Below are 67,271 nucleotides of genomic sequence, written 5' to 3'. Positions count from 1 at the left end.
TCTAGATAATGTTTCACCAATTAAACTCTAAACTAATTTAAAAAGATAAATTTACTAAAACTCAATTTAGTTATCAGATTTTGGTTTGTTTATATGGGACTTCTATTTCTATTACAAATTCAACCTAAATTCTTTCAATTTGTGTGCAACTGCATTTCATATTCCACTTCATCTTTCAATCCCATTTTCTCTCATTTTCCTTCTCTCCAAACACACACAAACACAAAAAAAAAAAAAAAAAAAAAAAAAAAAAAGAAAGGAGAAAAAAAGAAAGAAGAAAACTCATCAAAGTTTTTCTTTTCAACATTAGCAACAATAAAATGGCTTCAAACTGGTCCAATCTTCAATGTGAACTCTTGGAGTTGATCCTCAAAAGACTTGCAATTGTTGACACCATTCGTTTCAAAGCTGTTTGTTCTTCTTGGTACACCGCGGCGAAATCCTATACCTCTTTTCCTAGTTCTTACACGGCTCAAACTCCATGGTTGATGCTTCGTAGTCATGATGGAGAAGATGATCCTGATGCTCGGTGCTTCTTCAGCATTTCCGACGATAAGTTTTACAAGATCAACGTCTTCGAAGGGTTTCTGGATGCATTATGCATAGGATCTTCATATGGTTGGTTGTTGGTTTTGGATCAAAATGCGAACCTACATGTTCTTAATCCATTTTCATTGAAATTCAAAATGCAACTTCCATTGATAAACACTTTGATAAAATCTCCCTACCTTAAAGAATTTAGAAAGCATTATATTTTCAAAGCCATCCTCTTATCCGATCCATTTAGAAATAAAACTTTTTCGGTTGTAATGATGTATGGACCATTGTCAAGAAGAAGACTTGCATTTTGTAGGTATGGAGACAAGGCATGGAGTCGATTAGGTTCACAAAATCGGACCTATTATAACTTCTACAAAGATATAATATGCTGCAACGGTTTTCTCTACGCATTGTCATGTAGTGGACAAGTTGAAATCTGGGATTTTAAGACAAATTTTCCCGAGAAAATTTTGGATGTTGAATTTTCTAGAACGGTAAGGAGATCGGTTAAAGAGCATGCTGATTATCTATTTGCTAAATATCATTTGGTGGAATCAATGGGAGAGGTTTTATTTGTGTTGGAATTGATGGGAGAGATTGATGATTTTTGGAGCATTGGTACAATTGGATTTGCTATCTATAAGATGGATAGTTGTGGAAATGGATGGTTAAAAGTCGAAAATTTGTCCGATCGAGCCATATTTGTAGATAGAAACGAATGTGTGTTAATATCCACAAAGGATTTTCCACAAGTTAGAGAGAATTCAATATATTTTAGGAATTACTTGAATGGTGGTCGAAAAAATATTGGAGTTTACAACTTGATAGAGAAAAAAATAGTTGGCAAGGCTGATCATCACTATATACATATTATTCTTTCATCAATTTGTATTGTTCCTAATCCATGGTGATATATGTATATAATATGTATTTGTATGTGTGTTAGCTGAGAGGTACGTGGGAGATTCAATCTCATCACGACTTTAGCTTTGACGAAATAGTAGCTCTGCTAGATTTGGTGATTGTATTGAAATAAAATGTATGTATTTTCTCTTCCTGTATTCCTCTTTTTTATCTTCTTAATTAGTTAGTTAGTTTGTTTTATTTAATTTAATTTAATTTTTTATTATTATTATTTTTGGTACATAACATATGTCTTTCCTGCAGTTGTAATTTGTTTAGAGGACACAGGCATTATAGGATTAATTTTGTCTCGTCTCTACTCATGATTAATGGGCAAAAGTTAATTCATCATTATCTCGACTAATACGATTTACACATCCAGTATATATATATATATATTTTTTTTTGGGGGGTAAATTTCTTGATTCCTTACCTACCTGTCTTAGTTAGAAAAAGTAACAAATTCTGTATTAATCAATAATTGTTAGTGTGTTTGAATTAATTCAAAGTGATCTGAAAAGCTCCGTAACTATTTTCTATATTTTATTTTATATTTGTACTTAATTTTGTGAACGAACATTCATGGTTATAAAAATAAAATACAAGGTTGATACTCTTCTAAATAATAATACACAAATTGTGGAATATAATATATTCTATAACTGCACATATTTTTCTTTTGTTTTAATTATTTGTTTTTGTATATATATATATATATATATTTTTTTTTTTTGGTCAACGTTAAACTATCATGTAAGGGATATTTTATCCAAGTAAGTTTTAAGCTTCAAATCTGAAACTATATTGTCAATGGGTTTTAAACTTCAAATCTGAAACTATATTGTCAATGATTTTTACCATCGGACCAAACTTTATTTATAGTATCTGTATTCAAACAATTATTTGAGTCGGTGTCGGCTCTAAAACTCTAAGCTCTCACTTGAATCGCAGTGAAGCAGTAGGGTGTCAGGGATTAGTATAACTTTGAAGCCATGATTGGTATGTTAATGTAGAATTGGGCAAGTCTACATGATCGGACTAAGAATAACCCCAGGATAGTGTTTTTGGCGACACTTAATCCATACAATGAGAAATCTTTGAATTTGTATTAATAGTATGCAGTGTTTTATTAATTATTTTAGTTTTTATAATATAATTCATATTAACTAACTAATATTTTTCACAAAATATTAGAATAATATAATGTTGCAGCCATGATACGTCCCACCATACCATATTTGATGGAATGTATGTCCACCATACTATGTCCACATTAATATATTATAAAATTGAAAAATTAATACTTGTCTTCACATAAGTATGTAGATACTATTTTGATAAGCCAAAGTTTTATTTGTTTATGTACTTATATGACATGATCACATAATTAAAATATAATAATTAATAATTAAATATAGTTTTAGTTAATATGTGGGCTTTTACAAATTAATTTCAATTGGTTATAAAATTTGAATGGATCAATGATAATATGACATCTTCCATACTGGTGACCAATTAGGTTGAGAATGACCAATATAATATTATACACAAATTTTTTTTCAAAATTTAATTATAATAAATACAAGGGGTATTATTTTCATTTTTTGACAAGGGGGTATTATTTCTATGCAAGTTTAATATAGGCCTTTTGTTAATTGCAAAATTGCCATTATTATTTTTTAAATGATTTTTTTTTTTTTAAATAGTTTGAGTGTACGTAGTTATATGTAATTTGCAGGATATAGTTTAAGAAAGGTTTAAGGGTTTCTGAATATTTATTTATTTTTACCTCTTTTAACTTGTTTCCTAATTTTTACCAAAAAAGAAAATCAAGGAAAATTTAGATTCCTAATTGTGATATATAACTCGTAATAATTTCTTTCTCCTGAGATAATAAAAACCCCTTTAGTTGGAGTTTTCTATTTTTGTCTTTTTTATTTTCCTCGATCTTGCATCCACTCTCAAAGGTTTCTAGGGTTTAAGCGTCTCTCAAACAAGAATGGCCGCAAACTGGTCCGAGCTTCATTCTGAACTCGTGGAGTTGATCCTCAAAAGACTTGGTCTCGTCGAAAAGGTTCAGTTCAAAGCCGTTTGCTCTTCTTGGAATGTAGCCATGCAATCTTATACCTCTTCTCCAACTTACATTCCATTGCCTCAAATTCCATGGCTATTGTTTCCTAACTATCCACAGCCACAACAAGGACATCATGATCATGAACAATATTATTGCCACATGAGCTTAATCAACGTGGAAGATAATAAGCTTTACAATATCAAAAACTTGTTTAAAGGGTTTTCAAAAGTTTTGTGTTTGGGAACATCATAATGGTTGATGATTTTGGAAAAAGAAGCAAACCCACATCTTGTCAATCCGTTCTCACCACAACTTAAAAGCCAACTTCCATCAATCGAAACCTTGTTCATGTCATGCTCATCGTCCCTGCTGCTTTTGAAACAATTATTGAGAAAGATGTATATTTCTAAAGCCATTTTAGTACCCGATTCGTTTCGTAACGAAAGCTATTCAGTTGTAGTGATAATATTTGGATTGAAAAGAAGACTTGCATTTTGTAAGCTTGGAGACAGCACATGGAGTCAATTTGGTAATGACATATGTTATGATGATATAATATGCTGCAATTCTATGCTCTATGTATTCCATAGCACCACCCTAGTTGAAGTTTGGGATATTCGAAGTGATTTTCCCAAGAAAGTTTTGGATCTTGAATTGTATACCATAATAGTTGAAGTGAAGAGGGAATTTAGTTACCTTCCACGTCCAAAAATTAATTTTGTGGAATCCATGGGAGAGCTTTTTGCTGTGTTACATATAATTGGTGAAGATGATGGGAAAATTGGATTTGGTATTTACAAGCTTGATTATGGTGGTGGAAATTGGGCACGTATGGAAGATCTGCGTGGTGGAGCTCTTTTTATAAGTGAAAACGGATCTATGTTAGTTACCGTCGGTGATTTTCTCAAAGGGAGAGAAGATTTTATTTACTTCACAGTGAGAGAGAAAGATTTGGATGATGAATATTATTACAATATTAAAGTATACAACTTTAAAGACAAAATTTTAGTTGATAAGACTGATGGAGATGAGTATCGTAGGATTGTTTGGCCACCTTTATGGATTGTTCCTAATCTATGGTGAAATTATATATATATATATATATATATATATATATTATGTGTAGACAATTATCTTTTTGAAAACTATTTTTGTAATCTTAATTTTTAATAGATGATAAAGTGATGTGAAAAATCTTAAAGATAGATCAAGGAAAAAAAAAATTTTTTTGAGGGTTATTCTTTTTCTATTTTTAGTGTTTAGTTTGTTTCGGTATTTGCATGTTTGTTTTTCTCATTAAAGAAGTTCCCATTTTTTTTATTTTTTATTTTTTATTTTGGCTTGAGCAATAGCTAATATATATGGTTTGATTTTTAAAAGAAGAAATATCTACCTTTTTCTTCTTTTTACATTTATTTATTTTTTTGATTAACACTACTTTTTACATTTGGTCAGTTTCTTGACTCACTACATGGTGTTAGCAAGAATGATAATTATTTTACTTAGTCTATCATTGAAACAATTTAATTCTTCATGATAGTCCATTAACGAAATTTACAAATTTTCAGATACAAAGTTTAAATTCGGATTCCCACCCACCTCAAGATAAAGGGTTAACAAGAATTTAGATTCAAATAATAAACAAACGTAGATTTCAACTTATTAATTAGCACTCCATGTATAAGAAGCTACAGTACAAATTCCCTCTTAAGGCTGGATTTTTTCAATTCATTCAATCCAATTTTGCACTTTGGTATCTTGTAGTTTTAGGAAAATGCGGCATTTTAGGCCATCTCTTTTAAGATGTGTCAATTTAAATACTTAATATTTACGATTTGTTTCAATTTGATTCATGAAGTGAAATTTTCAACTTAGGGCATGCATGCGGCTGATGTATTTCAATTCTGCTCAAATATATGAATAACATGGGGATAATCGTTAACCACCTTCATTAGTAAAGGTTTTAATAATGAAGACCTAAAATGTATTTTTCTAAATTATAAAATACAAAAGGTGTGATTAACCCGAACACGTATGTCCCATATTTTCTGCTTCTTCAAAGATTTCCCATTCTAATAGTATGTGTTTATGCATGAAGGGAAAAAAAACCTCAATTTACTTGGAGACCAAAGAAGGCTACTTTAATTTCTAATCTATCTCTAAAGGTTTCCTAATCTCATTTTTAGTTTCCTAAACCACTTAGCATTACTATTTCTTCATTAACTATGTAATAGATACACATTCTTTTTTAGACCTCGCATTGAATACTCTTTTATTTTATTTTATTTTTAAAATTGTTTTGGAGATGCAATTAAAATGTATTCAAATTTTTCAAAATTAAAAATGTAGTAATATGATGATGGGCATTCAATAGAATAAATGAATACTTTTGACAATTAGAAAAGTTAATGTTTGCAAAAGAATTAATACAATTTAGTGATAAAACTACCATTTTTTAGGGCAATGATATTGGGTTAATTCCTACATTATCTTTTAAGTCTCTTATTTCCTAATTTTATTCAAAAAGATCAAAACCAGTCGTATTATAATTGAAGTCTTAAATTTTATCCTTTATTTTTTCTTTGGGAGTGTATACAGGAAAACCAATCTTCTAAATAAGATTGACAATAATGATTTATAAAGTGTGTAATATGGTTTATAAGTCGGTAATGTTAAATCATAAAATAAATGATATTTCATGTTACTAATTTATGAAAAGAAATTAAGATTTCAAAAGGTTGATGGTAATGATATATCATTTTAACGATAAAATCGTTTCGCCTTTAACTTTTTGGTTTGTCTTTACGATGTACTAGATCAAGAAAAAGTAAAGAAACTTTAGTTTTATAACATCGAAAATGTAAGATTTTGATTATTGAATAGTGAATTATATATGTGCACATATATATGTGTATATATACATGTATACATATCTTTTCCCTCCCGTTATTTTTATTTTTATTTTTTTATATGATATAATTTGTATTCTATTTATGTTTCTTTAGTTTTCTATTATCTTAAGGTCGCTCAAGCTTCGTTGGAATATTGATCGAAGCTATAATTACAGATATTAAATTTGTTGAAAAGGGAGAGAAAAGATATGGATGCACATGCGTTTATTTTATTTAAAATAAGAAAAATTAATTAGCTAGCTAGCTAACTTTTATATGGTAGCAATTATTCATTGAAGAACAAGGAGGGGAACAAAAAACTGGGGACGAAAGAACCCAATCCTATATTATCTGCTCTCTTTCCAATATTTTCCACTGTCGGTTTAATATATCTCAATTTCTAACATTACAAGAAAAAATTTTCAATAATAATAATAAAGAGTTTCAATATATCAAATTACTTATTTTCTTTAAAAAAAAAAAAAAGGAAAAAGAAAAAGATGTCAAATTACTTACTATTTAATAAAAAAGTACAAAAATTAAATTCTCAAATAACGTACCATATCTTAAGGTTTCCTATTCCTAAACCATTTAGAAATCTTAATTAGCATTAGCTTTCTTTCTATAATTATACACCGTTCAACATACCAACCAAAACTACATTTGTGGAAACTCAATCAAGCATAGGTAATAGGTTTCAACAACAGTGGCTGCTGCAAACTGGTCCGACCTTCAAACTGCACTCTTGGTGTTGATCCTCAAAAGACTTACTTTCGTGGACATGGTCTGCTTCAAAGCTGCTTGTTCTTTTCATGGAATAAAGCTTGGAAATCTTACCATGCTCCTCCCTTTCATGCTCCAATATTGTGCCAACCTCCATGGCTCATGCTCGATGTTGATCATCAAGACAAGAAGCAAGAATCTAGCCGCTTCTTCAATATCTTGGAGAACAAGTATTAAAAGATCATTCGAAGATTTTTGCAATTATTGGCTTGTGGCATCATCACAAGGTTGGTTAATGTTTTTAAATGAAGATGGTAATGATGGACATACTTTAACCCGTCTTCGGGTTTCGAATCCAACTTCCTTCCTTAGGAGACTCTTGTCATGTCCATGGTTTTTCCTTTGAAGTGCTTCAACTCACGTTCCAAGTTTTGTTTGTATATCTAAAACCATGATCCAATTGTGTGGTAGAATAAGTTTTTCAGTGGTGGTGATGAGTCAAGTCCAAAAAGTAGTTGCATTCTATAAGCTTGGAGACAAAAAAAATGGACAAGCTTGTAAGAAATCGATCGAGATCATCAAGGTTTCAACGAATATTGCACTAAACCATTAAAACGGTCTCTTCTATGGATTATCACACGAATACAATACTCACTTGAGGCTTGGGATTTTAACAACTGTCACTTTCCCAAGAAAGTTTTGCGTCTTGAATTTTCTAGGGTAGGTTGTGTACCACTCCGAAATGGGCAGGGTTATTTGATGGAATCAAAAAAAGAGATTTTGTATGTACCCATATTTTTGGTTCATTTGGATTTGTTATATATAAACCTGGTTATGTTAAAAAGATATGGGTGATTATGGAAACTTTGAACGATCGAGCTCTTTTCTTAGGGCAACAAGGATCTATATCAATATCAACTCAGGATTTTCCAGAAGTTTGGAGAAAATTTAATATGCTTGGAACAAACTCATGGTGTTCTAGTCTACGACTTCAAAGAAAAGATAAAGGTTGATGATGATAATGATAAGATGTTATCCAAGTTACCCTTTTGGTTTGTTCCTGATCCATGGTCATTTATGTGTGTATATATATATATATGTATATATACATATATATATATTGGTGTAAGTTTGTTTTCTATATTATTATTAAGGCATGAACCAAAGTATAAGATTTGACTATTGAATAATGAATACTGTGCTTCTCTCCCCTTTATGGATCTATTAATGTTTATGCTGAAGGAAAGTAAATTTATTGTCACAACACAGAGAAAAGTGTAGGGGCATCATATTGTATTCGACCCCCAATTTATTAATTTTCAAAGGAAAAGAAAAATCCTAAAAGGAAATTACCCCAACATATAAAATACATGACTAGAAGACGAATATATTGAACCGTTCTCTATTGCGGCTGGTTTGCATTTTTGATCTGTTGCCTGCATTATGGTAACCCTGTTCTACTACACACAGCTCAACCTTCAGACTCAAAGAGTAAATCCGATAATTGGAGCATTTTACTTGTTCCATAATAACAAAACCATGATGGTATATTCCTCAGAATACACTTTAACCATAATCATTTATAACAAAAAATTTTCAATATTGCAAGCTATAGAGAGAGAGAGAGAGAGAGAGAGAGAGAGAGAGAGAGAGAGAGAATTATATGATGTACATTTGGAAAAACAACCAAGCAAGCTGTTTAAATATATATATATATATATATATATATCACAAAATTACAAGTTACCTGAACCAACCATTAATTTTGACTTTCTTGCACTAGTAACGGATAGCAAAAACAAAAGGAGACTTAAGTTTGAAGGGTGTAAGTAAAAGAGAAGAGGATGAAGGACAAGAATTTTTGTATAAAAATAATAAGCAAAAACTTTGAATTTATTAGGCAGTATCATATGAATTATCAACAACAGTAACAAGCCTCCTAAAGCAAAACTCGGCTCTGCTTCGCATATAAATAATTAGTCGGGGCGATCAGGGAGTGCAATGCGTAGTAAGTATCTAATTGCTCTATCCTCTGAATTCAATGTGTGTGCCCCAGCCGGAAGTTGATCAAAACTTGCTAACCAAACTCAACAAAGCTTTTTTTAAACTCTCACGATGACATTTTCACCTGGATTTGCCGATGTATATGCACTAAAAACTCAACATAGGAGGGTCCACCTGGATTCTGGTCTTCTACCATATATGAGAAGAATAACATTCCTGCAAGGTCCAAAAAACGCGGAAGAATCCGATGAATTTGAATCTCATTATAACTTAATAATCAAAATAATTAAAAGTGCATTGCATAAAATGAATAAAGTATAAAACTCAATAATCCAAATTTGGAGGTTTGTCTTAGAAAACAATATGAAGTCCATCTATTTTTTTCAAAATAAATGATTATCTGAGGTAATGATTTAAGTAGTGTTCCTATTTTTTTTCCAATCCCCATGATATCCAAACAAGACCCTCATATAGTCTTATGGAACAGGTATCAAATTTGATTTAGTGCCATCACAAATCTCCTATGGTTGTGGCGTCTACTAGAATGTCACAGTACATGTGCCAAAGATTTTTCCATCAGTTTACCACAACAAAATAATAATAGCAAATAGTAGTATCCCCTTTTGTTTCAGAGGGTTGCAATAAGTTACTGACCTGAGGGATCTCCTTTCTTGCACAATTTTAAGCTGCACAAAAATGACAGGCGTAAAGAATTGAATTATGGGACAATTTTGTCATTGAAAGGATAAATGAAGCTATTAACGTCAAGAAAGCTGTAAAAAAATTAACAAAAAACAAAGAATAAGAGAAAATTAATGGAAATGAGATCGCCAATCATACCGGAGGTAGGAACATCTTTGCCGCCTAATTTCATTAACTACATCATTTAGCTTCTTTGATAGTGGATTGTCATACTGCTGCAGCACAAACTGAGAAACAAAATTATAAGTAACAAATGGAAAGTTGAACATCTGGTAATTTGAATCAGTTACTAAAGTACATCACTTAGCAGTCTCAACTCAGTTCAACAAATCATTGAGGAAAGCATGAAAGGGGAAAAAGCATTAAATAGTAGGGAAAAATTGAAATTCATGTTCTAGTTTATACTGGCCTGGTATATATTATACCCTCAAAAAACAATCTTTTTAAAAAATAAATAATTGATAAGTTAGTTAAGAGTAAACATAAAGATCTTTGGATTGCTTATAATGGACCTATTTGGTGCCTAATAGTGAAACAAATCAAAGATAGCTCAGTCATGTTCAGAATCTCAAAACCTCAGCCTCAGGCTACAAGTTATTCCCAACAAAAGATGATTATTAGGTACTCAAAGATGAAATTAATTGCTACCTGACTAGGCACTTCATCAACAGAGGCAATGCCAAACAGTTTTCTCAAGACATCTGAATCCACCGAGTTCCCAATGTATATTAAACAATCCTCACCATTCTCAAGAAGATAAATTCCCCTCTCATTCACATGTTCGCTAGAAAGTGGAATCACTGGAGGAATAAGAGATTCATCATCCTCCTGTCAATTAGTAGAAAGTCAGCAATAATTTAAAAAGCATATGTTATAAACAATGAACCAGGTTGCAAAACTTTATTTTATTAGAGAGTAAGGAAACAATGGACACCTTATACCTTTGAATCAAGGTCGTGAATAGCCATCATCCTGGGATACACAAGTGGAACTGCCAGAGGTGTAGAAAGGGACGAAACATAATTGATCCAGAATGAGCGCTCATCTATTTTTCCATCAGTACGTAGACCCGTACTTTTAATTAATGCTACAAGAAGGGGAAAAAAAAAAAAAAAAAAAAAGAACGAAAATTATCAACATATGTACAGAAATGATAAAAAGCAAACCAAGTTTGTGCAATGGAGAAGGCTGATTGGTTTAATATAACAGTACCAATCACAGAGGAAAGACCATAGTTATCAGGAAAATCAAAATAAGGATATCCTCACATCTATCAGAGACTAGAGATGTAAATTAATTTGATGGAGTAATCAAAGAATATAAAAGAAAAACAAAACTTTTAAGCATCTTACTTATCAATGTCCAAATGGAAACAAAGCTATATGACCAAAAGGAAACGTACCTAGGGTGTACAAAGGCAGAAGCTTAAGTGCCTCCGGAAGGATAAGCTGTCCAGATGATGATACTGTAGCACAAAATTTACGGTATGATAGCAGACTATTGATGCAAAGATTTGTCACTTGCTCCCTCACTCGAAAGAGAGGGCTGGAAGGAATTTCAATTGCCGCTACAAAGATCAAAAATAAGAAATTAGTCCAAGTATTCTTTCTAATGAAGCTGGGGATACCACTATAAGATCTCCCAAACTTATATACAGATATGGACATTGGCATGATGAAGACAGTGACTAAAAAGGTTGAGCGTGGAGACACAGAATTTCAGATTCATGCTCTATATGGTTTTCAAATTTAGAAAAGTCATTCTAATAAATACATTCACAGTTTCAAGCTGCTGTTTTTTATGAAAATAACTATTATAAACTGGGAAATGCAAATAAAAGTGGAAGTGAAAAAATACAGCAATAAAGATGTATAAAAGTAGAAGCATATACCTTGCTTCAAGAAACACGTGAATTGGGTGTCCAAGTCAGCCGAGCGAAATAGATTAGTTAGCATACTTGTGCATGGCAGAGACAAAGTTGTAACTCGAATTCTCCTTTGGCCAAAAACCGTGGTGTAAAGAACGGCACACTGGAAAAAATTTAGATAGTCAACCAAGCAGGCATGAATCATAACCAGAAACAAGCCTGGAACTCTTATAAAGAACTGGAACAACTGAAAACCCAAGGAAGATAACAGAAACATTATTATTTACCTGAAAGGCACATTCTGAGCCATCCTGTAATTTATCATCGTGTTTTAATGTTACCATTATAGTTTTGTCACAGTCAATCTGCATGGTTATAATAATTTGTCATTAACAATCAGTAAAAGAACTGAAATGTCAACTAGAGCTACCAACTTCAATCAGTAAGTCACATGTTCAAATGTTCTTCAACTTTCAGGTAAAGTTATGCTTTTTGAGATTCATCTAATAACAGATTGGTAAACAATATAACTAACCCCAGGAAGATCAACGTCTGTTGGAACTCGTTTGCAAAAGTTTCCACAGTACTCTTGAACTTGAATACCCTGGAAAATATGAAAGAAACATTAACTTCTCCTGTAACGCAACTTTAAAAAGCATGCTATATAAAAATGAAGAAAGAGGCAACAAATAGGTCAGTAAATGAGAAGATACCTGGCTGCATCTCACACGCATCACTGCTTCAAAACCTTGGGGCCTTGTGACATTCCATCTAAGATCATTGTAGAGCTTTGCAGGATCAGAAAGAGCTGAGAAAGGGTAATAATAATAAACCTGGAACAAAAAATATATATATATAAACTTAAAATCAAAATGATTAAACCCAATAATAAACTTGCATTTCGTACTCATTAAACCCAATAATTACAGCAAATAGTACCTGCCCTCCAGTTGTTCTAGGGACAACAGAGATGGAAGCAATGTCCACATATGACTGGGTAGTGATAAATATATCAACACAGACCTGAAACATGTCATGATAAACAATTAGCTCATAAAAATTTTGCCATCAGCAAACATTAACGGTCATTTTTCAGTTCTCCACGAGTGAAATTAATTTAGTAGAAGGTTACCTGATATTCGGCAAATTCAATAGCCATAGTCTTTAAGGTTTTATCAACAGGCTGGAGTAATTTATGGGCCTCCTGAGAAGATGGAACTATATAATATTACACGCTAAAAGAAACATGCATGACAGAAACAAAAAATTAAATTCAAGATTTTCATACCTTATCCCCTGAAGATATATTAGCTCTCCCTTCAGCTTCTCTTGCAGAAAGAGCACCAATGCCAATTGACGGCAAGACTGCAGACAACACATATCATCAGCATACTCTGTGCTGCCATGGAACTAACGATTCCATGAAACAAACATGAATTCATATCTCAAATGGGTGTTATTAATAAATTTTAATGTATAGATTATCCAAAACATACAAGACAAAAAATCATAAAATTTAAAAGACTTGCTTAATGTATTATGCTGTAATAACTTTACTGGAATACATAAATTTCAGATACATTCAGTAATAAATTTCCTCATTGATTTGGCCGCAAAGACAAGTAGCTGCACAAAAAGTATAAAAATGACCACACAAACGACTCTGAATTTTGCTGTACATGAATCAAAATCTTTTGCTTTGTCTTAGCAACTAATTGCAACAGGAAAGGAGCTTTGCAGAGCCAAAAAGAAACTAAATGCATCAGCATTTCAGATTGTTTCTTAGAGACTCACAACAAAAAATAAATAAAATAAAATAAAACCATCGGACAGGTATAATTGGCTGACCTTACCAAAAATTCAATTACGTAAAAAAGATTTTAGTCATAAATAACAAACAATGTTCTGAATTTGGATATGCACAAGTTTGTTTGTAAGTTTATGAACTTGCCTGACTGAAATACCAAAAGCTTCCCGCCAGTGCTCTTCATTGCCAAGAAAGCAGCCTAATAGGGGCAAAAATATGGGATTATGAACATTGAAATCTATGCTATGAACATTAAGATATCAATCCTCATAATAGCAACGTGCGAATATACAGTGTTCAGATTCTAGTATCTGGCATCCACAGGCCATAACAAATGAACAGCAGAGCCAAGTACATCTCTTACAATTATCCTCATTTTGATTAGATAATTTAGTAGCAAGCACCCATTGTAACGAAGAAACTTCAATTCCAACAAAACCCCACATTCAAACATCAAAATACCTGTACTCAAATCTTCCCAAAGCTAGGCATGCTAATTATTAATATATAGGTCTAAGAAAACACCAGCGCAATATCCATTTTATATCATAAACACTAGCATGTAAAGACAAAATTTGTAAAGATTAGAGTTGACCATTCAGGTTTTGGCTTCTTGGAAATATCTGTTCATTAGCCAACTATTATGTTACCATCATTTTCAAGTTAAAAGTCATTTTCACGTCCACAATTTCTAATTTTTGTGTTTCGAAGACTAATAGAATGTACCACAACTGTGTCAAAAAAATGGCATACCTTAATTGCTGCACCAAAGGCTGATTCAGCAGTTTTACTATTCTGAAACATTGTTGGAATGCTTTCCAGCAATAGCTCCAAATGTTGGCGACACTAAATATAAGAACAACAAAAACATAGACTTAGTTAAACGTATGTCAAATGATTAACTAGTCAATGGTAGTTAAAATATTGCCCATGCACTTCAATATCAGTATCACTACTGGAAAATCACTTCAGCAACAGAAACAGATAAACAACCTAAAAGCTCACCTCTGAAAGAGGAACAAGAACATCTGTCTGGAGAGGTGTATAAACATCTTGTACATCAGGAACAATAAGCATCAGCGGCTATAAAACAAAAGTTAAACCCCATAATTAGTCTTAAACCTCTTCAAAGACAGTTCAGGAAACGTACACAACAAAACTACTCTAAAGTCTAAACTACTACTTATAAGTTAAAACCACATCCTTAAAATGAAGCCAAAAACAAAAACAGTAAGAAGATTATAGAATGCATCCATCTACTGGTATAGAATATTGACTTTTGGGTAATGGTTAAAAAAGTTGCATTTTTGCTTCACTATGAAAGTCATTCATACTTTCAGTATCTTGTGCAAAATATTGTTTCCACCAATTGTCCACCTTGAGAAAATTAGAATGTGAAAAGGCATGTTCCCAAAATCAATGAACCTAGAAGTTATTGTAAAGTTTTCCCTCGTATTTATGCCAAGAGACAGAAGACACTTAGAGACTTGATTTGTACAATGCAGTTACCACTAGCTGAGTTTTGGATTTTTCTTCAACCATGCATAACTGAATTTTGTAAGCTCTGTAAACTTGTAGGATTGGATTAATGCAACTTAGACCTAAAAACTACATGACGGTCCTTCATGCAACAATCCCTAAAATCCGACCAAGCACCGTCATATCCATCCTAATTGGATTAAAAAGATGTTTTACACATATAAACAAATAGTCGTATATTCTGTTCAATTTGTCAAACATTTCATATAAAAAATGTGTTCCTTCAAGGATAATGTAACATTGGTCACATAATTCCACATCGAAACATGCATTTTAGATCTCATGGCCACAACACAAAGTATATTCCAGTGTACATTTCCATTTACTCTAACATCACCCAAAGGCCACAGCCATCCAAAAGAAATAGTAATCACAAACAACTCAAAAGATGAACACATAATACGAAGCAAATATGAGTGATATTCAAACCTAACTTAACCTTTTGTAAAAGAAATAAGAAACAGAACCATGTTAACCTGCTGTAGTGCACGTTTCAAATTGTAAAAATGGATTGTCAAGTCAAATGTTGCAATTCCCACAATTGTCTGAGGACCTTCCTGCATTATTAAGATCAGTAACATATGAGTACTCTAAATACTATTTCATTTTGGAAACTGCTTTCTAAGTGATCCAAGCTTTGGGAAATCAAGAAAGGAAAGAGATATGATAATCCAAGTTTATTTAAAAGATGAATTATGCAATTTATCATTGACATATACGTCAAGGTTACAAATAAAACAAAGAAACTTCAGTATTATTTTTTTTACCTTTTTTTTTTTTTTTTAAATATAAGAAACAACCTTCCATTGATAGGAAATCAATACAAAAGGTAAAAGGGAGGAAAAGGATCTTCAGTATTTAAACTCTTAAATAAGAATATGAAGCTTTTTCTTTTTCCTTTACCTTTTTTTTTTTTTTGGCCCCCTCTTCTTTTGATAGGAAACAAAAACTTAAAAGTATTAAAGGTTCATTGACGCTTTAAATAAGGTAATCAAGCATAGTAAAGAATTGAGGTTCATTGTAATTGAATGGAATCAATGTCTTTAACCTCACCCCCCCCGCGGCTGCGCCCCCCTTTCCCTCTTTCTTATAGCCCCCCCTTCTAGCTTACATATGTAGCGTTTTTGAAAATATTTTATTTAAAAAAAAATATATGGATTGTCATATTGTATAATTAGCATTAGAATTTGATCTATGTAACATGTACTAATATAACAAAGTCATTATATCTCCAGAGATTTTGCTAGTTACTACATGGTTTCCCAAGCAAATGATTATATCTATTAAAAAAAATTCAGAAAATCTTAAAAAATATAAAATGATGGATCTAAAACACTTAAATATTTTTGTTTGAAGGATATAAACTCTAACAAACACAGAGGCAGAAAACAATAAGAATTCAGCAAGTAAATAAACTATAAAAGATAGCAAAACCAAAACCTATAAGATTCTACAAACAAATAAGTCAAACGGGGAAAAATAAATCAAACTCACAGGGAGATCAGCAATAACTTGATTGATTGCACTGCAAGCTGCAGCAGTTGCACCAGTTTGTATTGCATTCATTGATACATCGATCAGGAAAAAGTACACAGCTGGCATGGGATCACGCACCTAAGGATAGATAAAAGCTATGATAAAGTGACATAGATATGACAACTTCAGATTATAGTGAAATGTTTCAAAAGTCCAAGGCCTCAAGGTGTTTTACTGAAATGAGGACAGCAAGTTCTTCCATGTGAGTCAGTAATTTGTTTTCTTCTGTCTCATAAGGGAATGATTTATATGTCCATCAAGAAATGGCCTCAATGTTTATATAACTTTTACCTCCTTCTTCTTATCTTTTCTTTTCTTTCTTTTTTTTTTTTTTTTGTGTGTGTGTGTGTGTGTGTGTGAAAATTTCAAATGTATACATGTCTCACAAACATATTTCTCAAGTGAAAAATATCAAGACTTCGGACTACATTAAAAATTATTTATATGAGTAAAACAACTTATCACTGGATTAATAACATAAATGGAAATTTTTTTTGGGTATTGTTACCAAAACAAAGGTGAGGAAGCCTTGTTACATTTGAAGGTAAAGCAAGTATTATAAGTTAGACCTGGCATACGAGTTCACTACCTATTACTTTGGGCCCAACCCAACCAAAGTTGGCACTTAGCGAGTGTCTGTCATGTTCAAGAATGGCTATGAAAGATCGGAACTTCATACAGGAACATGGAAATCAAACATCAATTCATATGGAAAATCTTGCAAAATAAACTAACCATGAATTCTCTTGTGGCAACAAATTCAACTGTCCCTCTACATAGCTCAGGCCGTTCATCAGCATCTCTACGCCTACCATCTGGACCTAGATTGCAGTGGTAGTCACGGGGAGTGTCGTCGGTAAATCCTGCAAAAGGTAGCGGGATAAAATTTCAGCATCAACTTAACACACAAATACACATATAGCTAAATCATACAATAATACTGTCCATGAATATAGGGAAAAAAACTACCTCATGGTGCAAATAACTAAATTAGGAATGGTAAGTCACATAGCAATCTGGATGTTAAGACTGTTAGTGAAGCCCTTAAAGAATCTATGAGCTCTTAAATAGATGGATGACAAGTGAGATTTTTTTTTATTTCTTTACTCTGGACATAAGATGACAAGTGATATTTGAGAACCTGTCATTTTAAGATGTAGGGACCTAAAAGGAAAGCTTGGGAATAAATAAATATTCGAAAAAATTGTGCAATACAATCTATCCACTGAGCAATTAGAACCAAGGGAGGTAAAGGTAGCTATATTATTCAATTGCATAAGCATCTTCATACAGAAAGTTACATGCACACAAGATTATAAATATTACACAGGATGCTTGATAACTAACACGAAGGTTAAATATGTGAGTAAAATGTATTCTTACCACACAAGTTACAAATGAACCGCCTCCCCTGGTCAATGAATTTCATGAAAGGATTTATGTAGCCTTTGCAACGAGAACACCGAACAGGACCGCTTTCGCCAAAATCCACAACCTATTATATGAAAATCAGGAATATACTTGCGAGCTCAGTGTCTTTTCAGATTGTTTGGTGGATTAACAAGGATATAACACAATTGTTTGGATCATATTACGATAACTACAAGTTACAGAACATTATGGACAGATTTGTAATAGCTATAAGGTGCATGAAATCCAAAGTTTTCATGGTAGAATTTAATTCTTCAACAGAAAAGCCTTAACTAAACATACAAATACAGGAGATATTTATAGAGTAGAAGCAAAGACTCACCATCAAACAATCAGAATAGAAACACTAAAGATGGACTAACAAAGTTCAATAGTCTAAAGTTCCAACTTAAAACATACTTTAAACAGTAAAGGTAATCAACTTTTAGCAAAAACTACAAGAACCTTATGATCTTCTATTAATCTATGCGGTAGCATGATCATATTGCCCTTCAATATGACAAGCCATAAAGCACCTGGAATTTACAATTAATGGTTCCAAAAATTATCATAACTCCTCTGTCCCAAAGTTCTTGTGACATTTGCAAAAAGCCAAAATGTTTAAGAAACTACAATAAACTCACTTAGCCATTTCGGTATCAACTTTTTTCCCCAACAGTACCCCTGTTTACATGTTTAAAGTTTGAAAATTGATAATTTACTTCCAAAGAAAAAAAGGCAAAACAAAACAAAACAAAATTCATGCATACATTTACCATTAATGGAAAAACCCATGGAACATGCTAAATATTTAAAGGATGATGATGGAGTACAAGAATAAGAAGTGCGCAAGACACTCTTTCTAGAGTTATGAGGAACAGCTGCTACATCTTCCCTTCCTTTTTGTCTAATACTTAATACAACTATATGCTTCAGATTTAATTTCTTATTCAATGGCTTCTGTTCTTCACGGAAATAATTTACAAATAAAGGTTAATTGTTTATATGGCCACAAATGTAGTACTTAGAAGAGAAAAAGAATCATGGATTACGTGTATTGGTTCCTCAGATGGATGAGGAAGTGCAAAAGGTTGAACCAACAAAGCCAATGGCATCCCTGATGTTGTCAAAAGATCACCAGTGCATGGTATCTGTTAAATTTTGGAGGAAAAAAGTGTTAAATCAAAGTCAAAAACCATAACCATTTCATGAATATGGGATTTGTATGAGTCAATGTTTATGAAATGAAATAACTAACTGCCAATCAGTACAAGTTGAATCTAACCTGATTGATAGTGCACCTCATGTAACGCGGACTGCAATTCCCTGTGTCTCTAACAATGTAATCAGTTGTAGCAGGCTTCACCCAAAAAAAAAAAAAGGGAGGGGAAATTTTAAGATAACCAATGATAAACTATAAATAGTGATATTACCACTCAATGAGAAAAGCTGTGCAGAATACTCTACAAGAAAACAGAACCAAAATAACAGGAAGAAAATACCAACAGGCAGGTTATAGTACTATATCTTCAAAACTTCAAAATCAAATAAAGTTTCTTTTTGAAGTAAAAGATAATTACCGGAGGAGGATTCGCCTGATTCCCCTGACGAGTGTCATGCAGAACAACTGAGGATCCTGGCATGGGCCGTGGAATTTGATTAGGATCAATCTTTGTTGATCCAGCCATAGGTGCTCCTGTTTGACCAATAGCAGGCGATATGGTAGTCATGGATTGATTAGGTGGAGGTGGTGGCATTCCAAACATTCTTGGTGGTTGTGCAGAACCAGGAATTGGTGGAGGTGGAGCCATCTAAAGCAATTTTTAAAATTTTTAACAAATTAAACCAAAGTAAGAAGTAAAACATTTATTGTTTTAGAATTACTAGTTTCATCTCATCACTGCACTAGGGAACTGGTAGGATAGAAAACAAATTAAAATACTTAAAGAATAGTTAACATGGATCTAACAATATACATACGATAAGGTCTACATGTGAAATTATTTCTGAATGCATATATTTTTGGTTTAAAGGTTTTGTTATGTTGAAAAAAAAATGCTAATGAGGCATTACTCAAGAGCGCAAGAAGTGACATGAGTTTAAGATTTATGGAAACTAAAAATCCAAGTGCACGGAAAAAGGACACAATCCTATTTAACAGATCATTCAAACAGCCACCTGAACAATTTTGCCTTCAGCTACATCATGAAGATTCGTTTATAAGCATTATTAGTCCTGTCTAACCCCAAAACCCAATAAATACATAGAGAAGCTGCCCTCTAACTAAAATCCATAAATTAATAAAGTGCCACAAAATATCAGAGTAAATTTAACTACTATTGATAAGTTTAATATTGCATACTAAAAGTATGAATTTATATAAAGAAAAATCAACTCTAGAAGCCTGGAAACCCTTAATGGATATATTTTTCTCTCATATCATTTTTGAGAAATAACATACTGCCACCTATGGCAATTAAGACTACTCTTCCCACATCTTGAAGTTTATAACTTAAAAGTAACTACTTAAATAACTTCTAACCTAACTATAGCCTAAAACTATAATCTTCTCCTACCTAATTCTACTGTTTTATATAAAATCCATAGACATGCTGAGTTGATAACAACCTCTATGAGAACACCTCAAACACACAAATCTTATTAGGAATGTAAACATCATCTCAACAATAACTTTACATACTCTACATCAATTCCACAATAGTAAAAAATTGTGAAACCCATGCACTACAAGTAATTAATATATCAATTACCTGCCCAGGCTGCATTGGCCATGGAGCTGAGCCATAAGGAGAACCTGGAGGTGGTACGCCTTGAGGTGGAGCTGAAAACGGTGATGCAGGTTGTGTGGGAGGACCTGGTGGAGCACTAACAACTGTACCACCTAGATGACTACGCATGGTTGGAGCTCGAGGAGGAGCCAAAGCTGACATTGCTGTTTGTGGAGGTCCAAGAGCTGGTTGTTGCACATTGCCAGTTGAAGGGAAACGGGAAGCACCTGGTATGGCCCCTGGAGCAAAGGCAGGTGGCCCATTACTCATCAATCCACCAGGGCCACTCGAAGAGGGTATAGTCTGGCCGGTTGTCAGTGGTGAAGAAAGAGAAATAGGCCGAGCACCAGGCTGCAGTGATGGTGGTGCTACAGGTCCACTTCCTAGACCTGCTGACTGGAAAGGACCAGAAGAAGGTGGTCCGGAACCAGGCGTTACATAACCACCCATCGAAGAGGGCAAAGACCCAGGAGGTGGTCTTGACACAAACGGTGAAGGCTGGCCAACAGGTGGCCCATAGGGTCTTACTGGGGCACCAGGAGGGGGTATTACGGGTTGTGAGGGTCCTGATGGAGGAGCCATTGAAGGTCTTACAAGCGCACCCGGAGGAGGTCCAGGCCGGGAGAAAGGTGGGGATGCACCAGGGACCCCAGAGGAAGGAGCTGATGTAGAAAAAGGTGGTGGCTGGCCATAAGGTGAAGGTCTAGGTGCAGAATTGGGCATGGAAGGCGGTCGATTGAGATTCAAATTCTGCAAATTATCAGCTAGGTAATCTGGAGGTCTCTGAACACTAGGATTGTAATTCGGGGGTGGTACGAAGTTATTATTGTTGGGTCTTGGTGCCCCTGGAGGAGGCACATTAGCTGCCATAGATCAATCACAAAAAAAAAGGAAAAAAAAAACAAAAAACAAAAACCCAGATCCCCTTTTCTTTTTCTTCTTCAAACTGTACCGAATCAGTTCAACAACCCACGATCTGAATCTACATCAACAAGAAGAAAACAAAAGTACCTATTTTTAGTTTATTCCAATAAAAAACTACGCAAAAAATAGATTTTCCAAATTTTTTTAACTCTGATTCTAACTTGTCAAACAATTCAATTCCCAAATCTAACACTAATCGAAAAATTAACACCGACCCAGATCACTCTTCCACTTCTTATCACTAAAAAAATCAATCCTAACAATAAATTTATCCCAAATTATAAAGATACAAATTTTAAGCTTTTTTTTTTTTTTTCCAATAACACTATCTATTAATTAAGAAGATCGAAAAAGATCTACAATTTTTCAATGAAAACTGAATTTAGGGTTTGGGTCAGATAGAGAGAAAGAGAGAAAGGGCACCTGGTGTTGAACGGAAGGTCGCTGTGCCGGTACTGATCGTCTGCTACGTTTCTTCTTCTCTCTCTCTCTCTCTCTCTCTCTCTGCCTCTGTCTCTGCAAAACGGTGTGTATTTGGAAGACGTACCAAAACATAAACAACAGGCTTTTTATTTTAACCCACATGCGTCTCACGTCCCAATCACTGGCTGCCACGTATTTCAACACCTCTGTTTTCCGTCTGACGTGGAAATTGTTTACCATTGATAATGTTTATTACATGTTTCCTTTTTTGTTTGCTGATTTTATGTTGCATTATAGCTCCTTTGCCAAAAAACAAAAAAACAAAAAAAAAGTATTTTACAGGATTTGTTTTTATATTTACCCCTTATATACATGCAAAATTGTTAATTTATATATACTTACAGTAAAAGGAAAAAAAAAAAAAACCAATTTATGAAAGCAGAGTTATATAATATATGGAATTATTACCTTTTCAAATTTTTTTTTTCATATTTACCCACTTTTTTCTGTTCTTATTTTAACTTAGACTCACCGAATTTTAAATATCAAATAATGTAGAATCGTATTGGTTTGTCATCCATCCATTAATGCACTGCCATGTCATTGGATATTCGAAATTTTATAAACTAGTAATGTTTTCGAAATCTTTTTATATTCAATTTTGAAAATTTCATATCTCCAATAGTTGTCTTTCATATGTAGTACCTTCAAGTTCAACCTTCAAGATTTAGACTATTACGTCATTTCATGGTTGAAATTTGACAGGATCTTGTGTTTTTAATAAAGAATGTTTCTTTTTAGTATAAAATTTATAAAATAGGAAAGAAGTATTAACAAAAATTAGAGATCACCTAGGAAATAGTTTTATACAAAGGAGGGTATTTGTATTTACTATTTACCCAAAAAAATGGTACATATTATTATCATGATTAAATCATATATATTCTTGTAAATACAAAACTCACAAACTTATAACACAATTATCGAAGAATATATATATATATATATGTATATTTTGTTAATGTAAGGATAAATTTAATCTGTTTTTTAAGGCATGAATTATATACATAAATATCAATCTGGATCCAAAGTGAATTTAAAAAAAAAAAGTCAATGAAATTGTTAATTAAACTAACCTTTATTTGGCTTAAACAGATACATATTTACCAAAGTCAATAATAAAGATTATTAATTATAACATTAGACAATAATGATGATTATTAATTATAAACATTAGACTCATTTGGGATGCTACAATGCAACTAGATTTGATTATATTATTTTAAATTTGGTTGAATAAAATTTTACAATAATTTAGTTAAATTGATTGTATTAAAATACACTAGTTTTAATTTTAAATATTAAGTTGTGTTTATTATGAATGTTAGGACTTTATCAATCATTATGCCATTCCTTGGTAGACAACTTATCAAAGTGATAGGTTTGGTTAACGGTTTTCCTTCATATAAACCTACAGCCTATGTAAACTGATGGTCGTATCTATGAGGTTCAAAAGTGATATTACTAATCAATAGTTTGACAAATAGTTTTACTGCTCATACAAATGGAATAACACCCCATATTTGATTGTATATTGTTTTTCTTAATATTGGTTTTATTACATATTGCTTTTGCTTAGTTTTCCAATCCTTAAGCTAAGCTTAACAACTCTTATATAATACTTATCTTAATTTTCAAATCAATTTTATTAAATTTATGTTTATTATATGAGGTTTTTCATAATTTTTTTTTCTTCATAATTTTCTAAATTACTAATTTTAATTTTCAAATATGTTAAAAAGTTAATATACAATTAATATGATTATTTTAAAATAAAAAAATTAAAAGATATAACACTATTTTTTTAAGACAAAATATATAATAATTATTTGAGGTTGAGATGGTTTATAATTTTTCTTTTAACATTTCACCAAACAAAGAATCCTCTCCATTTATAAAGAAATGGAGGCAATTTGAGTCAGCTAGATTGGGACATATAATAGAGTCGAATCTAATGGCTAAATTTATGCCATTCATAGTAATTAATTAGTAAACTTTATAGAATATTCACTAAATAGAAAAGATAATTAAATATTATCATATAATTTGCAATATTATTTGGCAAATAAATTTGATAAATATTTTTATAACTTTACTATTATATTGTTTCTTTTATAGTTAAAAATTTAATTATTAAAATAAAAAATAATGCTAAAGGTATTATCTAGTCTACAACAATATCTACCAAATATATGACTTGTAGTGGCAGCTTAAGTGGTAGAGCACCACAATCCACCCATGTCTATGTGTGCAGGATTCGAGTCTTGGGGTGGGAGCCTAAGGGCCCATCCATACTAACAAAAATAAATAAATATCTATATTCGTCGTTACGTTAACATGATATATAATTTATATACATAGATAAATAAATATAAATCAATCAAAATATTTTATGTGTGCAAGTGGTTGATATTTTGATTGACTAGATGGTACCCAGCATCATTCTAAAAAAATCAAATATGACTATTTAAAATTAAATTGCTCATTAACTACTTTTAAAAAAATTAAAAATTCATAAATATTAATAAAAAAGTTTTTAATTTGTAATTTTTTTTAACAATGGGGGTGGGGGATTCAAATATGGTTCATCACTCAAGGAAGTAGCAGCTATTACCACCATAACATATTTCATATATTTTTATAAATATTGAAATCTACTTTTAAATTATGATTTTCTTTTTGTCATCGTTTTTTACTTGACTTGTTTTATTATTTAATTCTTAATATTACTTAAACGCAACAAGTAGAGAGGCATTACATACATCAACATACTACCAATTACTAATAAGTACAGGTATTATCATCTAATCTAGGAGAAAAAAAAAAAAAGAAAAACAAAAAAAATCAAAATCCCAAGTCACAATGAACAAATCAAAAGCATATATATATATATTGTGCTCTAAACAAAATTTCCTACACTGAACATCTGCAAATGAGTGAGGAAAATGAACATGATATAATGTTTGTTCTTGGTTTGTTAGAGACCATGGTGAACTGGTTCTACCTCAGCTCCATTATAAGTAATCTTCTTTCCATTTCATTTCTTGGTCTTCCAAAGCTCAAAAGCACATATCTTGGATGAGACAAGGAAAATCTGTCATTGGCTGATATGTTTTGCATTGTTTTAATTTCATTTTGTAGATCTAATAAGAATCTTGTGGAACACTAGGAGTTCTTTGTGTGAGTTTAGGATGTTTTGTATGGATATTTCCTCTGTTTCTCTGAGGAATTAATCATGTTTGAGTTAATTTCATCAATGCAATTAAAACTTGAAAGAATATACATTGTTCTAGTCAGCATATTACATTATTACCTAATAAAAAAAGAAAAAATCTCATCATGTACTATTTCAAAATATATTAACAATTAGAATAAAATTAAAATTTACAATTTTTGTCATACAAAATTCCATCGAATACTAAACTCGAGCTAAGGCTCTGTCTTTGAGCAAAGCCTCAGCTGCTCTTCTACCCGAAACCAAGGCACCGTCAAACGTGGCAATGGTCAAATAGTCCCCACAAAGATACACACCGGACCCGACCCGTGGGTCTTTCACCAAGTTGGTGGGTGGGCGCTGATTCGGTTGTGCAAATTTGACCCGGTAAGTCCTCAAATGTCTCCATGACCCTACATCAGATCCTTTAAACCAATCGGAGAGTTCCCGAACAACCTCAGCCGTCAGATCATCACCCGACTGGCCATCAAAACTCCCAATAAGCGACACCGAGACTAAAGCCTTTCCAGGTGGGCCATAAGTGGGTGCCACATTCGTAGCAAAGAACATGTTATTCACAATGCCCTTGCCCGACCCGTTTAGCAACAGAACCGGGTCTTTGACCGGAATTTGTGCCCGATCCGCTGAAAAATACAAACAAACCGTGCTACGGGCCGGGTTTTCCTGAACCGCTTGGGTTAACCCGGGTAGAAGCTTTTCGGCTTCGGGTTGTTCAACAGCTACAATCACTCCAAGCTCGCTCTTGACAATCTCTCCGCTCAGCAATCTCACCGCTGGCGAGTCCAACCCGTCGGAGCCGATCGAAACGGCTTTAGAATCGAAGAAGATCGAACCGGTTGGTAATTTTCCGGCGAGTTGTTCGGGGATCGCAGCAATGCCGTTTGCCGGAAGAGTATTATCTCCGAGAGCGAGACACTTGAAGATGAAATCGAACAATCTGGAAGTCGTTTCGAGCTCGCGATCAAAGAAAATGCCTCCGAAAAACGGCCTGAAGAACCTGCCGATAATTGACTCCGAAAAACCGATGCTCTTCAACAAATCGATCGTCGGAACCTCATCGGAAACCAAAATCTCTTCATCGGATCTGCTCAGAACCCTAATTCTCGTTGAGGCGATAAGCAATTTATCGATAACCGATCCGATAGGGTTAGTCAGGGACCTGAGCGAGTCCCAGAAATGGCGTAGAGGATCGGCGACGGTGTGAAACTCGCCGTCGAAGTAAACCAGAGCGCCGAAGTAGAATCTCTGGAGGTCCAGCTTTTGATAGTCTAGAAGCTTTTTGGCTTCCGGGTAACCAGTGATGAAGATCTGGAAGCCGCGGTCGAGTAGAAAGCCATCGACGAGGTCGGTCCTTACGCGGCCGCCAACGGCGTCGGAAGCTTCGAGAAGGAGGAAAGGGACATTGTCGGAGGCGAGTCGGGTCGCGGCGGCTAAACCTGCAAGACCGGCTCCGATGATGACGACGCCGGTGGTGTTTGGGAGGGTTTGGGATTGGGGAGAATTGAGAATTGGGGTTTGAAGTGAAGCATGGGAGGGTTTGAAGGATGAGAAACGGATTGGTTTATTGGTTATGGGGAATGAGAAGGAGCAGTGGAGTGGAAGAGTGAGAGTGGCAGTCATTTGAAGGTTTTGGTTTTGGGGATGGGACTCTCTGTTTGGGACGAAGGAAAATCTGGGGTTGTGCTAACACACTTTCTTGGCTTATCCATTTTCTGCCACGTGGCATTTTCATATTCTTTTTCTCATTGGTCTGGGTATGTTACACGTGTCTCTTACCTGAAATTTATTTATTTATTTATTTTTTTTAGAAAAAAAAAATTGTGGAAGATTATTTTAGATAATGCAAGAAATTAAATGGCCCAGATAGAAAATGATATTTTTATTATTATTATTTTTTTTAAAAAAAGGTTCTGTAATATACTAATGTTTGTGAAAAAGCAATTTGTAAAGAGAAAGTATATGTGCAATTTTCATGGCTTTTTATGCACTTTAATAATGAAATTAAGAAGTATTTTTTTCCAATGAATTGCTCGATGAAAATGGGCTGAATATGGAAGCAATTAATTAAATTAATGGGTTTCATCTCTAATGTGTGTTTTTAACTTAAAAACACCATTTTTCTTGGTATTTTTTTGGTTATTTGGCATAGCCGTCCTTTTCTGGTAATTAAGCAGATGGATTTCATATATTCTGATTATTTGGTAAATGAGAAAATCCCCCATTTAACAGAATGAAGCTTGACAAGTGAGAACTTGATTGATTTTCTTTGTATGTAAATTAGAAGAAAGGAATTTAGTTAGGCAAACAAACCTAATAATATTCTCCTTTACTTGTTTCGTTGTATAACATTTTCCTTAAAAGATGAGGGAAAGAAAGTTCAAAGTATTGTAATGACCTTGTGAACTCTAATTTGATGATTAAAAATTGTTTTCCTATTATTGATTTTCCTGCAACCAAAATATAGACTTTCCAACTATTTTCTATTCTCACTGCCTTAAAATTCTATTCTCATATATGGTTGTTAATTTCTTTGTTAATATATATGGTTTGTTAATATTTCTTCAATGGAAATCCTGCTTTTGGTATATATGTTTTTTTTTTTTTTGTCTTCAAATTAGGTGTTTTCGTTAAGATGGAACCATTTTCTCCTTTTTTTAAACAAGGTGCTATTTGATTCATGTAAATTTAAAGACATTATCTGCAAATTATATATGTAAATTGTGGATCAAAATCAAATACAAGAAAGAAATGAAGAAAACTTAGAAGAAGGAGGTGATACAAAGACTTAGGCGAAGTTAACCCAATTTTAATTCCAACCAACTTTGAACAAACAAATCCACAAGACAAGAATTACATTGACAATTTCCAAAACAAAAATCACAGAATCACACCGTAGAAAGACACACCAAAGCCCAATTATGGAATACCTAAACGCACTTACATATCTTTAATATTCAAAGAAATAAGTTCACCAAAAAAATGGGTAAATAAAAGTAATAATTTGAAACAATGAGCCAGAATAGGATTTGGGTGAGGAACAAACTTTGATTAGTAGGCATAATCTTTCTCCATCTAAATTACTCTAAAAGTACAACACTTTTATGACTGAAAAGAGGGAGCAAAGTAGACTAAAGATCATGTAGGCTTGGAAATAATATTCATATAATATTTTTATAATAAGAAAATATAAATAAATAAACAAATATAAAACGGTCATAAACCACATTAAGGTTAGGCGTGGTCCTAGATTTATTAACCCCCAAAAAAAAAAAAAAAATTATGTATCTTTCTAGTTTCTACAATATACCAAAACAGAAAAATAAAACTTATTGGACTATATGGAAATTTGTAATTAAAAAAAATGCTAAAGGTGAGCCTTCTTCATGATTTGCTTAATTGGTTAGCATAAGAAGGAAAAGAAGAAAACTTAGAGGAGATGAAACAGAGCTTTACTCATGCAAAGTCACCCAACATTCCTGCCAACTTTGAACAAATTCCAAAACTTAAATCAAATTAATTTTGACATTTTCCAAAAAAAATTCATTGAATCACTCTAAAAGGACAAACCTGAACCCAATCATGGAGCACCTAAAAGGAAACTGATATACATCTTTAATATTGAAAGAACAAGTTAACCACAAGAATGGTAAAATAAAAGTGATAATTTAAGGCAGATATATTGAACCAAAATATGAAAAGGGTGAGGAACAAAGAAAGTTTGATTAGTATAATCTCTGTCTTTATGAATAAAAAATGTAGCAAAGTAGCCTATAATTACTGAGATTAAAATAATAATATTATTATTTTTTTTGGATAAAAGAGATTAAAATAATATTTATATAAGACAACGGTCAATAAACCACATGAAGGCTTTGGAGCTCTCCTACATTTGGGGTCCCACACGCTCTAGAAACTAAGGAGGATATCCTGGATCTGGGATCCAATAGGAGCTTGCCAGCTGGGTCATTGTAATGGACCCCACACCAACCATCTCTTTGTCTTGGCCTTGTTTGTCTCTAAATATACCTTTCACTCTTTTCTCTGCCTTCTACCCCATTTTTATATTTTTATTTTGTTAGCGACTCAATCTCATTCTCTGCAGTCCCTTCACATTGTTGGTACAGTGAGAATGAAACCCACAAAGGGATTCAAGTAACTTTTTCTTCCGACACTCAAAAATATGAAGTCTCATAATGTACCAACTCTTTATGATCATCATATGAGTGTTAAAATATTTACCAAAAATGAATTGTTTTCTCAGAAAAGAAAAAGCCTAGATTTTCTAATTTAATAATACGTGGCCTAGAATGTGTTGGGGAGAGAGAGAGAGAGATGAAAAATGAACCATCTGTTTGGACAAATTGTGAGGTTTGAGAGGAAAAATGCATGCTTCATTCAAAAGTCAAAAAGAGAAAAAAAAAAAAAAGAAATTATAGGAAAAAAAGGAAAAGATAATGAAGGTAAGGACAATTTCTTTGTATAAAATAATTGGTATTTTGTTTTGTTTCTGGTAGAAATGCATTAATGGGAAATGAATACTAGTATCCAAGGCCTTGAGTGTACCAAAAAAAGGTCTCAAGGGTACCAAAAGACTGCCAAATATGTATAAATGTAAGATGTTGAAAATGGGCATAATGACATCATGAAAGGGGGCACTAAGAAATGGTTTTTGGGTTAATCAGTGACTAATTTAGCCTAACAATTTAATATATTGTTGCCAGCTTTTCTAATTTGCCTTTTTCCAAGTAACTGTCTCCTTTAGTATTTGGTAGCCTTCTCTGTTTTCTGAGGATGAAAATTAAAGACTGACAAAAAGAGCTTCATTTTCACTTAATTCTTGCTAAAGCTCTTTGAAGCCCTCAAATCCTCAAACTGCATTCCCAGAAACTTGGATTAATAGGTCAGTTCTTCCTGTATTCTGCTTGATTTTTCTCTTTAAATGGCTGTTGGGTTATATTCCATTCAGTTGTTTGGAATTTTTTTTTTTTTTCCTATTTTGGTTTCCGCTTCCACATACAGAAAATTTTCAGCTATTTTTACCTTATAGTTCTTATTGAAACTTTAGTTCCCACATTGTGAAATTTCTCTTTAGGAGGGAAATGCATAAGGGCTTCATTCTTTTTCCTCCATGGTTTTGCAATACTCTTGGGATAAATTTTTGACCCTTTTTTTTCTTGGATTTGTTTATTACTTTATGGTGGTGAAATGGGAATTTGTTGGTTATGTTTTACCTCTATTTGGCTGGAAGGAATGGGTGGAGGAGAAGGTGTTCATGTACTTTTCTCACTTGTGAAATCTCTAACACTGACTATATTTGCTTATTTCTTCTTTATAATTCGAGCATATAAAAGTTTTCTCTTAGTACCAAAATAAAATGTATTTTTTTTCAAAATTTCAGAAAGCAAGAAAGAAAATGTGTGTCACAAAGTAAGTAATTGTCCAAAAAGGTCTCAAATTACTATTTTACTACAATTTTTTTACTGAAAGTGTTAAATAAATGAAATAATAAACTATGTTTCTGTTACTAAGATTGCAGAATGAGTGAGTCTGCTCAAGCAGTTGAAGCATCAACGGTGCATATTAGGACAACAGAAGTTGAGGATATTTGTGAAGAGGTTGCAGTGTCATTGGAGCATAACAGCATTGACTACTTAGCCGAAAGGAAGAAACCTCTACGAGCACGCTATATATATGGCGTAATCTTTTTGATAATGAATCTTTGTGCATGGTTTGTTAGAGACTATGGTCAACTGGTTCTACCTCAGCTCCATTGTAACCAATCTTCTTCCATTTCATTTCGTGTTGCTTGGTCTTCTGAAGCTCAAACACATATATATTGGATGAGAAATGAAAATCTACCGTTTGTTGATGTGCCTTGCATTGCTTTAATTTCTTTTTGCAGATCTAAAATCTTGTGGAAATGGAGGAGGAGATTGTTTTCGTACGCTAGGAGTTCTTCGTGTCAGTTTAGGATGTTTGGTATCCTTCTCTTGGTTTTGTATGAGGATTTCCTCCAATTTCTTAGGAATCAAGTTTGAGTTATTATTTCTAAAAATTTAGACTTTGGAATACAATTTTTAGTGTTTATAATCTGATGATGATGGAATCTTGGTAACCATTAAAGTTTTATATAAAGAACTGTAATGCATTTCCCTTTATTGAATAACTTAGTAGTTTTTCAGATTCTACAAATTCAACATAGTTTTTCAGATTCTACAAATTCAATATTTTTTCTTTCTTGAGAATGAGCATCCTTGACTAATAGAATTCAGATATATTTCTTCCTAATGTTTCTTACTACATTTAAAACAAGAAAATTACATGAAGGTGGGAATTCATGGCATTCTGGATGGTGGGGATTGAAGTCTCTTCTGCTGATTATATCAATGGTGCTTCCAATATTTTTCCCTGCTGGTTTTATTCAAATTTATGGTATGCAGACTTGGCTTTCAATTTACGAAATACTGGACCTTTATATAATGATTGGAATTGAAACACAACCCACTTGATGATTTGAAGCTTGTAGGGGTTTCTGCTGACAACTCAGCATTCTTTTGCTTCATATGTCTTTTAAAGAAATAACTAATTATCTAACTTGGTACTATTTTCTTGCAGGTGAAGTTGCTCGTGTCGGTGCAGGGTAACATTCAAAATCTTCATTCTAATGCTTCGGTTTCAAAATGTCAAATAGTTAACTTGTTCAGGGCCATTTATAATTTTTTTTTTCACTATGTTCTTACTTATTTTTTTGGTTACTTATTCCACTGCTCCAAGACATCATCTGCATGAATAGTAGATCAAGATTAGTTCAAAAGGAAACTTCTGTATCTTTATAAAACATAACAAAACAAAGAAAATGAAACTTTTTGGATTTTCTAAAGTTTGGAATTAAGAGTTTCGATTTAAATAAGAACAAAGGAAAAAAGGGAAGAAATTACAAAGTCAATCCAATTTGAAGGAATCATTATGGTTTGGTGAGCCTGCATCCTTATTTGCTTAATTGGTCAGCATATACTATGATTATAACATAGACTTAAATGGTTTTCATGACAGGATTTTTCTTGTTCTCCAACTTATAAGTGTGATCCAATTTATTAACTGGTGGAATAAGTACTGGATGCCTGATGATCAGGAAAAGAAGCAAAGGTTTGTTTTCTTGTATCTCAAGGCTTAAACTTCATAAATAATTTCAGGATTATACTTATCGCTTCAGTGTTTTTTTATATCTTGCAGCTGCTCCTTTGGGCTGTTCATGTCTACACTCTTTTACATTGGTTCCATAGGTGGAATAGTGTATATGTACATTACATATGCCATAAAATCATCATGTATGCTCAACATCTTTTTCATCACATGGACTACAATTCTTCTTCTTGTGATGATGGCCATCTCTCTGCATTCAAAGGTTTGTTCTTTATCTTTTAATAGTTTAGAAACTTTTCGTGTATATCATAATTATAAGTTATACCATGTAAAAAAAATTAAAAATGCAAACTTTGAAATTTCAAGTATATCATAACTATAATACATAATCATTCTGTTTCTTTAGTTTCTGCCTCAAATGTGGTATTTTTCATCGAGTTAGATACCTCCGTGGTTTGAGCTAGAATTTAGTGCTTAGTGCAGGTGAATAGAGGCCTTCTATCATCAGGAATCATGGCTTCATATGTTGTTTACCTATGTTGGTCTGCTCTAAGAAGGTCAGAACTTTCAACTGGAAATTTCTATAAATATGTTCTGGTTATCCTTGATTTTCTTCTGCTGACCAACTATTTCCTGTAAATGCATAAATCATGGTTTCAATTTATATTTGCTTTTGCCTGAAACTTTTACTGACATAAAAGTTAGGATCATACTTTGCTCTTAAAAGCTTCTTACAACATGCAAATGTAAATTGTCCTGTTTTTAATCTGTGGTTTTTCCAGTGAACCTGCCAATGATAGATGCAACAAACACAAACTAGACAATGGAAATGATGATTGGACCACCATACTTGTAAGAATTTTGCTTTTTTCCTTTTTCAGATTTCAATTTCTGTCACTGGTTTCAAATTGAGTTATGAAAATTGTGTAACTTTTCAGCTCAATCTTGCCAACTTGGTATCATTTGTTAGCCAGGATCAAAGCATTTTAAGGTTATGTTTATGGTACTGAACATGGAACATAATTTGACATATAGTCAAATTTGACATAGTGGCAACACTGATTGACCCAACTCCTCAACTTTTCTGTACCTGGCTGGTTTTTTTTTTTTTTTTTGGTTGAGAAGTTTGGTTTTTAAAATTTACCAATATTTTCAATTCAGATAAATTGAGGCTCTAAGTCTTCTTTGTAAGTAAAAATTTGATCCCTAAACATGATTGAAATAATATTAAAACACACCCAATGAAACAAAAATGATTCTGTTTTGAATTTTAGTAAAGACTTGAGGCATGAAACCAGTGCTCTTGGTAGGGAGAGGAGCATTTTATTTTTTACAAAGTTAAGAAAAAGAAAACCAAAAAATCTGAATTAACATGGTTTCTTTACTAGTCATTGTATTAGAATTATAATCTTCTTGCTTATAATTTGTTGGATTACCATGTTCTGCTTCCAGGGCTTCCTGATTGCAATAGGTGCCATTGTCATGGCAACTTTTTCCACTGGAATTGATTCACAATCATTTCAGGTGAATTACTTCTTTCAATCAATATTCAGAAACAAATTACTATTATTATTTTTTTACCAACTTCTTTTGGTTGGAACATGAAAGGGGAAGAGAAAAAACAAGAAGATTTTGGAACTGATAAAAATTTCTTTTACTTAACCACAGAGCCACTGAAATCAATACAACTACATTATCTATTTATTTTAGTTTCTCGGGAACCAAACAGAGAGTTAGTGTGCTAACATATTCAAGAACAACCAAATTTGACTAGAAATAACTCTTTATTCAGTAAAAAGTAACAGGTTTTTCTCATGTTATCCAGTTTCGAAAAGACGAAGTTCAAGAGGAGAATGATATTCCTTACAATTATGGATTTTTCCACCTAGTGTTCTCCTTTGGGGCTATGTACTTTGCAATGTTATTCATAAGTTGGAACCTCAATAACTCAGCTAGAAAGTAAGGAAACCACCTTTCCATTTTCCTCTCACTTTAAATTTCTTCAACTGATGTTATCCATTTCCATACAATTTTGGTATATATATATTATTAAACACATAATATATATATATATATATATATATATGTCAAATCAATAACCAGGTGGAGCATTGATATTGGATGGACAAGCACATGGGTCAAAATTGTCAATGAGTGGTTTGCAGCTTCAATATACTGTAAGTAAACCCAAGCTAAATATCATATTCCTTCTTGGACTACCTTATATACAATAATCTTTTATGCAAATTTTCAACAGTTTGGGTGTTTATATTGCATATATCTTTCAATCCAATAGCGTACATGTTTCCCTTTTTTTATTTTTTTATTTTTATTTTTTTTAAAACTTTCATTAACCACCCAAACTTTAACTTTTTAGTTACTTGAAAGTAGTTTCAATATGATGCATAAACCAATGGAAGTAATAATTTCTCAGATTTTCGTATAACCCATGTTCAAAATCTTGGAAAATTGTTGTGTAGTAATGACTGACACATCTTTTGTTTTTGTTTTTGTTATTGCTTATATTTTTGTGTTTTCCCAATGCAGTGTGGACATTGATTTCCCCTATTGTTAGACAGCCCAAAGTGATGCACCATGAAGATCCTGTGCAGGACACAAATGACTCAGTCTTGGCATGAACATTTCATTTTTTTTTCCCACATTTATCACTTTCTCTTATGCATCCCTATTCATCAAAGCCGATCACAACCAAAAAAAAAAAAAAAAAAAAAAAATCGATAACAGTAGCTGCTCAGAATTCAGTGATTGGCATATCAATAATAAAATGTCTAGGACGGAAAATGATCATTTTTTATTGATACCTTTAAAAGGGGGGGGGGGGGGGGAGTGCAAGGATGGAGAGACCTAGTCATGATACAACGTATTGCATGATCTTATCTAATGTGTTTGGCATGCAAAGTTCACATCAATCTGATTTCCTTTTATGTATGATTTCTTGTGATATTGGTTTTGTTGTAACCACCTCAGTGCCTACATAAAGTTTCTTTCATTTCCAATTGACCTAGGAGCAAACTTGCCATGCCTTTTGCCTAAAAAAAATAAATATAAATGAAAAAGGAAAAAGAAATTTGAAGATTTCAGAATAAAAAATGAAATCCACATTTTTCTTCTCCAGTCAAACCCATTTGAATCAAGTTCCACCTACTCAAAATTCATGCAACTTATGCTTAAAATAATAAATCTTTGACTAAAAAAATTTCTTTTCAAACATAATGGTGTAATTTAATTCCCTTAATATTCAACAACTTCACTACAATCTAATTCTTTCAACAACTCCATCTCACTCTGAACATCTAACATATAAATAACACAAAATTTTACCCCATTTTGCATACTCAAAGACAGAAATCCAAATTTTTTTTCCAAATCCGACTAAAAAACAAAACCTTTTTTAATCACAAAGTTCAGAATGAAAAATCCATCATCACTTTCAATTTTCCCAATGATTCTAATGGCCTTTGTGCAGATGGTTATGATCAAGGCAGCAATTGATCCTACCAAGGCCACTGGCCATGAACCAGTTCTTGTATTATACATGCATGACATCCTTGGAGGTAGTAATCCAACAGCTAGGCCAATCACTGGCCTGCTAGGCAACATATATAGTGGTCAAGTCCCTTTTGCAAGGCCAATTGGGTTTCTTCCACCACAAGGAGGAGTTGCTATCCCTAATGCCAATGGTGCTATTCCAACTGTTAATGGCATAAATGGTATCCCATTAGGAACGGGTTTGGCTGGTACAGCATTTTCTGGGAAACCAAACAGTCAGGTTCAAACCCAATTGGGACCTGACGGGTTGGGATTAGGCTTTGGTACAATTACTGTTATTGATGATATTCTTACCACTGCACCTGAGTTGGGTTCGCTGACAATTGGGAAAGCACAAGGAGTGTATGTGGCAAGTTCTGCTGATGGAACAGCTCAGATGATGGCGTTTACGGCTATGTTTGAAGGCGGCGAGTATGGTGATAGCCTCAACTTCTATGGGATTTATAGGATTGGAAGTTCTATGTCTCATTTGTCAGTGACTGGAGGGACTGGAAAGTTTAAGAATGCAGGTGGGTTTGCTGAGGTTAGATCATTGATTCCTCCTGGACAACATGCTATAGATGGGGCAGAGACTTTGCTTAGGATCATTGTTAATCTGAGCTACTAAGATTGGAGGTGGTTTTTGGTAATTGGAAGAGAAAAAAATTGATTTTGTTTTGAATGGTATAAAAGAACGTATGGGGATTTTGGTTTGTAGTTTTTTTGTCAATTCTCTGCAACAGAGTCAAAAAAAGTGTTTTCAGTTATCAAAATTATTATAACAGTATTCTTACTTAAATTTGTTGGATTTGGTTAATGGTTTTGTGAAGGATTATGTGTAATTTGTTGGTTGATTGATTCTGAATATTGCTCTTTTGGAAATTAAATGAATTAGATTACTATATTATGGAAGAAAATCTAGACTATAGCTGTATTTTCCACTGATTTACTTTCAAGCAACAACATTAATCCTAATTTAAAAGCAAACTACAATAAAAAATTTTTTCCTCAAAAAGTAAATCAAACTTAAAATGTAAACATTTTGTTATTTGAAAGTCAAAACGAAAACTCAATTCTGTAACTAATTAACCAGATATATGCTTTAACACTGCCTGAGTAATAACTTATATACCAAGCAGAGCCATGTTTTTTTTCCGATAGGAGGCTTGCAAGATATAATTTGATTACATCAGGTTATATTAGCACACACAGGCAATTACTAATAAGTTCAGAAAGTATCATCCAATCTTTAGAAAATAATAATAAATAAACAAAATTAAAAAAAAGTAGAAAGAACTTTCAATTCCCAATCACATTGGGGAAAAAAAAATAAAAAAAAATCAAAAGCATATACAACTTCTGCAAATGACTGAAGAAAATAAACCTGATAAAATATAACAACAAACTACAGAGGGGACAATCCATAATACTACAAGAAAAGAGTTTTTTTTTTTTTTTTTTTTTTTTTTTTTTTTTTTTTTCCCTCTACTATCCAAAATAATATTAATATAGAATTAATTCTTCATCTACCCCATGATCAGCTGCACACCAGATATATCATCACCATGGATTAGGAACAATCCAAAAAAGTGGCCAAGGAGGATCATACATCACAAATGGAGAATCATCATCAACAATCATGCAGTAGTGATCATAAACCTGTTTGTTAACCATTTCTTTTTCTTTGAAGTTGTAGACTCCAATACTGTGACCACCTATGGAGTAGTCCTTTCTCAATGTAAAGTAAATCAAATTTTCTCCCACTCCTTCTAGACAATTCTGGGTTGATACCGATATCGATTCGTATTTACCTAGAAAGAGAGCTCGATCAGACAAAGTTTCCACAGGTTCCCATCTTTCTTCTCCATCATCAAGCAACTTACAGATAGCAAATTCTCTAATAGTTTCTTCTTCATTAGTTTGCATTTCTACCACATACAAAAGCTCTCCCATTGATTCTACCAAATAGCTTTCCATATAGTTAGGATGCTCCACCAACGCATTTAGTGCTGAAGAAATTTCTAGTTCCATCACTTTCTTGGGAAAATCACTATGAAAATCCCAAATTTCAACAGGGTTAGTAAAGGAAAAAACATAGAGCAAACCATTGTGGCAAATCATATCTTGGTAGACTCCTTCATCACCAAATTGAGTCCATGTACTGTCTTCAGATCTACAAAATGCAAGTGTTTTTGAAGATTGTCCATATATCACCACAACACAAAAGCTTAATTTTTCGCTTTCTCCAAGACATGGATTAGATAAGAGGATGGCTTTAGAGATACAATACTTGTAGCCTCGTAGATCGTCACGAGGCATGTTCAAGTTGTTCATCAATGGAAGATGGATTTTAACTCCTGAAATTGGATTAACAAGATAAGAGTTTTCTCTTTCGTGGAAAATAATCAACCAACCATGTGAAGATCCTATGCACCAAGCATTCGAAAACTCTTCGAAGACGTTGTGGTTGATCTTGTAATACTTGTTCTCAGTAACACTGAAGAAGTTTCGAGCATTGGATTCTACATCATTAGGAAGCATCAGCAATGGAGTTAATATTGGAGAGTAGAATGGAGAAGAAATGTAAGACCTTGTGGCTTTGTTCCACATGTAACAAACCGATTTGAATCGAATGATGTCGAGAAAAGTAAGTCTTTTGAGGATTAAGAACAGGATTTCAGTTTGAAGCTCAAGCCAGTTTGCAGCCATTATTGATCTTGGTTGGTTGATAACAAGTTTTTATAAGTTTCTGCAGTGCAATTTAAACCATTAAATTTTTTTTCAAAACCTATGAAGTAGCATATATATGTATATATATAGTGGAAGCTACTTTTTGGTGGAGTTGGATTGGCATGGAATTTAAGCATATTCTAACATCAAATTCCATTTTCAAAAACACAATTTTTATTTTTGTTTCCACAAACTATATCCAGATTTAATAAGATAAAAATATAAATTAACACCCCCCCCCCCCCCCCAAAAAAAAAAAAATGTGATATAAGAAATTGTACCTGATTTTGCTGCAAAAATGAGAAGTGGCAGAGAATCAAATCTTGCAACTGAGGAAACTGAGGTTCTAGGCTTGCTACACTTATGTTTCTCTGTTCATACTCAATTTTTTCATATCTATAGGCCAAGGAATGCTGATTCTCTTTTAGATTCCTCTTGGAAATTTGAATTTCTTATTTTTGTTTCTATATGTTTTTTTTAACTCTACTCTTTGAGCACTTACCCTGCTTTTTGAGCACATGCAAACCACTTTCCACTACATTTCGCACACAAATCACTTATGCACGTGAGAAAGCAAAAAGATTTTTAGTTTTTGTTTTTGTTTTGTGTTAGTTTTTGTTTTTTACTTTTCTTTTCTTTTCTATGCTTTTAACTTTCTTAGGATAGAACTTAGCCAAGAAGGAATCTTTTTTGGTAAAGTAGCGACGAAGGGATCTTTCTTGACCAGGAAGTAAACATTTTGATAAATGACTTTGTAAATCTCTTTCAGGTCAATCTGCATTATGGATTGGAAAAAATAAAAACAGTATAATTACTTACACCATAGGATTATGGAAAATTAATCTCAACGGTTGAGATTAATAAATGTAAAAAAAAAAAAAAAAAATCTTGTAGCAACCTTTTACTTTCTTTACACAAATCACTTTTCAAAGAAGAGAAAAAAGATGAGTGGATAATGGAAAAATAATTTTCTTTATTCTCTTTTTTGAAGGCTAGCTTTGAGTCATATTTTGCCCAAGAGCAACCTTTTTTACCCACCAAACAAGAATCTGGTGAAAATAACACTGTAAATATTTTTGATATGTCCTTTTTGTAGAAAGAGAATATTATTACATAACATCTAAGGTGAAGAAATAGTTGCAGGTTATGCTTGATGGTCATGGTGGTAAAAACATAGTACATTTATTTATTTATTTTTTTTGGCTCATCACAAACATTGTACCGTTGATATGTACAATTATGCAACATCGACAATTTAATAGATTTTGTCTTACTTTCAAGAATTTTATCGACACTAATGGCCATGTAAAAAATTTATATTGACGCTGGTGTACATATTAGACTCGCACCTTTTGCCTAACATACATAGTTCCATAATCTTTATGTGAGAATAAATTTTGAAATTAAATTTTAACTCCGTGATAAGAAATATAGTTAGATCTTTCAAAAGAAAAAAGAAAAATTAAATTAGAAACTTAAAAAAAAAAATAAAAATTACATATATTAGAAAATTTCGTAATATCGGGGAAAAAAAAAAATCTAGCCTGAAGTGCTTTTATCAATGCAGCCCAAAAAATAGACCACTTGAGCTCAATTTTGGGCTTGGTCTTAGATTGGATCGGAGGGTTGGGCTTGCTTACGGGCTTGTTCTTGGGCTAGATCTTAGACTTGATTTGATATCAATTTATTTTCATGAAGGATTTTTTTATTTAAAAAAAAAAAAAAAAAAAAAAACTCCTTATACAAATTACAATTATTTGCCATAAATCAATACCCAATTAACACAACTAAACCAAAACAACTAAACTCCCCATTGCTAAACTAATCCAGCAACTTCACCACCTTTGTCAGCAATAATCAACCACTCCATGTTTGCCAATCTCCTTTATAAAACCAGCAAAAATCCATAACCCCACCATCACTACTCAACCTTCAAATCCCCATACATTTCAGAGCCTTTGATCACAAACAGATCAAGATGTTTCTAAAATCACTTCCATGTGTTTTCCTAGCAATACTGCTTATGAATCTTCACAGGGAAATAGTTTTGGCTGCTGCAATTGATCATCCATCAACCAGCAAAGAAGAATCAGTTCTTGAAATTTATATGCATGACATTCTGGGCGGTGGCAATCCAACAGCAAGGCCAATCACTGGTTTGCTAGGTAATATCTACAGTAGTCAAGTACCTTTTGCAAAGCCAATAGGGTTCATACCTCCTGATGGTGCAGTGGCTGTTCCTAATGCCAATGGTGCTCTTCCAACCATTAATGGCATAAATGGGCTTCCACTAGGTACTGGTTTATCTGGTACTGCTTTTGCAGGAAACAATAATGGTCAAAATGGAAATGTTGCCACTCAATTAGGACCAGATGGGTTGGGACTAGGTTTTGGAACAATCACAGTTATTGATGATATATTGACAATCAGTCCAGATTTGGGGTCACAGACAATTGGGAAAGCTCAAGGCGTTTACGTCGCAAGCTCTGCAGATGGAACAAGACAACTTATGGCATTTACAGCAATGTTTGAAGGTGGGGAATACAATGACAACCTTAACTTCTTTGGAGTTTACCATATTGGGAGCACCTTGTCACAGTTGTCGGTCACCGGTGGGACAGGGAAGTTCAAGAATGCTTGCGGGATTGCAGAGGTTCGACCTCTTATACCTCCAGGTCAACGGGCCATAGATGGTGCAGAAACCTTGCTGAGGATCACTGTCAATTTGAAATACTAAGAATATATAAAGTTTACATGCAGGTTTGTGTAGGTGTGTGTGTGGAATTTGTCAGTGCTTATATCAAAATGTACTCCTACATTTCCAGCAGTATCTCATTTGTGCAATCTAGTAGTTATCAAGTATTCAAAGTAATATACTCAAATATTATGATTGTTGTTTTCATTAAAAAAAAAAGAAAAAGAAAAAAAAAAGTATATATATATAGATATTATAATTGTTGTTATGCGCAAATTCAATAACAAAATTCATCTTTAACTCTTGCTCTTTATTCAACTTATGCAATAATCCTCTAGAACAGGTCAGTTAGAAAAGACCAAAAGCTAATAATATACGCCTGATTCAGAACTCAAATGTTGCATCTTCCTCAAAGTTTTTTCAAGAGTAGACACACACAACTTTTAACTCAGACTCCACCATTTTGAGTACTGATGATATATTATCAACAAATTAAAGTGAAATAAAGAATTTTGCCTGTAGTTTGGCATTTTGCAAAGGTCTATTTCCAAAGAAACATTCAGCCATTGCATGCTAAACAAGATACAGACAAAACAGGATGATAGAAACAAGAAGCCTAACAGGTTATGAGAAAATGTCAGATCAAATACAGTGAAATTAAAAACAGCAACATGTAGCTTCCAGAACACTAAATCAAATATTTAATTATGTGTCCTTGTAAAGATCCAGTCTTTCTCAAAACATATAAAGCTAAAACTAAATGAAATTCAACTTCAAATATTGCTCCACAAAAGTAGGTACTCCATGGTAATTGATTCATAAATGCAGTCTAATAACTTGGAGAAAAAATGTAAATCACAGTAATTATTCAACAGTGAGTAAAATTGAGAGTATTAAGTACAAATTTTATTCTTAGATACAGCTTATATTCCCCATATGTAATCACTTATTCATGTAATCTCTCAACATGAGGGACCACTATATTTACACTGTTCAGAACGGTTTTAATGTCAAATGAACATACCCAAATCCACAGCTCCTCAAAGTTTCATCAAAACCTGGTGATCTTTACATGTGAAAGCACAGCAGCCTCATCAAGCCCATAAAGTGAATCAATCAAATGCATACGCAAGGAAGCTGGTCCATTGGCCAATCTCAAACCCAACTCCCCAGCAATCCCAAATACAGACAGAGCAGAAGCAGTGGCTTCCAAAGCATGATTTTGATCAACAGCAACAAAGGCTGCAATCAGGGCAGTGACTGAACACCCAGTTGCTGTGATCTTCTGCATCATGGCCACTCCATTGTGAGCTCCAACCACAAGCTTCCCATCTGTGACAATGTCTACTGCACCAGAAACAGCCACTACAGCACCAGTAGCTTCAGCCAATGCCTTAGCTGATTCCACTGCGTCTGTGGACTCGTGGGTACTATCGACTCCCTTATCAAAAATCACAAAAAAATTAATCAATTTTCAAAACAAAATTGCTTTTTTAAAAAACACCCAGAAAACAGAACGATAAAAACAAATATGATTTTTTTTACTTTGGTGGGTTCAACGGAAGCCTTTGAAAGCGCCATAATCTCGGACCCATTTCCCCTTATAACTGTGGGTTTGAGTTTCAGAAGCTCCAAACAAGCATTCATTCGGAAAACGGAAGCTCCGGCGGCAACTGGGTCAAGGACCCAAGGCTTACCCAAGTTAGACGCCGTCTCGGCGGCGAGTTTCATGGCCGGCAACCAGTCAGAGGAGAGTGTTCCGACGTTGATGCAGAGCGCGTTGATGTGGGGAGTGAAGTCCGGTATCTCATCGGAGGTGTGGAGCATCGCTGGAGAAGCGCCAGCAGAGAGCAGAGTATTTGCCATCAAATCCATGGAGACGAAGTTCGTGATGCATTGGATGAGTGGAGATCGGCGTCGAACCTCTGAGAGGAAAGACCAGGTTTTTCTGGGCCAGGCCCAGTTCGATTGCTCTGGTTCTTTTTCGTCGGAGTTGGGTTTCATGGTCGGAACCTTTTGTTTATTCTTTTATTTTTAAGTTCTGTTTTTGGTTTGCTTTTTTCCACTTTGGAGAAACGGAAAAAAAGAAGAAGAAGAAGAAAAAAAATGGGTAGAAAAAGAAGAAAAACAGTGGAAATAATGGGATAATAATATAATATTCCAATGTCAATTTTTAATTGGGCTTTTCTTTTTTCTTTTTCTTTTTTTTTTTTTGGGTGAATGGTCAAATTTTTAATTGGAATATGAACAGGCTGAGTGGCAAAATTTTTTTTTTTTTAAAAAATCGAGTTAAATAAAAAAATTTTAGCAGGAAAAAAAAAAAAAAACATGTGGATCAAAAGTAATAGAAACAAAAAAAATTACACTTTCTTTTTAATGTTTTTTTGAAGAGTTGCTTTTATTTTACATTTGGAATCAGGTTCTTTTTCTAGTCTAGAGGCTGTTTGGAAAAAAGCAAAAATGTAAATGCTTTGGATAAGATTTCATGTGAAAGCTTTAAATATAGTTAAATTTTATTTATTAGTATCCATCAATACACGGTATATATAATAATAATAAATAATTTTAAAAATAATTTATAATAATTAATTATATTTAAAAATTTATTGGTAATAAATATATTAAAATTTTGTTTAATCTATTGAATAAAAATTTATTAAGAATTATAAATTTGACCTATATATATAATATTATTCAATCATATAAATTTAAATTAAAAAATATTTATCTATATAATTTTTTTCATTTATAAAATTTTTCTATCTATGAAATATAAATTAAATTCAAATACATTTATATAATTTAAATCAATTCAAATGTATTCAAATAATATTTTTTATCTATAGAATTTAAATGTATTCAAATAATATTTTTTATCTATAGAATTTAAATAAAAATTCAAATATATTTTTTGATTCCTTGTACATAATTAATTTTCACATATCAAATATTCATAATGTAATTTAATTAATTATTATTATTATTATTTATCCTATAAATACGATTTTATCTTATAAGTTAAATTATTTAAGAAATTCAAATTAAAAAATATAAAATTTAAATTCAAATGTATTTATATAATTTAATTCAAATTCAAATATACTCATATAATATTTTTTATTTATGAAATTCAAATTTAAATTCAAATATATTTTTTTGATTCTTTGCAAATAATTAATTTTCATATGTTAAATTTTTATAATATAATTTAATTATATTTATTACTATTGTTATTATTATTAATATTATTGTAACCCTTTAAAATAAATTATTTATGAAATTTAAATTAAAAATTATCTATCTATTTAATTTTTTCCCATATATGAAATTCAAATTAAAATTAAAATATATTTTTTAATTCCTTGTAAATAATTAATTTTCTTATATTAAATCCTTATAATATAATATAATTATACTTATTATTATTGTTAATATTATTATTATTATAACACTAATATGTGTCAATATTTATATTATGATACATATAAAATTGACCTGTTCGGTTATATTTGAAAATTTATTTAAAAGTTTTATTAATAATAAATATATTTGAATTTTTTTTTTCAATGTATATTATAAAAGTTTGTTAAAAACTAAAAGTTTGATATCTATATATAATATTATTCAATCATAAAATTTAAATTTAAAAATATTTATTTATTTAATTTTTTCCATCTATAAAATTTAAATTCAAATTTAAATGCATTTATATAATTTAATTCAAATTCAAATGTATTTAAATAATATCTTCCATATATAGAATTTAAAATCAAATTTAAATATATTTTTTGATTTATTGCAAATAATCATTTATGTACTATAAATGATTAGTCAAAAAATGAAAATCCATATATGTAGTTTCCTCCTAGAAATTACAATTGTTCGTTTAGTATTCTATACTTTAATAATTATATATATGCACATATATATTCTCTAAACTTTAATAATTATATATATGTATATATATATTCTCTAAACTTTAATCTAAATTTTTTTCTCAATAATAAATGTTATTTGAACTGATCAATATGCTAAATCAAATAATCTTCCAATGATATATTATCAAAATACTCATAAAAAATGGAAGAGAGAAAACTAGTTTAGCATATCATGTATAATAGAATTGGATTGACCATAGCCGAACAAATTAATTTCCCTCTAATAAATACCCATAATATAATTTAATTATTTGTTATTATTATTATTATTTATCATACAAATATATTTTTTTTACCTTATAAGGTAAAATATTTACGAAATTCAAATTAAAAAATATTTACCTATTTAATTTTTCTCATCTATGAAATTTAAATTTAAATTCAAATATATTTATATAATTTAATTCAAATTCAATTGTATTTATATAATATTTTATATTTATGGAATTTAAATTCAAATTTAAATATATTTTTTGATTATTTATAAATAATTAATTTCTATATTAAGTACTCATAATATAATATAATTATTTATTATTTTTATTATTATTGTGGTTGTTGTTTGGTTATGCTATAAACACTTTTTTACTTTTTAAGGTAAACTATTAATGGAATTCAAATTTAAAAATATTTACCTATTTAATTTTTTTCTATCTATAAAATTCAAATGCATTTTTTGATTCCTTCCAAATAATTAATTTCTTTATATCAAATCTTTATAATATAATTTAATTATATTTATTATTGTTGTTGTTATTATTATTATTATTATTATTATAACTTAATTAACAATAATTTGGATTTATAATATATATATATATATATCCAGTTTTACTATTATATGCTCAACATATATATTATATTATTATATATTATAATATATAATGATAATATTTATAATAAAAAATGGTTATCATTATGGGATTATGACTCAAATGATTCAAAGATGCAATGCTACGTGTAATAAAGACTGCAATTTCGTGAGCAATGATAATTTATCATTTTTTATTGTGTTCAATTTATGGTTATTGATATTAAAAAAAATATGTATATTTAAAATTTATTTCAAAATAAAAATTGATTTTGTATATATATATATATATATATTTGGATACAACCATAAAAATAAGATAATAAATAAAATAAAATAGAAATAAAATAATTTTGAAAAAAATTTAAAAAAATAATATACTGACACATGACACATATTATTTTTTTTAATATATTATATAAATATAAATTACATAAAATTATTTATTTGTCTATTCTTTTTTATAGAACGTATAGAATTCCTTATTAATGCATTAGCTAGGCCATATATGCATGGAACGTATTTAATATGAACTAAAGAAACGTTATGATATATTCATGACACAGTCTCAAGTTCAACAAAGGTGGACTTATGCTGAAGATGGTGCCACTTCAATTCAATTATCCAAATGTAAATATTTAATTTTACAACCAAATCACTACTAATTTTTGCCTTTTCACTTATGGTGACTTGTACCTTAGCAACTAAAGGTGTCAAAATGGATCAAACAGAATGTTAAAATTGGATATGATATGGCAACAATACAATAATAACTGTGCCATGTCGAGCACAAAACTTGTAATAGGCTATATTTGACTTAGACACGGTACCAGATATGAATAATACATTATATTAGTTAACTTATACTTTTTTTTTTCAAATTAATCAATATAATACTTTACTAGATTAATTTTTATTTACAATTAAAATTTTTTAATTGTTTTCCTATCGTACTTTGTTTATTTAAAGATTTTTTTTTCTTAAAAATTATGTTATGTTTTTCTCTTTTATGTAAATATTAATTGCCTAATAAAAAAAAAGTTTGTTGTAGTAAATTTTTGTTACTTTATATTTACTTTATATGATGTATTAATTTTAATCGATAAATAATTAAAATATAATACGATAAATAAATGCAACCACATGAATGAATCAAACGTTTATATGGGCCATATTAGCATGGCATGGCCAATTTAACTCCTTTCTTAGCTACTTATGCTATTAATTATAAAACTTATTGCATGTAGTTTTTTTTTTTTTTTTTTAAGTTTTATATTTTTAGTTTTTATTTCTAATTTTTTTTATTACAATTTTAGGAGAGTAGAGATTTTTACCTAGGTTTTCACCTTTTAATGGTTTTACCATTAGATCAAGAATTGTGCATAGTTGAACAAGTTTTGAATGGCTGAAACCTTTCCTGAATACTAAATAATCTTCTTCTGTCGATTAAAAGGTTGAATTTATCTCACACAAAAAAAAAAAAAAAAAAGAAGAAAAAAAACTATCCTTAATTAGAAGAATCTGTTGAATTTGTCTCCCCCCAAAAAAAAAAAAAAAAAAAAAAAGAAGAAGAAGAAGAAGAAAAAAACTATCCTTAATTAGAAGAATCTTAAACAATGGAAAAGAACAATTACATCACATGTTTACCATGGAATTTAGATTTTGGACCTTTTGAACTTGCAATATGCATAAAAGATAATTAAGAAAACAGAAAAATTCTATCGGTTAAAAGACCAAAAACAACAAATCATTCACCAAATATAGTTAGATGTTGGAACGAAATGTATAATTTCACAACCAAAAAAAAAAAAAAAAAAAAAAAAAAAGGAAAAAGAAGTTACGAACTCAACAATCTCTCAACCAACGTTTTATGAACAAATATTGCTTAAAATATGCAAATATTCTAAATCTCCTATTGGGAATTAATTAAAAAACAAGTTAGATTTGCCAAAAGACTACGGTGAAAGAACTGCAACCACTAAATTAGCCTATGGTTGCCTATGACTTGGATTTTGTTAACTTTGCTGAAGGGTTTTGCTTATATATATATATATATATATATATATAGGAGGTAGAAAATCCATTGTTTTTCAGAAGTTGAAAAATTGCATAGGCTTGGAGAGTGCTGGGATTGGAGGAACATGGATTTTCCAATCTCAGCCACAAGGCTCTCAAGAACAACTTCTCTCAATTTTTTTTGTCACTGTTGCGCTGCTTGGTTTTGCTCAGTAGAGGCTTAAGGTAAATTAGTTCATGATTTTCTTCCTTTCTTATTTTCATCTTTTCATCATATTTAATCTTAATTAAATTCAAATTTCTTATCATAAACTGATTGTAAATCCAGAAAAATTTCAAGAGAACTTTTTTTCACAATTTTAAAAAAACTCTATATAGTATTGCTTTTTATATATTACAATTTAAATATATAAAAAACATAAAATAAATTTATAAAATATTTTTAATACCTAAAATATCTACCATGAAAATTTATAGAGTCTTAACTAAGTAAAAAAAAAAAAAAAACATATATTTTATTTTTACAAATTGCTTACAAATCAAATACTATTCCACGAAAACTTTTTACAATGCTTTTGGACGAAATTGATAGTCATGAAAATTCCATAAAATTTTCTTTTATGTCAGAATATTTTTAGGCAATGGAAATATATAATATTGAAGTGTTTAGTTCAAAGTTATGAACGTATTTAAAGATGTTCGGTTGTATACTTCTGAATATAATTGAAATGTTTGATCATATACTTCTAAATGTTTGTATATGAAAATATTTAGTAGTATACATTTAAAATATTCATATTTAAAAACATTCGATTGCATATTTCTAAGTATATTTAAAATATTTAATCGCATATTTCTGAAAATATTTGAAATATTTAATCTTATACGTATAAACACAAATATGTTTAATTGGTAAATGTTTTTAATAGTAACTTTAAATGTGATAGAAATATAAATTTATAATGGTACTATTTAGAGTTCATTTGATAGTGCAACTAGAACTTTTTTTAACTACTAATTTCAAAACATTTTCCTTTTATTCTTTTTATTTTATTTTTTTTGATAAAAAAAACATGTTTCTATATTTACATGTATAACAACCTACTATTTTAAGGCATAATAATTAGGTAATACATAAAATCTTTAAATAACTAATGAACTAAATAACCTGACTGTCAAACCTTTAAGATCAGCCAAAAATGCTCACAAATCACAATCTGTATTTTAATGTCCGAACAAAATATTTTCGAAAAAATATTTTGATCTATCTCTCAATGTTTACAGTTCACTTCATATTGAATGATGGTAGCAAAACAAAATTTGATAACTCTAGCATTAATACTGCTTCACAACAAAAGCAAACAATTAATGGACCAATGAATTTTTGTTGGGGTCTTTGTCATTTTTTTATAGTTATCCGAATAAGGGAATATCTTTATTCCTCTTATTAATTGTATACATAAGTTTTAGGTTTCCTCTAATTAACCTAAAAATAGAAATTCATTTCATGTATTCCTAAAGAAAAGAAGAAAATATTTTCATCTTAGGCCCGAATATATATTAAACAACCAAGTTAAAAAGAAAATTATATATTAACAAAATTTAAAATATATCTACCCTTATGCTTTAGTTATACATTAAAAGAAATTCAAAAATAAAAATAAAAATTGGACACGCCCATTGCTTAAAGGCTTTGTAAGAGTATTGGGCTGGACCCCAAGAGTATTTTGTCTCCACGAAGTCCAAACTATATATATATATATATTTTTTTTTTTCTTTCTTTTTGTTTTATCAATAAATTATTTTTTTCCCATTCTAGCGTTTTCTTTTTTGTTTTATCAATAAATTATTTTTTCCCATTCTAGCGTTTCCAATGGATGATTTTTTAGCTATAAATATAAGTGATTTATTAATTGAGCCAAACTTACTTAATGCCTAAACTATATTTCATGAGAATGCCATTTATAACATATCCTGAGTAAATAATATGTCCTTTTTCGGCCAAAAAAAAAAAATGGTAAATAATATGTCCAATTGAAAAAAAAAAAGAAAAACTTTAAATCTATGACAAATATTGTCCCTGCTGGGTCAATTAAAAATATATGATAAATATTATAACCATATGGTTAATTAGTATATTAATTAAGGTTTTCTTTATTTATTTCCTTCTTTACATATATAGATTATGAAATGATTTTTCAATTGTAACTGCAATGCAAGAAAAAGATTTCCAATTAATTTTGAATTTGGTGTAAATAGTAATTCAAGTATACCAAAAACTCTTTTTTAGAAAAATTAAAATGACCAGCCAATTTAAGAAATTTTTTAAAAGCGGAAAAGTCATCTATCACATTAAATAAGTTATTGCTTGGCAATAATTGGTGCATAGAAAAAAATTTTAACGTCCATGAACAGAACTTAATGCTATATTATTATATGGATAAAAAAAACCATCAAACATAATATCCTATAACCACTGCTTTATTCAGTAACATTTTTATTTAAGGATTTATGGACTGTTGACCGGCAAGCAAAATTGTTATTTTCATTTATGTAATATTCAAATAATTATTAATAATAAAATGCAAGACCCTATTTACTAATTACTACGATCATCTTACACATATATACTCCCAATATTATATATATATATATATATATATATATAATCCGGCTCAGATCAGGTTTTTAAGTTCAAGACTTGATCCGGATCAACATCCTACATATTAAATTTTAAAACTTGATCCAAATCAATATACTACAATAGGATATTAGTCCGGATCAAATCCTGGATCCTATATATATATATATATATATATATATGTTAATAAGGCTTACAAAACAGCGAGTATGGCTGTAACAAAACCAACCATGTTAAAACTAGCTTCAGCGTTGATGATCAATATGATTATGAGCTGTGGTGCAATTTCCTTATATCCACATAAAGTTCATGTTGATTTGAGAAATGATCTTCCCTTCGGCTTGAATCTCAACGTCCATTGCAAATCGAAGAACGACGATCTGGGTGTTAAAGAGATTGCTCCTGGACAAGTATGGGGATTCAAATTCAGGACCAATATATGGGGAACTACACAGTTCTCTTGCGAGGTGGAGTGGCCTGGAGTAACCCATTTCTTCGATGCCTACATCGACGAAAGAGATTTTTGCGAAGTTTGTTTTTGGGGTATTCGGATGAAGCATCCATGCCAGTTATACAAGGATAAAACTATTTGTTATGATTGGAACGACTATTAGTAATTCCATTTGCTTCCTATATATATATATATATATATATATATGCTTCTGTTCTGTGCCAAAGTACTTCCTCCTAATTAGTTTAATTGAATAAGACCTTTAATTGATAATCCTCATGATATACATATATATGATAGGCTAGATAGGTGATCATTTGGTCAAATATTTTTTTTTTCTCCGTTTATTTCTTTATTTATTATTTTTTCCCTGTTTGTTTTAGTGGATTAATTGCCCAATTAGTTAAAATATATATGAATGATGATGCATTCAAGGGTCTAAATGTGAACATAGTGAGAAGAACAAATTAAGACAAGAGTGGAATTTTTATCTAACAAATTTAAAAATGTGAAATGTCATTGTTTTTGCAGCTTAGAAATTCAAATATATAACTTGCGTTGCCTATATATATGCATATATTTTTGGATGGCATGGCCGCGTAAGTGCCTGAATGGAAAACTAAAAATATGGGTTTGACATATAGTGAAGGACTTCTCACAGTTTCTCTTCATAAGTTTCTCAATGTATCTTGTAAAAGATTAAGGACAATATATTATTCTATTAGCTATATATATTTTGTGCAATTTAATACCAAAGCTTGGAAGATACATATATATATATACATATATACAAACCATTTTTATCTTCCACTCATATTTATCGCCCTTTTGTTGAATCTTATTATGGGGAAAAAGAACAAATTCAAAGTGGTCAAGATTTACAAACATAGATCTAATTTCATCAACATCATTCTGGTGTATAACAACCAGTCTAAGTGGTAATGAGCTACACATTACCTTTACAATAGTTACTCCACAATATTCTTACAAAATCTAATAGCTTTCTACAGAATTAGTTTTATATATCCAGTTCAATTGAGTCAAATAGCGCAAGACGCTTTATCAAATTTTAAAAATGGAAATTTCTTTTATATTTCACCATTTTAGGCTGTCCCTCATGTTTCATGAATGAGATATTTAGCTGGGCTCCACTTGCTCTGCTCTTTTCTTCATTGCCTCCACATGCATACTAGTAACACCATCCCACAAATTAAAGGACATCGGTTTTTCCTTCATCAAAATAAATATTGTTATGAATTGCTTATAAATAATGGTTGTGTGAAACTGAAAATAAATAATGTCAATGCACAGAACAAACATATAAAAGAATTAAACAAAAAAAAAAAAAAAACAAAAGTATTATTAACGAGGTTCATCAAAACTAGGCCTACAATATTATCTAGAGTTCAGCCATTTAACTCTACGCTTTTATTGATCACTCAAAACTCAATACAACAAAATCTCATAAGGAAAGCTCTCAAACTCCCACCAAAACCTTTCCTCTGAACCCTTTACACCCTTTCTCTTATTATCTCTGTTGAATACTATACATAAGAGTACAAGGAAAAAACTTGATCTGTAAAGCCGAATGAAATAAATAATTAACAATTCTTAATCAACTATCCTATATGCACTGTATCATGACGTTACCATACTATGATAATGCAAGTATTATTTTTTTAAAACATCCATGTATGGTTAAAACCTTTTAAATGCTTTACTCAGTTACCTTGTTATGTGAGAAAACATGAAATTAATATATGCACATATATATATGAAATCAATATCTTTTATTTTTTTTTTTGAAGAAATGGAATTAATATGGTTGAGCAAGAAAAAAATGTATATGTAACTACCCTGTTGCTTATAATTCCATTTTTTACCAATAACCGACATAATTCAGATCGTACATTAACTGTAATTAATGAATTAAGATCCAGTGTATTAGTCATCATCATCTTATACATATACATAGAATATATATATATATATATATATATAGGTATAGATATATATATATATAGATATATATATATACATATATATATTTATATGATTTTTCCCTTAATTATACCCGGAAGAACTTACAAAACAACAAAAGTATGGCTAGAAAACCAACCATGTCAAGGCTGGTTTCTGCATTAATAATGATCCATATGATGATGATGATGATCATAAGCTCATGTGATGCAATTCCATTCATCCCGGTTAAAATTCATGTTCTTTTCAGGAATGATCTCGGGCAGGGCTTGAATCTCAACATCCATTGCAAATCGAAGGACAACGATCTGGGTGTCAGAGTGATAGCTCCTGGTGAAGTCTGGGGGTTCAAATTCAGGACAAGTTTTTGGGGGAACACTCTGTTTTACTGCAACGTGGATTGGCCAGGCGCATCCCATTACTTCAATGCATTCATGGACGAAAGAGATATTTGCACCACTTGTTTTTGGGGTATACGAAGGACCAATCCATGCATGCTATACAAGAGAAAAGAAGTTTGTTACAATTGGAACACCAAGTAATTCTATTTTGTAACTCCTATAAATATATATACACACACACATACATATTTATATATATCTTGTTGTGTTCTGTTCCAAAACTCCTTCGTCTAGTTTTGAATAAGAACTTTGAATAATTATAGTCCCCTTAGTTTGCATGACACATAGAGTTAATAGATTAAATTGATCTCATTGGTTTTTTTTTTTTTTTTAATAGCCTTTGGGTAGATTGGTTAATCTCTCATTGTTTAAAGAGTTATGGATCAATTTTTTTTTTCTTTTATCTAGCAAAGATGTAATTATTTCATTGTTTTGCAACTTATATTTTTCATTTTCATATGTACTATTAACCTTTTGGAACCCCATGATTCAGATTTGTTTCCAGCCTGATACTCTGATAGCCTTGTTTTATGACTACATATCCATTTAAAATAATCCAGTTCAATCCAATTGAATATATATATATATATATATATATATGCACACACACACACATGGATTACGATTACAAATATCCTAATATAAAGGGGGAAGAAATGTGCCTTAAATCCATGATGACAATGTTCAATCCCAATGACCAAAATTTCTACACAAATGTAAACTAGCAACACTATGCCATAAAAAGAGTAGCGGCTCTTTACGGCATAAAGAGATATCCTCTTTGACAACTGATCTAAAATAATCCAATTCAATTCAGTGGAATATATATTTTTTTAGATTAGGATTATAAATATTCTAATCAAAAGAAGAAGAGATGTGACTCAAAACCGTAACCTTAAAAATATGGATGTAAGAGGTATATATATAATTAGGAAAACATCACTTGTCAGCATTTTAAGGACGCCATGCCATGACAAGGTTAGGACCTCTCAATGTTTCAATCGCAATGACCAAAATCCCCACACACATGAAGACTAGCAACACACCAAGCCACAAAAGAGCATCGGCTTTTACTTTAACAAACTCATTAAATATGGTATCGCTTAGCAGTAATGGTTGTCTAAAAATAAAAATAATTCATTGCACAGTAATTAATATAATTGACCTTTTTTTATAGCCAATTAACTTACCATATGAATGTGGGTCGCATTGGTAATGGTTACAACCATGAAAAATTTGCTTCTTTATTTAGTTACCTTTTTTTATGCAAGAATTTATGGAATGTTGAGCGAGCAAAAATGTTGCATCTCAATGTCAATCATCCTGTTGATTATATTAATATTTTCTTCCAATACCGAACATGATTCACATCTGTACACTAATCGCCAAATATACTCTAATTAATAATTAAATGTAAAATTATTGATCCAAAACCATCAACTTATATGTAGTCTTATATATATATATATGATCAACTTCTCTTATATATATATATGATCAACTTCTCCTACTAAGAACTTAAAAAAGCAGCAAACATGGCTAGAAAACCAACCATGTTAGTTTCAGCATTAATGATTCATATGATGATGATGATGCTGGTGATCATAAGCTGTGATGCAACTCTATTCCTTCCGCATACTATTCATTTGAATTTCAGAAACGATCTTGGAATCGGCTCGAAACTCAGCATCCATTGTAAATCGAAGGACGACGATATGGGTGTTCAAGAGATTGCTCCAGGTGCACTGTGGGGATTCAGTTTCAAGACCAGTTTCTGGGGAGACACACTGTTTTACTGTAAGGTGGATTGGCCAGGCACATCGCATTGCTTTGATGCATACGATGATAAAAGAGGTACTTGTGGCAATTGTCTTTGGGGTATACGAGTGTCCAATCCATGCCCGTTATAAGGACAAAACTATTTGTTATGGTTGGAAATGATAGTGTGATTCTTTTTTTGGTTTCCTTTTTTTTTTTTTTTTTTTTTTTTTTTTTTTTTTTCTGTTCCTAACTCTTTGGTTATATTATATAAAGAATTTTGAATAATAAAATACATTAAATTGATCTCATTTGCAATATATATATTTTTTTCCTTCCTGTTTTTAATGGATTAAATTTCCTCATCGGTTATCGTGATTATTGATGGTGAACTTTATGGCTATATATGTGAAATTAATATAGGGTGATTAACATAGATAATTAGTTTATAATATATATATTTTTTTGTTTGAAAGATAATTAGTTAGTTTATAATATTAGTCATTGTTTTGTTAGCCTTATTTTTTTGGATAGCCTAATGACAAAGTTGAAAAAAAAAAAAAATCTGTTTTTTTTTTTTTTTTTTTTTTTTTTTTTTTTTTTTTCTATGATTCATACTCGTCTTTTGTTGAATTGTCTGCTCTTGGCCTCCTAATTTTTACCACCTTCCTGCTCTCAATAGCTATCACCCTCTGCTAATTTATTAATTTTTTTTTAAAAAGAAAAATTCCTTGGCATGCCAAAGTTGATTTAGTTTGTAAAAATAGTTATGAATATTGCCAAACATTTTGAAGAAAATCTCTTCAGGATTCTAATCTTAACTCAAAACTAGCTAGTGCACATAAGAAAGTAGTGGCTTTTAATGGTAGGGGATTGTAACTCTGTATTTTGCCATAGAAAGTAGTGGCCTTGCACTTAAGTACTTTAATATAAAAATTTTTGAAATTTTTTATTTTGTTAATGGAAATTTTGCTTTTTGTAACTAAATACGTGAAAATAAACCAACATCAGCTTCAGGTTGTAGGTGCATCCCCTCCATCAAGTTACAAAATCAGATTAATTACATGTCAAATGGACCTTTAAAGCCCGTATGGATTGAAGAGTATAGGATTGGACTGTCTTGGATAGGAATGGATTGAATAGAACTATCACTGGTTTGGAACAGTAATAAAAATAGTACTGGGTTATAAAATATAACTTATTTTGAATAATTTGTAATATGAATTTAAAAAAAATTATTAGAATTATTTCCAAACTTAGTAGACAATGTCTGTGAATTTTCCAAGCGATCAACCCCTGTCAAAGACTGATCAATGTCGATCAAAGGATATGCTCAGCATTGGTCAATGTTGATCAACACCGATCAAATAATGGTTAATGCCAATCAATGGTTTCTAATGAAATAGTCTCATCTAAACCCATGCTTTTCAATGGGATAATTAATCCAATTAATTAAAAGAATAAAGATGAGGGCTGGATTGTAAGGATCTGTCTAAGATCCCTCATCAGAATCCTAGACAAGTCCTGATCCCAGGAAAACCCTATAGGACCTTTCAATGGAAAATCCGACAGAACCTCCTCTAAGAGTTGGACTTACCACAAATTTTCTGCGGTGAAAACACACTTATATATATATATACCGCCTTATTCCTCCACTTTACTACAATTAATTCCACAATAATCAGTACTTCCATAAATTAAACAGGGAACTAATGTAGTATTTAATAAAATATATCCAATACAATATACAAAGCATCATAGGGTACAATTAAGTATGAAAGTTATACATCAAAGGATGGAAATAAATATTACAATAAAAATAAATGAAAAGAAAGAGAATTCCTTGAAATACGACAGTAACGAAGATCAAGCTTGCTCTGGATGAACGTCTACCAATCTTTGTACCTAGGGGAATGAACTTAAAAATATGAGATACTAATCATCTCAGTAAGTAACCCTATCTACTATACAAATATAATAGTAATAATAATTATAGTACACTTGATTAATTAAGAATAAATAAGTAAATAAATAATAATTAATTGAAAATAATATTTTCTCTCAAAACCCTCACCATTCACTTCGTTGGAAAAGTTTTCCTTTTAAAACATTTTCACAAAATCCAATATTTGATGCCCCAAAAATCAAGGAATAATTAATTTAATAAAAATTTAAATAATACAAATACAAATAAAATATAATAAAATAAATTTAGAATACTTGCATTAAAGAAATATAACATAAAAGTGAAATTCAATACATAATTCTTAACATTTGATTTAATAAACTAAAATAAACAATGTCAAAAATATAATTTAAATAATTACAAATAATCATGTAAAATAAACGGTAAAAATATATTATAAAATTCATTTTGAAATATTCAATCAACCTATATAATAAAAATATGGCAAGATGCATTTTAAAAACATTATTTTAAAATAAGTGTCATAAAATATGAATGAATACATTTTAGAAAAATACTAATTGAAAATAGGTGATAAAATAAATTAAATACATTTAATTTAAATACGATTTTAAAACTTTAGGATTTGAAATTTATATCAGAAAAATAATACTTGACGCACCACATTATATACCAGTGATGGCCTATGATACTCAGCGTCCCGAGCACCGTCCGGCGGGAGGTTAAAGAGAGAAACTTGCATACGATCGCTTTGGCATCCCGACAACGCCGCTACTTAAACCGTCATCCAGGCCATGGAGGGGGGCGGCTTATGGCCAATATCAAACTTGCCTGCCCTCGGTCCGATTGCAACTCACGGGAGACATATAACTTGCCCGCTCATCTGCATACATAGTACAAAACACCAGTACTTAATGAGTGCGTCTAAAACAAATAATCATATTATTTTAAAAAATAATAATTTTTCCAAAATTCATCGTGGAAATCATACCATTTTTCAAATTCACAATCCCACATTTTTTTTTTAATATCTCCAGCGTAAAACCATCAATAATAATATACAAATAACTTTTCCCAAATCATAAAATCAATTAAATAATATTTCAAGGGCATAATTATATAATTTGGAAGCACCAAATTTAAACCAGTATTTTTCTTGAAATATTTAAAATTGAATCATACCCAAAAATAATATTAAAATCCAAGTATAATTAATTAAATGAAAACACCTTGCTCATGCCTATTAAATGCAATTAAATCACAATAATAATAATAATCAAGAATTTCTTAATAAATCAAACTTTCATTTAGCATCAATAAGCATATATATATATATATAGAAATTACCGAAATTGATAATATAATTGACCACAGTTTTAAATAAATTCCACCACATGAGCATATTTTCTAAATATTAAATTAACACAAAATAAATATAATTAATCACCCCAAAATAGTTTTAAAGGTGGGTCACTCACCTTAAGTATGCAATTATACCAAGATCCTCCATAGGATCAATTCTACGACTCACACGTACACCTAAAATGTCAGGACCCGTCCAGAATTCCTTCCCCGGAACCCTAGACAGCCCTGATCCCAGGGAAACCCTACCGAACCTTCCAACGGAAAATCCGGCAGAGCCTCCCCTAAGGGATTTACTTACCACAAAATTCCCTGCACTGAAAACACACTTCTAAAATTATCCCCTTATTCCTCCCACAGTACTACAAATCGATTCCACAAATTGCAGCACTTAAAAAAAATAAATACAGTAATCCAGTGCAAAATAAATACAACAAGAGTGAAAGAAATATTACAACTGCAATAAAAGAATAACAGGGTACTGCCGAACTAAAACAGCGAGGAAGATCAAGTCCGCTCTGGATGAACACCGACAACCTGGTACCTAGAGGAACGGAATTTAAGAGTGTGAGATGCTAATCATCTCAGTGAGCGACCCTACTACTATACCATATAATATCACAGTAATAAGTATAAATAATAATTATTTGGAAATAATATTTTCTCTCAAAACCCTTACAATTCTCTCAGTTGGAAAGGTTCCCCTTTTAAAACAATTTCACAAAACCCTTTATCCATATTCCCCGAAAACCAAGACATCAATTAAATACCAGAAGCGGTAACAATTATATTTTTAATTCCAATTCAGTTTCCAAACATTTTATTTTTAAAACACAGTTCTGAAAATCATTTGATGCACCCACTATATACCAGTGGCGCCAACAGTACCCAGCGTCCCAAGGTACCGCCAGACAGGAGGTTATAGAAAGAAACCGGCATACGGTCGCGTGGCGTCCCACTGCGCCGCTGCTAACCTGGTGTCCCGGCCAAAGGGGGGTGGCCGCCCTCTCCGATGGCATCCACAGGACACCCTCATAATATCAACCGCGCGCTACTCACACCCACCTGCGCGCTAATCACATCACCTGCGCGCTAATCACACCCACCTGCGCGCTAATCACAACCGTGTGCACACTAACCATATCACATATACCATATCACATAATCAGAACACCAGTACGTGCACGGTGCATCTAAAAATCATAAAATCCATAAATTTAAATCATAAAACAAATTTCACATTTTTCATAAGCATAGCGGGCATAATCCATCCGCTTGAACCGGGAAATTCTCCACAATTTCCTTATAATCCATACCATAAATTCCATGATTTTCAAATCCACCAACTCCCAAATCCATCAATTCAAATATCCACATTTTTTTCCAAGCATAAATAATTTCTCGAAATATCATAATCAAATCCCATAATATTTTATGGGCATATTTCATAAAAATTGAAATCACCAACATAACCAAATATTTTCCTTGAAATATTTGAAAATCGAATCGTGCCCAATTTACCATTAAAACCACACCAATTTCAAAATCCTCAAAACCATAAAATAATTCCACATGGCATAAATTGTAGAATTCGCATTTTCTTAAATCCAATAAATTCATAAATAATTCTACAATAAATTCACTAAATATTTGGCACATAGAAATTAAATTCCAAATATTTAATTCACACATAATATATTCACCAATTAAATTCCCAAAATTAATTTGAAGGTGGGTCACTCACCTGGAGCACGCAATTAACCCATGATCCACTACGGGATCAATTCTACGACTCACCGGTGCTCCTAGAACAAAATTCACAGACAGTCAAATAAATTAATATTTTATTCGGGTAAATAATACCCGGTACCCGGGGGGTCAAAACACAAACGATAACTAAAATTTACGAATCATATACCGAATCGAAGCTCGAGTGATGCTAATCACAGATCCGGTCTTAATTTCCGATGATCGTACCCGACGGGGTTTGAATTTCGTCGGGAAGCTTTTCGGGTTTCGGCTCCGCAATTCTCCCAAACCGTCGCGAATTGGTGGAAACGGAAGTCGGATTTGGGTTCAGGAGGTCGAACACTGCGGACTGGAGCTGGCCGGAATTTTCGGGTACTCGCCGGAACAGTATTTTCCGGCGGGCCGCCACGTCACCGGCAACCGTCGCCGGAACAGTAATTTCCGGCGGTGGCCGTTTGCTGTGAAATTTTGCAGATTTGTAGATCGTGAGGAGAGAAATCCAACGGGACTGACGGTGAGCAAAACGGAGGTCGGACGGCGGAGAAATCACCGTTTGAAGATTTTCGACCCCTCGCCGGAAAACGCTCCGATCCCGGCGCGTCGGTGGTCCGATGGCCGTGATTTTTGGTGGGTAGGCCGGACTTGAGGAGAGGATGCTGGGTGTATGGCGCGTGTACTGTATATCGGCCGGAATAGTGCCGATTCGCGGTGGCCGGCGGTGGAGGGGAAAAATCGCCGCCAAACTTCGGACGTCCGATCCGAGCGCGTCCGGCGGCCGTTCGCCGTGAAATTTGGAGGTTTTGCCGGAAATGAGGTGGGCAATCTGGCTGGCCGGCGCGTGTACAGTACTAGGCCGGAAAAACGTGAAAATGACCGGCGGCCGGCGGGTCCTCTCTCTCTCTTTCTCTCTCCTCTCTCTCTTTCTCTCTCTTCTCTCTCTTTCTCTCTCTTCCCCGAGAGTTTTTTCAAAATTAAAACCCTGCGTGACACTGTTCATGCCACGTGGACCACTCAGAAGCTGACACGTGGCATTTCACTGTTCACGACCCAAAAACATTAAAATAATACGGTATCCGGTAAACTTCAAACGTCCATAACTTTTTAACCACATGTCCAATTTAAGCGTGCCGCTAGTCTATGAACTCGTATCGACGAGCACTTCACAACCATCCATGAGTCAAAGCTCAATTCCCCATAAACAAAAAGTCAACTCCGGCACCCCTTGGACAGTTTGGACTGCAACTTGTTTCATCCATAACTTTCAAACCGTAGCTCCGTTTTCGACGTGCTACCAGTCTACGAACTCGTGGCATCGTGCACTTCGCCACGGTACCCTGGTCAACTCGAAATTCCCACCGAGTCAAAAAGTCAACTTTTGACCCCTTGGGTCAACGGTCAACGGTCAACCTCGGTCAACGTGCACGGATTCCGGTGCGATTCGGGACGGGGTGTTACATAAAATATCCACAATAAAAAAAACTAATTATTTTAATATTTTAATCGGATAACTCTCAAATAGGTATTCGGGGAGTGAACACAAACGACAACCAAAATTTATGAGTGATATACCAAATCGAAGTTTGTGAAACGAGGATTATAAATTTGGTCTCACTTTCCGGAGATTGAATCCGAGGTGGCCGAAATTTCGTCGGAAAGGTTTCGGGTTTTGAATCCTCGGATCTCACAAACCGCCGCGAGTTGGAGGAAATCGACCTTAGATCTAGGTTTAGGGGGTCGAAACTAGTGGAAAGGATGGGCGGTGCATGTAACACTCCGTCCCGAAATACGTTGGAAATTTTCATGTTGACCGAGGGTTGACCAAGTTTGACCATTCACCAAATGGGTCAAAATGTTGACTTTTTGCTTTAAAGGGAATTTTGCACTGACCAAGGTACCATTGCAGATTTCACATCAATCTGAGTCTGTAGACTAGTAGCACGTCGAAAACGGAGCTACAGTTTGAAAGTTACGAGCAAAACAAGTTGAGGTCCGAGCTATCCGAGAGTGTCAGAGTTGACTTTTTATCCTTGAAAAATTGAGTTATGACTCATGTATGATTGTGAAGTACTCGTCGATACAAGTTCGTAGACTAGTGGCACGCCTGATTTGGACATGTGGTTTGAAAGTTACGAATTTGTCAAGTTTTCTGAGACAGCTGTTGTGATTTTGTGCAGGTAAATTTTATGGTAAGTCCTTCCCTTAGGGGAAATGCTGTCAGATTTTCTATTGGAAGGTTCGATGGTGTTTTCCTGGGATTAGGGCTTGTTTAGGATTCTGGCGAGGGGTCTTGGATGGGTCCTGACAGTGCAACTGGGAACTCGCAAGGAAAGTTGATTTCCCGATGAGCCGCCGTAGTCACCGGAACCTGTCACCGCCGGCGGTGCGTCCGGTGGCCACTGGTTGTGATTTTTGGAGAAAATGCAGATCGGAGGATGGGCGAACGGATGGGTCCGGTGGTGAGGCAAACAGAGGTTAGATTGGGGAGAAATATGGGTTTGAAGCAATCGGTGCCGCCGCTGGAAAAAGTCTCGATCTGGGCGCGTTGGTAGTCGGGTGGCTGCGAGATTTGGTGGGCTGGCCAAAAATGGAAGGGGCAAGGTGGTGGTCGGGCATGTGTATGGGTGAAAGGGGAGGAGGATGGTGAACAGAGGGTGGCCGTGGGTGGTGGCTTCTCTTTCTCTCTCTCTCTCTCTCTCTCTCCAGTCACACGGCTGACACACGGATTTGAGCCAATAAGAGGCCATCCCGTGGGTGTCACTGTGCACTGACGGGACAGGCTGAGGGCTTGACACGTGGCGCACATTTTTCACAATAACACCATTTACTTAAAAATATTATAAAATAATACTATATCTAAAAAACTTTGCGAGTCCATAACTTTTTAACTGGATGTCCAAATTAGGCGTGCCGCTAGTCTATAGACTTGTATTGACGAGTACTTTATGACCATACAAGAGTCAAATCAAAATTCTACATAAATAAAAAGTCAAACTTGGCACCCTTGGACAGCTTGGACCGCAACTTGTCTTGGGCATAACTTTCAAACGGTAGCTCCGATTTCGACGTGCTCCTAGTCTACGAACTTGGGACGATACGTACTTTGAAATGGTACCTCGATCAACGCAAAATTTCATCTAGAACAAAAAGTCAAAATTTTGACCCTCTCGATCAACATGCAAAAATTCAGACGTACTTTGGGACGGGGTGTTACATGGACTATTTGTTAAAAAAAAAAAAATTGCAAGAAATAGAGGGCTAGATCAAAATAACTATAGTTCAATCCAGTGCGACAGTCCAAACGGATAAGAGTTTAATTGCCAGAGGCATCATTTACATTAAAAAGGGTTTTTCCATAGAAGCTCGGCCCTCTCAGTGCATGTTCTTTTGAAATGACCATTCCCATACCCATTTTCAAATTCTTTCTTCTACCAGAGGGTAGAACCTTAAATATGTTGTATTGCAGCAGCTATGGCTATGTGAAAATTTATAAGCAATGTTCAATGCACACTAATTAATGTATTTATAGCTAGTCTATGGTAGGGACAAATGCTCACCATTAGATGAGCGCCTAACACATATTTTTCATTGGATATGCAGCCAACAAGTGGTAAGTACTTTTTTTCACCATAGCATTTATAAGTATATATGTATTTGTATATATATCTATATATGTTCTTAACAAATAACAATCCATCCCTGCAATCAGTTAAATTTTTATGGAATTCTTTTTTAAAAAAAATAAATATATAAATTTATGGGATGTTGAACAAGCAAAAATGTGTATACGTATTGAATGGAGATCTTATGTCTCAATTTTATAGTCTCCATTTCCATATAACTAATGATAGAATTCACCTTATTTTAATTTAAAAAAAAACATTTATCAATATTATTTTCACTTGGTTTATTCTACTTTTTTTTTTTTTTCTTTCCAGATTTAGGATAACACTCTGTTTTACTGTAAGGTGGATTGGCCAGGCACATCCCATTACCTAAATGCATTCATAGATGAAAGAGATAGTTGCACCACTTGTTTTAGTATTATACGAATGGCCAATCCATGTCTGATATACAAGAGAAAAGATGTTTGTTATAATTGGAACACCAAGTAATTCTGCTTGGTAATTCCTAAATATATGTATATATATATTGTATATGTCTTGTTGTGTTCTATTCTAAAACTTCTTATGTTCTTATAATAATAATCCCCTTAATATGCATTGTGAGATCCCACATCGATTGGAAAAGGGGAACGAAGCATGCCATATAAGTGGGTGTGAATACCTTTCCCTTGAGACGCATTTTGACAAAACTGTGCGGGCTGGGCCTAAAGCGGACAATATCTCATGCAGGTGGACTGGGCTGTTACAGATGGTATCAGAGCTGGACCCGGATCTGTGTGCCAGCGAGGATGCTGGGCCCCAAGGGGGATGGATTGTGAGATCCCACATCGGTTGGAAAGAGGAACGAAGCATGCCATATAAGTGGGTGTGGATACCTTTCTCTTGAGACGCCTTTTGACAAAACCGTGCGGACTGGGCCCAAAGCTGACAATATCTCATGCGGGTGGACTGGGCTGTTACATGCATGATACAGAGTAAAAAGATTAAACTGATCTCATTTTCTTTCCCTTTGGGTAAATTGGTTAACCTCATTGGTTAAAGAGTTATGGATCGATTTTCTTTTTTTTAATCTGGCAAAGATGCAATTATTTCATTGTTTTGAAATTTATATTTTTCATTTTCCAATGTACTATTAACCTTTTCGAACTCCATGATTCAGTTTTGTTTCCCTCTAATTAGTCCTTATAAAGCCTGATACTCTGGTAGCCTTTTTGATAACTACATATCCATTCAAAATAATCCAATTCAATATATATATATATATATATATTTTGGATCAAGATTACCTATCATTTAAAAAATGTGTATGTAAGAATCATATATACCATTAAAAAAAAAAAAATCACTTGTCCAAATTTTAAAAACCCTTTGTCATGGCATGATTCGACCTCTCAATGTTCAACCCCAATGACCAATATTCTCACACACATGTAGACTAGTAACACTATGCCATAAATTGATTGCGTAGCAAACTCATTAAATATGGTATTGTGCTAAGTAGTATTGGTTGTCCAAATTAAATAATTCAATGCACAGTAATAAATATAATCGACCTTTTTTAGCCAATTAAATTGGCATATGAATGTCGTACCATTGATAATGGTCACAACCATGAAAATTTTGCTTCTTTATTTTAGTTACCTTTTTATGTAGGAATTTATGGAATGTTGAGCAAGCAAATATGTTGTATGCGGTCCCATTGATAATGGTCACAACCATGAAAATTTTGCTTCTTTATTTTTGTTACCTGTTTTATGTAAGAATTTATGGAATGTTGACCAAGCAAATATGTTGTATGCGGTCCCATTGATAATGGTCACAGCCATGAAAATTTTGCTTCTTTATTTTAGTTACCTTTTTATGTAAGAATTTATGGAATGTTGAGCAAGCAAATATGTTGTATGTCAGTCAGCCTGTTGATTATATTTCTATTTTCTCCCAGTATCCAACATGATTTACATCTGTAAATTAATTACCAAATATAACTCTAATTAATAATTAAACATAATTAAAACTATTAATCCAAAACCTTCATCTTATATGTATATATATATATATAGAGTCAGGTTCAAATCATGTATTTGGACTTTCTTTTTCTTTTTCGACCGTTGAATCGCATTAAGGTTTGAGACATAAAATTACATAATTTGTTAATAGTTGAGTTTTGATATAAATCATTTTTCTTAAAAAAGATTTTAGTATGCAAATAAATCTATATCTTACCATTTTTAAATTTTAAAAATCTAAGTCTTTGATCCCTTGATATAATCAAAGAGCTAATAAAAGAATACCTTGTATCGTCCTAATTTAAACCTGGCTCTCTTTCTATATATATATATATATATACTAGTTTTAACAATATTTTATCATTTTTAAATTTAAAAACTTAGCCGATTTAAAATCTAATAAAGAAATACATGATATTAAAACTATCATGTTGTTTTTATTTAAACTTAAGTCTATATATATAGTAATTTTACGATGTGGACTACATTAAAGTGGGTGCTTTTTGAAAAAAAATATCGTTTTTGTTGTGTACACATACACGGTTTTGATGTGGTCCGTATACGGACCGTCCTCACTATAGAATTTTCCTATATATATATATATGTATATCTGTATATGTACATGATCAACTTAAACCTGGCTCTCTCTCTCTCTCTCTCTCTCCCTCTCTCTCTCTCTATATATATATATACTAGTTTTAATGTGTCAACAAATCAATATTTTATCATTTTAAAATTTTAAAACTTAGCCCATTTAAAAGCTAATAAAGAAATACATGATATTAAAACTATAATGTTGTTCTTATTTAAACTTAAGTCAATATATATATATGTATGTGTATGTGTATATGTGTATATGTACATGATCAAGAACTTAAAAAACAGCTAGTATGGCTAGAAAACCAACCCTGTTTGTTTCAGCATTAATGATCCATATGATGATGATGATGATGATGAGAAGCTGTGATGCAATTATATTCATTCCGCATAATGTTCACATGCATTTCAGAAATGATCTTGGAATCGGCTCGAATCTCAACATCCATTGTAAATCGAAGGACGAC

The 67,271-nt window shown here is 32.2% G+C and overlaps 8 protein-coding genes across 11 annotated transcripts; 4 read left to right on the top strand and 4 right to left on the bottom strand.

Annotated features, from left to right (window-relative positions):
- Positions 1–8,976: 8,976 nt before the first annotated feature.
- Positions 8,977–22,280, bottom strand: LOC107422614 (protein transport protein SEC24 C). 2 transcript variants are annotated; one of them, XM_016032083.4, is made up of 25 exons: positions 22,133–22,280; positions 20,768–21,767; positions 19,577–19,807; positions 19,282–19,356; positions 19,049–19,147; positions 17,970–18,081; positions 17,322–17,449; positions 16,545–16,664; positions 15,527–15,607; positions 14,517–14,594; positions 14,265–14,357; positions 13,656–13,710; positions 12,993–13,069; positions 12,837–12,908; positions 12,644–12,727; positions 12,418–12,537; positions 12,240–12,308; positions 11,992–12,069; positions 11,729–11,867; positions 11,240–11,404; positions 10,779–10,924; positions 10,486–10,665; positions 9,976–10,064; positions 9,790–9,821; positions 8,977–9,351 (listed from the first exon to the last, which is right to left on the bottom strand). In XM_016032083.4, the coding sequence occupies exons 2-25, from the start codon at positions 21,653–21,655 to the stop codon at positions 9,242–9,244; spliced, it is 3,321 nt and encodes a 1,106-aa protein (XP_015887569.3). In that variant the 5' UTR covers positions 21,656–21,767; positions 22,133–22,280; the 3' UTR covers positions 8,977–9,241. The 2 variants fall into 2 exon arrangements, with proteins under 2 accessions (XP_015887569.3, XP_015887570.3); XM_016032084.4 differs by having other exon boundaries at positions 20,768–21,761; positions 22,133–22,273.
- A 3,254-nt stretch (positions 22,281–25,534) lies between these two features.
- LOC107422607 (uncharacterized) lies at positions 25,535–27,368 on the bottom strand. The gene has a single exon (XM_016032073.4). The coding sequence runs from the start codon at positions 27,045–27,047 to the stop codon at positions 25,611–25,613; it is 1,437 nt and encodes a 478-aa protein (XP_015887559.3). The 5' UTR covers positions 27,048–27,368; the 3' UTR covers positions 25,535–25,610.
- Positions 27,369–30,025: 2,657 nt separating this feature from the next.
- Positions 30,026–35,410, top strand: LOC107422600 (uncharacterized). Of its 3 annotated transcripts, XM_060815906.1 has the most exons (14): positions 30,026–30,327; positions 30,826–30,854; positions 30,957–31,199; positions 31,330–31,406; positions 31,700–31,859; positions 32,043–32,067; positions 32,481–32,573; positions 32,661–32,832; positions 33,054–33,127; positions 33,353–33,422; positions 34,023–34,094; positions 34,396–34,529; positions 34,674–34,747; positions 35,118–35,410. In XM_060815906.1, exons 3-14 carry the CDS (start codon positions 30,965–30,967, stop codon positions 35,207–35,209), a joined length of 1,278 nt encoding a protein of 425 aa, XP_060671889.1. In that variant the 5' UTR covers positions 30,026–30,327; positions 30,826–30,854; positions 30,957–30,964; the 3' UTR covers positions 35,210–35,410. The 3 variants fall into 3 exon arrangements, with proteins under 3 accessions (XP_060671889.1, XP_024931766.3, XP_024931765.3); XM_025075998.3 differs by lacking the exon at positions 30,826–30,854 and having other exon boundaries at positions 30,964–31,199; XM_025075997.3 differs by lacking the exon at positions 30,826–30,854.
- Positions 35,411–35,912: 502 nt separating this feature from the next.
- On the top strand, positions 35,913–36,963 carry LOC112492421 (dirigent protein 16-like). The gene has a single exon (XM_025076063.3). The coding sequence runs from the start codon at positions 36,001–36,003 to the stop codon at positions 36,745–36,747; it is 747 nt and encodes a 248-aa protein (XP_024931831.1). The 5' UTR covers positions 35,913–36,000; the 3' UTR covers positions 36,748–36,963.
- A 513-nt stretch (positions 36,964–37,476) lies between these two features.
- LOC107422599 (probable F-box protein At4g22060) lies at positions 37,477–39,374 on the bottom strand. The gene is made up of 2 exons (XM_060815883.1): positions 39,131–39,374; positions 37,477–38,868 (listed from the first exon to the last, which is right to left on the bottom strand). The coding sequence occupies exon 2, from the start codon at positions 38,826–38,828 to the stop codon at positions 37,680–37,682; it is 1,149 nt and encodes a 382-aa protein (XP_060671866.1). The 5' UTR covers positions 38,829–38,868; positions 39,131–39,374; the 3' UTR covers positions 37,477–37,679.
- A 1,192-nt stretch (positions 39,375–40,566) lies between these two features.
- LOC107422612 (dirigent protein 16) lies at positions 40,567–42,215 on the top strand. The gene has a single exon (XM_016032081.4). The coding sequence runs from the start codon at positions 40,828–40,830 to the stop codon at positions 41,584–41,586; it is 759 nt and encodes a 252-aa protein (XP_015887567.3). The 5' UTR covers positions 40,567–40,827; the 3' UTR covers positions 41,587–42,215.
- Positions 42,216–42,381: 166 nt separating this feature from the next.
- LOC107422606 (hydroxyethylthiazole kinase) lies at positions 42,382–43,653 on the bottom strand. The gene is made up of 2 exons (XM_016032072.4): positions 43,090–43,653; positions 42,382–42,985 (listed from the first exon to the last, which is right to left on the bottom strand). The coding sequence occupies exons 1-2, from the start codon at positions 43,546–43,548 to the stop codon at positions 42,596–42,598; spliced, it is 849 nt and encodes a 282-aa protein (XP_015887558.3). The 5' UTR covers positions 43,549–43,653; the 3' UTR covers positions 42,382–42,595.
- A 7,506-nt stretch (positions 43,654–51,159) lies between these two features.
- LOC132803117 (S-protein homolog 3-like) lies at positions 51,160–51,564 on the top strand. Its single transcript, XM_060815370.1, has one exon. It carries the CDS (start codon positions 51,160–51,162, stop codon positions 51,562–51,564), a length of 405 nt encoding a protein of 134 aa, XP_060671353.1.
- Positions 51,565–67,271: the final 15,707 nt, after the last annotated feature.

The sequence above is a fragment of the Ziziphus jujuba genome, chromosome 3, assembly GCF_031755915.1.
Source record: "Ziziphus jujuba cultivar Dongzao chromosome 3, ASM3175591v1".
Lineage (NCBI taxonomy): Eukaryota > Viridiplantae > Streptophyta > Magnoliopsida > Rosales > Rhamnaceae > Ziziphus > Ziziphus jujuba.
The sequence above is the reverse complement of the archived record's forward strand: the minus strand, read 5'-3'. Positions and strand labels throughout refer to the sequence as shown.

Coding starts and splice junctions, on each gene's coding strand:
- LOC107422606 (XM_016032072.4), bottom strand. CDS start 43,548: ATGAAACCCAACTCCGACGAAAAAGAACCAGAGCAATCGAACTGGGCC. Junction 42,986..43,089: donor CTTCCGTTGAACCCACCAAA/GTAAAAAAAATC, acceptor ATTTTTGATAAG/GGAGTCGATAGTACCCACGA.
- LOC132803117 (XM_060815370.1), top strand. CDS start 51,160: ATGGCTGTAACAAAACCAACCATGTTAAAACTAGCTTCAGCGTTGATG.
- LOC107422600 (XM_025075998.3), top strand. CDS start 30,965: ATGAGTGAGTCTGCTCAAGCAGTTGAAGCATCAACGGTGCATATTAGG. Junction 31,860..32,042: donor TGGTTTTATTCAAATTTATG/GTATGCAGACTT, acceptor ATTTTCTTGCAG/GTGAAGTTGCTCGTGTCGGT. Junction 33,423..34,022: donor ATGATTGGACCACCATACTT/GTAAGAATTTTG, acceptor TTCTGCTTCCAG/GGCTTCCTGATTGCAATAGG.
- LOC112492421 (XM_025076063.3), top strand. CDS start 36,001: ATGAAAAATCCATCATCACTTTCAATTTTCCCAATGATTCTAATGGCC.
- LOC107422599 (XM_060815883.1), bottom strand. CDS start 38,828: ATGGCTGCAAACTGGCTTGAGCTTCAAACTGAAATCCTGTTCTTAATC.
- LOC107422614 (XM_016032083.4), bottom strand. CDS start 21,655: ATGGCAGCTAATGTGCCTCCTCCAGGGGCACCAAGACCCAACAATAAT. Junction 16,665..17,321: donor TTGCCACAAGAGAATTCATG/GTTAGTTTATTT, acceptor ATCTATCCTTAG/GTGCGTGATCCCATGCCAGC. Junction 12,309..12,417: donor TGCGTGTGAGATGCAGCCAG/GTATCTTCTCAT, acceptor CATATTTTCCAG/GGTATTCAAGTTCAAGAGTA.
- LOC107422607 (XM_016032073.4), bottom strand. CDS start 27,047: ATGACTGCCACTCTCACTCTTCCACTCCACTGCTCCTTCTCATTCCCC.
- LOC107422612 (XM_016032081.4), top strand. CDS start 40,828: ATGTTTCTAAAATCACTTCCATGTGTTTTCCTAGCAATACTGCTTATG.